This window comes from Alligator mississippiensis, chromosome 3 (genome assembly GCF_030867095.1).
Source record: "Alligator mississippiensis isolate rAllMis1 chromosome 3, rAllMis1, whole genome shotgun sequence".
Lineage (NCBI taxonomy): Eukaryota > Metazoa > Chordata > Crocodylia > Alligatoridae > Alligator > Alligator mississippiensis.
In genome coordinates, this window is record NC_081826.1 from 165,261,228 (window position 1) to 165,333,316 (window position 72,089).

General features: G+C 43.6%; 1 protein-coding gene across 1 annotated transcript; it reads right to left on the minus strand.

The window, feature by feature from the left end:
- Positions 1–26,838: 26,838 nt before the first annotated feature.
- Positions 26,839–56,110, minus strand: UGCG (UDP-glucose ceramide glucosyltransferase). The gene is made up of 9 exons (XM_006274775.4): positions 55,937–56,110; positions 39,899–40,040; positions 35,686–35,788; positions 34,919–35,020; positions 34,472–34,584; positions 31,595–31,773; positions 30,669–30,755; positions 29,981–30,170; positions 26,839–29,339 (listed from the first exon to the last, which is right to left on the minus strand). Exons 1-9 carry the CDS (start codon positions 56,032–56,034, stop codon positions 29,169–29,171), a joined length of 1,185 nt encoding a protein of 394 aa, XP_006274837.1. The 5' UTR covers positions 56,035–56,110; the 3' UTR covers positions 26,839–29,168.
- Positions 56,111–72,089: the final 15,979 nt, after the last annotated feature.

Genomic DNA, 72,089 nt, shown 5'->3' on the forward strand with positions numbered 1-72,089 from the left:
CACAAACACGTGTGTGAGCCCCACTGCAGATTGCAGCCCGTTCTGGAATCCAATTTGGGAAGGTATTCTATCAATTCCCAGCAGCTCCATCTATACCAGCAGCAGACTGAGCAATTGTTGCATAAGTGAGTACTAAATAACTGCAGTAACTTGCATTACTGCACACTACCATCCCCGCTCATTTTTTTTCAGATGCTACTACACAGTAATGGTGCATCATGGTTAGTGCCTGGCAACGCCACTGCATGGTAGCAACAAGCTACCTCACAGTAGCTTGTTGCTACTGATGGTATTGTCTCGCGTAGATGCACCCAGTAAAACCTACCCATTTGAATCTTCAAGTTTCATGGGCTACTGGTGCCAACTTAGTCAGGGGAGGCAGATGCCCCCCACCCCCCCCCAGAAACCAGTCAGCAACCAGGGGGGTCCCCCAGCAGACAATTGCAGAGCTCCCACTCCCCGGCTAGCACTCACAGTGGGGGCACTGGCACTTCTGCCTGCCCCTCCTGCCCATCGCCTAAGCAGGGAGCGTGGCCTGTCAGGGGGTGCACCAGCTCTCTCAGGGGGCACACATGCATCCCCATGCACCCCTTTTGTGTTGCTACAGTTCAGCTTCAATAAATGGGAATTGCTTGCTTATTCCCTCCCACGGATTTATAGGACCACTTATGGTTCTTTGCCTTTTTGAATGGAAACTCCTGCTGACCACAACAAATAAAGGAAAAATTTTATCTGGATCAGATCTATTCGGCTACCTATATTCCTTCAATGTTTCTTCTGCTCAAGATTCATCAGTGAACACAAATAAAGCATCAAGCAATGGATTGTTCACACCATCGGCAACAATTGCTATTACTCTGCTCCTCCCTAGCACATCAACTGGTTTGAGATTCAGAACCTCAGACCCAGTGCTCTATTCCCCACACCCATGGACCAGAGTAATTGTTCTCATCTTTCCAATAGGGTCCAACCCTGATGGCACAAATGTTTTCAACCTCTACACCCCACTGTGCGGGCCGGGTCCCGATCCCGCCGCCAAGTGCGAGTCGGGGGGGGGGGGCGATCCGCTGCCCGTCTTTGCGCACATGGGCTGTGGCCAGCACCCCAGGCACGCGGGGTCGGAGAAAACCGGTGGCGAGCTAGAATTAGTCACAAACGCGTAGTGGTTGATTAAAAGAGTATTTACTTACACCCAAAGATGGTAGTGGTGTAGGCTGGACAGCTTTCCAGGTGCAGCTCCGCTTAAATCCTCGTTGGAGGACTACGACAAATTCTTTCCCACAGAGTTGTTTAGGCTCTGCGGGTTCGGCAATTCTTTCCCACGGAGTTGTCGAAGCTCCGTGGGCTGTCCGGTTCCCGGGCCCCGGAGTTGTTTAAGACTCCGTGGGTTCGAAAATTGGGTTTACAGGGAAGGGATATGTCTTGGATTGCGCTCGGTGACGGGGAGAGGCTAGAGGCAGTTCGTTCTTTTGTTCCCCCCTCCGGAGTTGTTAAAGCTCCGTGGGTTCGGTTATTACGCCTCTATTGCCTGCTTAAGAGAGGCGCGTTGGGTCCGCAAGGGTCCACATCGCTTAGAGATCTTCACACAGCGCGAAGTCTCCTCCTCCTGGCGAGTTCTGTATCTCTCCAGTTTTTCTCGCTCTCCAGCTTGGGCGGAAACTACCCAAGCCTTTTGTACGGCTAGCAAGCCAATAGCCAGCTGCCACGTGTGCCTACACTTAGAACCGGCCAATAACGTGGTGCGAATCTAAACACGAATGGCGGGAACTCCTTTGCAACGTGCATCACCAGTATGCAGCAAAGAAATGCACCCTGCAAAGAAGCTACAAAACGGCGGGAAAGCCTTTTGCACCCGGAGCTCCCCTCCACAGCAGAGAACTCCACCATGCAAAGAAACTATAATTTGGCGGGAAAAATAATTTAGCGGTGCCGAAGCACACACAAACAAAAACCACAACTTTGGGTTGTGACACCCACCATCACAACTATGTCCTGGGAAAAAAAATATGCAGTAGCTAATGGGAAAAGACAAACCGGCACAAAGAGTAACTCCAACACATGCTCTGCATCGCTGTGGCATTATGCCCTCCTGCCTCAGGAGAGAAGAGCACAGCAGGGGGTTGTCTCACTTTCATTTTAACTGTGGTTAGGAAGACTGCACCTGTTATTTATCAACTTAATATTCATCAAGGCTGTTTGGCCTCTCCCTCCCCAAGTTCCCTCTTCATAAAGGTTGTTTTCATAATGGTTCGTAACAGCCAGGTCACTGGTGACATGACCCTGACAATAGTGAGATTTCCCTGTGTCACTAGTAAGAAGGAAGGGGTTTTTTGGTTATATCTTTTATTGGATGAATTGTATGGTTAGGAAAGATGTTAGACAAGCTTTTGGGCACAAAGTGCCCTTCATTAGATTGGTAAAGAAGTAAGTGCAGTCTAAGCTAAATACCACTACTGAATCAATAGGATATTTTTAGCTTATAAGATGTGTGTAGTAACTTATGATCTGGGTAGAGCACTGCAAAAGAGCAGTTAGGTTGGATATTTGCAGCATCATCCAGCAAAGCATTTATTTCCCTACCCCTTTTGAGTCTTTTCATTGATGAGATGCTAGGATTTTCTTTGCCCGATATAGTGCAAGGTTACTACTTAATAAAAAGTTGCCCCAGGTTCAATCTATGCACCTGCCCAACTGACTTGTATGATTCACAGTCCCATGCACAGCTTCAAAGTTACACAGCAGTTTAAACAGTTATACAGTATCATGGCTTACGACATATGTTGCTTCTGCCTTTCAGTGGTCATGCTCTTTGCATTGCTAAAGAGGCTTCCACACCATTTGTTCAGCGTGGCTCAGGATCATGCTTGGCTTGGCAGTATTAGCATACTTCAAGATGAGGAGCATTCATCTTATTTAGCCTTTGCCAAATTGAATTAAATTCCTGGTTTAAAGATATAAGCCAGGGGTTCCCAAAATTTTGTCCCCAAAGGGCAATTTCAAAGAGGTGGTCTTGAGTGGCTAACCACCTCAAAGAGGTTTAAGGGCTGCATTCGGCCTGCAGGCCACGCTTTGGGAACACTTGATATAAACTAAATGGTCTGGTAGCATGGCTGTACTCTCTGCCATTGCACTTGAACTATAAAGGGCTGGGTCACCAGTCAATTATAGCTGACCTCCAAATTTGATTCCAATTTATGTTACCTACTCACATACATATGCATGCGTGTATAACTGAAGATGGTTTGATTCTGGTACCAAACCTAAACAGGACAGATCCCTACCTACACAACACACATAAAGTTGCAGAGGGCAGATTCTATGGTATATAAATTGTCTTTGCTGCACAGGCTCCAATGAAGCCATGACAACTTTAACCAATGGAGAATTGGCCCACACTGTCAATATTTAGATGTGTGACCTTCTCTCTCGTAGTTATCTTGTGCCTTGTGCCACCATCTGCCAGTTGTGCTGCCTCTTGTCTCATAAAACTATGATCACCAGCTGTTTTGGTCAGGGAATCATTTTTCAGCAGTACCCTAATACAAATAATATGGTTTTTGATCATCTAGACCATGATGTGGTGGAATTTTGCTGGTAAATGCTGACTTCAAGACAACCTTAGAATGCCCTCCAAAGAATGGCAAAAGAAAGGAAGAGTTTTAACATGGCAAACTCTATTCTTGTTTGGAGCTTCCATATCTGGTGGCACAACATCAGCCAAAGAGCTGAAGGTAAGAAGGGAATCTAGGGCATTTATACATGTGCTCCAGGAATTGGTGGGGGGAGAGGGGGATAGACTTGGAGTGGCTCCAAGAGCTGCTGTCAATGCGTCTCATGTATCAGCATCCCCATGCTGAAAAATGGCAGCAGGACACTGCTGCCAACAGTGATGAACTGTTGTTCCTGGATCTCTCTGACATGAAAAATGGGAAGTGAAATGATCTCTGCAACATTGTCTCTGTAGGCACATCTATACATGCAATTAATTTAACACAATAAAGTCTGACAGTTGTGACAGAGTTTATTGCTCTTGGGTGTTGTGTTTACACATGCACCAGGGACCACAGCATGTTGAGCCAAAATGGTGCAGGCTCCGCTGGTAGGGGATCTGAGGGAGTCAGCCTGCCAGCCCAGAGCTGTTTTACCCTGGATCAATATGCTGCAAGGGGCTGGCTGTGGCATGAGGGTGCTACAGCATGGGGCTAGCTAGCAGGCAGCCCTGCACTATGGCACCCTTATGCCCCAGGCAGCTCCAATCACTGTCTACATGGGCATTGCAGCAGAGTCAATAACTCTGCTGTAAAATAGTAATTGTGTTGGGCAGTACTATACCTACAGCAGAGTTAATTAGTTTACTACAGCAGAGTTAATTAGTTAATTAGTTATCCTACAGCAGAATTAAATTAGTTTACTCAGGCCTAATAGCACTACTCATGTAGATGGGTGATGTTTTACTGCCGAGTGAATTAGGAAATTGCAGTAAGTGTCTTGTGTAGATGCACCCAGTGAGAGCTATAACACAAGGGAGAAAGAACATGGAAAGTGGAGATGGGGGAAGGGAGCAAGACCTGTGAAAGGGTGGGAGACAGCAAGCTCTGAAAAAAGGAGAGAGAAATACTGAGAGAGAACATGGAAGAGAGAGACTGAGAGAGGAAGGTTGACAGAGGAATGAGAAGAAAGGAGGGGAACATAGGAGAGAGTGCACAGCTGTCTTCATCCTGCACACTGCCTTTGGTCTCGCTGACTGGACAAGCAACTCCAGTCAGCTCTGCCTTCCATGAAATTTCAGCATCTGTTACAAAAAGTAACAATGAGTTCAGTGAAAACAAAGAAAGGTCTTCCACTTCTGAAGTGCAGAAAATGTGCATACATCCCAGACACAAAAGCATTTTCTTATGCAGTGACTTAGGGGTGCATGACTTATCTTTTCTATTTCAACTCCATACCAAGGGCTTCATAACAAGTGAGGTGTTTTGCTTTCACCACAGAAGAATAAAATGCTTTTTCCATGCTCACTCTAAACTTTCTCAGGTTTGTAATCTGACTGATAGGAACAGGAGGGCTTTCCCAGATTACTACTCCATTTGGTTATCAATCCAGTAAGAGAGAGAGGGAGTAAGAGAGAGAGGGAGTCAGACAGAGAGGGAGACAGACGGGCACAGCTATGCTGGAGTTTATATCTCTTGGGTGCAGCATTTACACATGCACTGGGGACTGCAGCATGTTGAGCCAGAACAGTGCAGCCTCAACTGGATAGATAGATCTATAGACAGATCTGTCTATATCTATAGTAGAGATCCACGCAGAATCTGCTGCTGCATCTTCAACACTCCTGAAATGACCATCAACCTCCTTGGGGATCTTGGAGGCACAAGGAATGCCAGAGTGGGCCTAGGCAGCCCCAGTGTAGTAGGGGGCTGAGCATTGTCACTTCCTATTTCTCTTCAAGGGTTGATGAGAATTCTTAGCATAGCACAAAATCAGACCTTTATTGAGCTTTGTGCAGTAGGCAGAAAGCAACAAGTGCTTGAAGAACTGTCTAAAAACATTTTGAGACACCGGTGTACAAGGCTTTATGGTATATAATAATTATATCATCCTGATGCTGAACCTACAGACACAGTTCTTCCCTGATGCATGCATCTACAAGAAGTGTCTAAACCACACGGCATAAAACATTTCATTCTTAATAGAACACTCGCTAGACAACTTCCAAAAAACCCCCCAAGGCTTTAGTGAGTGCTTTACACATAAAATGATACCGCAAGCACAGAGGGCAAAGGAAACATGTGGCTTATTCTGTGATGCAAAATTGTTGAAAGGGCTTGGTGCAAGTTAGGAAAAGTCTTTTAATTGATATGAAGGAAAACTTGTCTCCCCATGCAAGATAGGCAGCCAACCTGTCATCTGCTATGCATACCCCCTGGGCACAATCTTAGCTCCTTTCTATCCACAGCTATTGTATGGCCCTCCTTGCTGTACTGAGTGCTTCAGAATCTTTAACAGAAGGCAGTAAATGCTTGAAGTACTGTCCGAAAACATTTTTAGAGACACTGGTGTATATGGCTGTATGGTGTATAATAATTGTATCGTCCTGACAGTTCCCCGATGCACGCATCTACAAGAAGTATCTAAACCACACAGTACAAAACAGTTTATTCTTAAGAGAGAACTCATTAGAAAATTTAAGAAAAAAACCCCAAGGCTTTAGTGAGTAAGTACCTTCATAGTACTCCAGTGAGGTGGGGAGAAAAAGCTATTATCTCTATTTCACAGCTAGGAAACTGAGACTTTCAGGGTCTGATTTACACTTTGACAAAGTAGTAGGCCCAATTTTGAAATCCCCCCCCAAGGGAGAGGTGGCTTGTTGCCAAAAACCCAGTGTCATTTGGTCTTTTGTGAGTATAAGACAACAGCCCGTTTATGATCAGGACTTCTTTGCAAGTTTAGACATGGAATTCAGGGACAGTTACAATTCCCTTACTGATCCCCTTTTTGTACACCAAATCAAGATACAACCACATTTCCCAGTGATCCTCCATTCCCACTTAGCAGGTAAGGTTTTACCACCACCCACATCAGAAAAAGAGGCAAGAGACAGGTCTATAATCCTGTTATTGATTACACCATGAAACATGAGAATAAGCATGTATCTCAATGTCTATCTAGCTACCTACAATGGCACAGTACAGATTTCCTTCTAGCTGGGGGAGACACAGGAGGGAGGAGGAAGGTAGCATGCAGGCTATCAGCAGGTTGTCTTGAATGAGCTGAGGTCTTTATGCCCAACATTTATATGTGGCTTATTTAAATAAATATTCTGATTGGTGATATTAAAATTTCTTTGTTTCACTGGGACTTTGGGAACTGGACTGAACCAGTTTTCTTGTGGACTTGAAATATACCAATTAGCTGGGGTCAACAATGACTAGCCTTTTGAGAGTAGCAGTAAAGCAAAACTAAAAGTTACTACAAAGCAATCTGCAGTCGGAGCTGGGGTCTGTGTCTGTACAAAATGAGTAATTCTGGGAGAGAGGATTTCTTATCTGTTTCTCTTATAATTTGGAGTGGTACTTGTCATGTTCTGTTTCTTTTACTTTTCTGAACAGGCCAGCAGCACCATCTGCAAAATTTCACTCTGAAACAGAGTGGTTTGCTTTAGCCACACTTTTGCAACTTAGTGCAAGTCTATTGAAAGTGGCCAAGGCTGACACAGGTTCCCAAAGACACAATTATTATTACCATAGGGTTCTACCTGACTACATACAACTCAATTGTTATCAAAAGGCAAAGCATCAGTTGTTATTTTTAACTGCTGTTACACACTTTTCCAAAAAGCAGTTATTCATTCTTGGCCTAGTCTAATATTAGTGGCTTGATAACCATATTCTTATTCTATTTTCCAGATAACTTTCATTTAAGTTGCAAGCAGTAGTTATTATTGATGTATATCAGCTTAAGCACATATCATCCATAACTCATAGCCTGCCCTAGTCAGTATGGTCTGTCAGTCATTGGCCACATCTACAGCATATAGGCATATCCCAGCCAATGTTGCCTTTTAGTAGCATATCTTAAATCAGTTCACCAGGCAGAATATGCCAAATCACCTACAAAGCCTAAGTACCCACATAGTTTGATCCTTTAAAAAAGTTACCTGAGCTGCCTGTGTCATAGCTCAAGGCTGCAACACACCAAGGTAGCATAACTGAGTGTGCATCTCTTCTCTTCAGCAAGACAATAAGTGATTCTGTCCATTTTCCCCCCATTTTCTGATAGCAGATTGGAAAGCAAACAGTGCAACTGTGCTTACTTACTGCTAGTATTTGCAAGGATGGTCCGACAGATAATAGCTTGTATTTTTCCTCCTGCTTTGTTTTCAAAAGGGAAAATGTGCATTCTTCCAACCTGCTAGCCATCAGAGAGTAACTAACACAAAGTAACATCAGTAAAAACAAGACAACTTGTTGCTTTAACACAATTTAACAAGTTATGGTAAACCTTAAACTCCTTAGATGACCTTACTTCAATCCACGTAAATCCCATGTAAAACTAGATACTGTCTAAGTCTTCCTTAGGATTTTAACACATTCCCTAACATAAGGATGTACCTTCTTGACTCGTGGGGACTTAGCCAAAGTATACTTAGAGAGAGTGGAGGAAGAAAAAATAAAAACCTTATCTCCTAAATATCACAGCACATAGCACTCTCCTGGTCTGCAAAACAACTAAAACAAAGGTTATTTGAGGTGCAAGATACTGCTGCTTTTGAGATTTTAGAACTGCAGTTTCATTTCTTTTGCCCTTTTCATCATGATTAACTAGAACTTTTTTCCCCCAAAATTGCCCTGAACCAACTAAATGACACAAAGCTATGGGGAGAAGTGGACACGCCGGAGGGCAGGGAACAGCTGCAGGCAGACCTGGACAGGTTGGACAAGTGGGCAGAAAACAACAGAATGCAGTTCAACAAGGAGAAATGCAAAGTGCTGCACCTAGGGAGGAAAAATGTCCAGCACACCTACAGCCTAGGGAATGACCTGCTGGGTGGCATAGAAGTGGAAAGGGATCTTGGAGTCCTAGTGGACTCTAAGATGAACATGAGTCGGCAGTGTGACGAAGCCATCAGAAAAGCCAATGGCACTTTATTGTGCATCAGCAGATGCATGACGAATAGGTCCAAGGAGGTGATACTTCCCCTCTATCGGGCGCTGGTGAGAGTTGGAGTACTGCGTGCAATTCTGGGCACCGCACTTCAAGAGGGATGCGGATAACCTGGAGAGGGTCCAGAGAAGGGCCACTCGTATGGTCAAGGGCCTGCAGACCAAGCCCTACAACGAGAGACTAGAGAAACTGGACCTTTTTAGCCTCTGCAAGAGAAGGTTGAGAGGCGACCTTGTGGCAGCCTATAAGTTCATCACGGGGGTACAGAAGGGAATTGGTGAGGATTTATTCACTAAGGCGCCCCCAGGGGTTACAAGAAATAATGGCCACAAGCTAGCAGAGAGCAGATTTAGATTGGACATTAGGAGGAACTTCTTCACAGTTCGAGTGGCCAAGGTCTGGAATGGGCTCCCAAGGGAGGTGGTGCTCTCCCCTACCCTGGGGGTCTTCAAGAGGAGGTTAGATGAGCATCTAGCTGGGGTCATCTAGACCCAGCACTCTTTCCTGCCTATGCAGGGGGTCGGACTCAATGATCTATTGAGGTCCCTTCCGACCCTAACATCTATGAATCTATGAACTACAGCCTTTATTTGTAGAACATCTTCCCCTAAGAAGAGAAGCAAAAATATCCCTTAATTCCTTGTAAGCACATTTTCTCATTCATATATGGACTCGGTGCATATCTGAAATGATGGTGCAATATAAAGGTTGCAATGGGATTTTGAGATGAATTACAAGAGGTAAACCAGGGCCAAATTATGGGAACATGTTTGTATGAGGCTGCTGTCTATGCAACATACTGAAGAAAATATATTTTAGAATGTCTGAGAGAGTTTTAAAAAAAGTGGAGACTAATTTTCATATTTCTGTACAAGGATCCTAGGATGAATCATAACCAGGCTTTTTAAAACACAACTCTTTTATGTACGTTAGGTGCTAGAGGGGGATTAATTAACACTGTTCACCACCTGGTCTAACAAAAAGCCTGCGTCTGTCTTCATTAAGGAAAAAAGGTACTTTTTAACCTGTATTAACTCACTCCTTATCATGACCTTAGTAAACAGAAGGCTGATGGAGTTCTAGACCTGTGTTAGCTGGTTAAAGTATATCCAGCTAATATGGGTAAACCCCATCTCCTTTGTGTTTACTAGGATAAGAACATAGATTAGCTAGAATAGGGGTTAACACACACCTTTTCTCCTCATGAAGATGAAGAAGGCTTAGTTAGTGCCTTTGACATTGTCTCTCACCCCATCCTCATCAATAAATTAAGTGACTGTGGCATTGATGCCTACACAGTTGGATGGGTAAAAAATTGGCTGATGGGGCGCACCCAGAGAGTAGTGGTGGATGGGTTGTACTCAACCTGGCGAGATGTGAGCAGTGGGGTACCCCAGGGCTCGGTCCTTGGGCCCACATTGTTTAGCATCTTCATCAGCGACTTGGACGAGGGGGTGGAAAGCACACTGTCCAAGTTTGCTGATGGCAGCAAGATGTGGGGCAAGGTAGACACACTTGAAGGTTGAGAGAGGCTGCAGCTAGATTTAGACAGACTACAAAAGTGGGCAGATGAGAACAGGATGGGGTTTAACGTAGACAAATGCAGGGTGCTGCACCTTGGGAGAAGGAATCCACAGCACACATACAGGCTGGGGAGTTCCCCTCTGGAAAGCACAGAGGTGGAAAGGGATCTCGGAGTCATTATTGACTCCAAGATGAACATGAACCGCCAATGCCAGACCGCAGCCAGCAAGGCCAGCCAGACCTTGTCATGCATCCAAAGGTGCATCTCAAGCCAGTCCAGAGAGGTGATACTCCCCCTCTACGCGACTTTGGTCAGGCTGCAGTTGGAGTACTGCGTCCAGTACTGGGCGCTGCACTTCAAAAGGGATGTGGCCAGCCTGGAACGGGTTCAGAGGAGGGCCACCCGGTTGGTGAGAAGGCAGCAGGACAGGCCCTACGAGGAGAGACTGAGGGACCTGAACCTGTTCAGCCTCAGCAAGAGGAGGCTGAGGGGGGACCTGGTGGCTGCCTACAAACTCATTGGAGGAGATCAACAGCAAATAGGCAGAGCCCTTTTCTCCCCAGCACCACCTGGGGTGATGAGGAACAATGGTCATAAGCTGATGGAGAATAGGTTTAGGTTAGAGATCAGAAGGCAATATTTTACAGTTAGGGTGGCCAAAATCTGGAACCAACTTCCCAGGGAAGTGGTCCTCGCCCCTACCTTGGGCAAATTCAAGAGGAGGTTGGATGATCACCTGTCTGGGGTCCTGTGAACCCAGCATTCATTCCTGCTTGTGGCAGGGGGTCAGGCTAGATGATCTGTTCAGGTCCCTCCTGACCCTAGCCACTATGAAACAATGGAACTATGAAACCCTGACCACCCGGGGCTCAGAATGAGTCATACAAACCTCTAGAGAACATAAAGCCACTTCTTAATATACTTTAAAAAGTTTTGACTTTAAAGGCTGAAGTCTCAGGCCCTTCCAGAGATGGAAGAGAGGGTTGAGTCTCCTGTTATAAAGATGAAATCTTCCCTTTTCCATTTCATGCCCTTTTTTGTAACCTACAGGGTTGAAATATACCAGGCTTTAAATATGTCAGATTAATATCACGAGTCAAAGCAACAAGCCAGGGACTGAGCCTTGTCTATCCTGGTCATTTTTCTGAGTATTTTGTCAGGCAAAAGCTACTTCTGTGGTAAATTCATGTAAGAAAGGAAGGAAGTAAAAAGGAAAAAAAGCCTCACAAAAGTAGATGGCTTCTCAGGGGTTTGTGATGTATAAATAGAGGATAGGGCACCATGCAGGACAGAAGGGCCAAAGGCACCTTGATGTATTCAGTTAGCATTGTAACTCTCAGCTACGGTACTCTGGTATCCTGGGGTGCCAGGAGATCCTTTTAAGGGTGATGCAGAGTGCTGCACAGTATTAGCACTGTTTGGTGTACAACACCTACACATGATTCACAAAACAAACCCAAAGGTTTCAAATAGAAATGTATAGTGTCACCACTATTCCAAGTGATTGGGGGCTTTCTGAGTTCTTAGCAACAGAAGAATCACTCTATTCTATTTCCATATATAGTTAATAAACTAGTGTAAACTAAGAACTGGAATTTTCCAAGGGGTTCCCTGAGTCTACCAAAGAGTGCCTTGAGTTTAAAAATGTTAAGGACTACTAATTTAACCAATGGGTATCACTTCCACATATGAGGTCTATCTTTACATGCACACAAATTAACTTCAAAGGAGACTGAAGGCAGCAGTCAGCCTTATGGCTTTGGAGCAGAGGAGCTCATGGAGCCCGGAAAAGACCACAGTATAACAGTTCATAGAATCATACAAAAATAGGGCTGGAAGTGTCCTCAACTGTCATCTAGTCCAACCCCCTGCCCAAGGCAGGATCGTCCCGATTCAAACCATCCTATACACATCCATAATCTAATCTCTTAGTAAAACCACAGTCAACCCTGATGCAACACAAGACACAACACCCTAACCTGCCACAGATAAAGCAGGAGGACCACAGCAGCCAATGTTCTGCTTCTCTAAAAGGTTGTTAATATATGTGCAAGAGATCCTGGGTAGAGGACCATGCCCCCTACTACAAAACCTCCACAGTCTATACCAAGCTGACTGGGGGTAAAATTCTTTCCTGACCCCAAATTTGGCCATCTGTCTGACCCTGAGCAGAGAGCCAAAACCCTCTAGCCAGGAACTTCCAGCAGGAGCTTTGGCACATGCCAGTCAAATCCTCAGCTTTGGCAGCAGCCAACACCCAATGCCTCTGAGGAAGGCTTAACCCCCTCTCTACCTACACACATACACATAGCAGAATGGGAGGGTGAACTTCCTTCCTAGCCATATGTGGGAACCAGCAAAAAACAAAAACAAAAACCCCAAAACCTATTGATACAAGGGGTGCATCCAGACAAGTGCGGCCATGCAGTATGTGGTGCTGCAAACATGTCTACCATATACTGCAGTCAGGTGTTCTCCACACTGCAAGGGCATGCTGCCCGTGCGTGCATTGCTCTTGGTTTTTCCCCCAGGGGGTTTTGACCCCTGGATATTCAGGGGTCAAAAAACCCCAAACTTGTGGGGGGGAAAAAAGACTGGAGCAGTACATGCACAGGTAGTGCACCCTGCTGAAAAGTGGAGCTGGGCCGTCCAGAGCTGCACTGTGGCTGCCTGCCAGGCAGAGCCCCAGGAGGCCCCCAGGTAAGGTTGCTGGGGCCAGCACAGTGCTGGCGCCAGCCTCCCCCACTGTCCCCGGGGTTACTTGTTCTGTGCCAAAACGTGCATGGCACGGGTGTTCTCCAGAGACTGTAGCTGCGGCATTTCCCGGGGAACCAAACATCTGTGCTCATCTGGACATGGCCATGAAGGCAGGAGGGAAGAGAGGAGTAGGAGGAGGGAGATGCATGAAGTTCTGTTCTTAACCCAGTCTCTGAACCTTCATGGAGCTGTTTGTTCCACATTTGCCTTCTGTGGGGTTCCCACACTTTCCTGCGAAGCAGGGCAGAGATAGGAGGCTGGACAAGTTCTGATCCATGCCAGCAATTCCCAACTTTAGGCAAACTGCATAAGCTTTAATGGGAAATGGCCCTGGTTCAGAACGTAACCCTGGGCGTGATGCTACCCATGCCCTCACCTGACTAGTGGGATCCTGGAGTAGCAGGTAGCCGGTGGCCCTGCTCAGCCCCCTGGGTAACTGCTGCAGGGTCCCCAAGCGGAGAGCCTCCCGTGACAATAAAGCAATCTTGCAGACCGTTATAAAACTACTAGCCAATTGCTCGTCAAGAATGACAGGGGTGGAGGGGAGTGGGGGGGACAGAGACCCAGGCTCCCCCTTCCCTCCTGCTGCTTGGGGTCCGGGCCCGCTCCTCCCTCCTCACTGCAGCGGCAGGGGGAAGGGAGAAGTGGGCCTGAGCCCAATGCAGAGGAGGACCAGGCCCGAGGGTGGGGAGAAGCCGGGCCGCCGCGGCAGGGAGGGGGGAGGAGGGGGGGAAGCGGGCCCGGGCCAACCTGGCAGTGCCAGGGGGATGGGAGGAGTGGGCTCGGGGCCAACACAGGGAAGCAGGGGTGGGGGAGGAGTGGGCCCAGGCCCAATGGGGGGGAGGAGGCTCATTCCTCCCCTCCACCCACAGCTGCTGTGTTGGCTGGGCCGGGCTGGGCCAGGCCCCCCGCGGAGATCCCAGGGTAAAAAAAACCCACATAGAAAAAAGCAGGGTGGCACACGTGGCTGCAGTGCACACTGCCCAAAACCGGAGCCTGGCCCACTGGAGCCCTGCTTCGGCTGCCAGCCAGGCTCCAAGCTGCAGGAGTGCCAAGGCTGCAGCATCCCTGGCCCCCAGGACAGGCTGCTGGGGCCAGAACAGCCTCCCCTACCCCGCCTAAGGTAACCTGCCATGCCCGAGGGTGCATGGCACGGGCATTCCCCGGGGACAAGCATCCACATTTGTCTGGATGCAACCTACATGTTTTAAATATAACTCCAAACCAGGAGGGATATAGCTGATCAGATACTTGAGGCATTTCCCTAGGAATTCAACAACTGTCTTTTCAAACCATTTGGTTACAAATGATTTTTTCCTTGGGATCTGACTGCATTTATTTCACAGGATAACAGAGCGCCAGGAAATTCCAATCATACGAGGTAAAGTTTCATAATTGCTCTGAGGAGCAAATGCATTTGGTGTGGGCATGCAACAGCTCCAAGCAGAGGGACTGTTATGTTGAGAACAGTTTGTATTTTCCCCACGCAGCTGCAGCACTTCTGCCTTTAACGTTCACTGGCAAATTCTGCATTATAAAGATTGCCTGTGAGATTAGACTGTTATAGCTTCCTCTCAGATTCCAGTGCAACCAGACTCAAACAGATTTTGCATTTGCACACATAGCTGGCTTCAAGACAAATTCCTTTTATCAAAAGAACTGACATGATTCTTAATAGTGATGGGCAACCCTGGGCCTGAAAGGCATGACCTACTATTTTGATCATAGGACTGAGGGCCAGGAGTTCCAGAGCCATCATTCCAATTCTGACACACACTCCGATTATGCCTTGCAGGCAATCAATTATCCTCTCAGCTATCAAACACAGTGCTCAGAAATTACGGAAGGCAGACAGGAGGCAGAAATACCATGAAGCTGAATTGCAATGACACAAAAACCATATCCTGTACAAAAAGCAGCACGCGAAATGGCTGGCCACTTTTTTTTCCCACCTACACCTTGTTTGCACACATTGCAATCTTTTTCTGTCCACACAGATAAGATGTAATTTATATATGTACACACACCTATTATGGTCTAGCCACAGCCATTCTACACAAGTCTGCTTGGCCATGATTATAATTGCAGTGTGAACGGTGCCTCAGATAATCCTAACATTTTGGAGCTATGATGAGGTAACCTTTCCATTCTCACACCAGAAAATAATAAAGTTGATGCTCCATATAAACAGGATTAGATCAATTCTGCTTTTAAAGCAACATTCTCACTAACATCTGCACAGTGGCTTTCTCACTCCAATAAAACCTGTATAATCTCTTGTTTACAGTTTGTGGCTTAGAGAATTCTGGAAAATGTCAGTTATAGAAACCACTTTAATAATACTTTTAAAACATCACATGCAAAGCAAAATTCAGGGCCAAAAAGCTGAAGTTCTGCTTCTCAGGCAGGTTTACTCCATCCCTAGGTTCCTGCAAGAGTCTCTGCATTGGTGTACCATGAAGTTTGCACGGCCGGAGAAGTTGGCTGGCTGGATATTTCCACATTCAACCTTCAATTACGAGGAAACCTGAGGATTTGGAACATCTTCCCACCACTGTAAATTTTGGAAATCCCCTATAGAAGGAATGCCAGGGCAACCAGACAGGTTAACCCAAAAAAGCATGCCTTGTATAGGTCTAAGAGCCAGTGAAACTAGCAGCAGAGGGGAAGCAAATGACATCCACAGAGTTGCATTTTACAGATCCTGGGGACCTGCCAGCTCCGGAAGTAGAACCTCTGAATTCTTCTGGGTGGGAAGCTACTATCAGAGTAGAGTTTAGCCAAAATGCCCACAGGGTCATCACCATAAAAGGACTCCAAGCTAAATGCAAGTGCTGCATTTAATTCAGTAAGACAGACTCCCAAAGCCAAAATAAGCTACTTGAGCCTATGGAACATGTATTCCTTCACAAGACAAAAATAGCAGCCTTATGAAGATAAAGAAATAATTACCCTAACCATGTACACCTGACCTCTGTCATTCACCCAACAAGCCAGCTGCATACAAAATTGCCACAAAGTCCCATTAATTCCAGCTGGCACATGGACTTGGCTATGGCCTCTCCTTCCTGTCAGCAGGAGGAAGAAGAGTGTGGTGGGAGTGGACATCTATCAAGGCCTTCCACCTTCCCCACCGGAGGTGGGGGTAGAAGGAACAGAGAATATACCAGTACCTTAAGTCAACGTAGCCATTGCACTTTTCACCCACTGCCCCAAACAAGGAGCACGACACTTGTATCATCACCTCCTACCTGTAGAGGCCCAAGATAGTCTTGAATGGGGCATGGGAGCCCATGACATCTTGCAGGGTTTCGTACTAGTGCTCATTTCTAGAGTATAAGCCCCCTACCCAATGAGTTGCATTGACATAGTGAGAGCCTTACAGGGATTCAGAGAATCTCCACCTCTTCTTCTTTATTATGAAAAACACTATTTAAGATACTGGTCTGTGGGGGGGGAGGTGATTTTAAACATTAAATCTTTAAGGGTTTCCTTTCCCTAAGAACCTGTCAGCCCACAGGAAAAATATTGGTATTGCCACAGAAAGCAATGAGCACTGAATGAAAGAACAGAAGATTTCTGAGCAACAAACAGGCATACACAGAGGAAATGCTGTTCACATTTTGTAGGCAGGAAGTCAGCAGAGGCTTAAATATTTCTTTTTAGGTCAGGCAAGTCCCATTAGCAGTCCTAAGTTTAACACAGACCCGGAGGACGTAATACCCAAGTCAAGAACAATATCTCATTTCATGTCAGAGGCTGGTGAAAACATTTCTTCTGACAGTTCCTGCTTCATGTTTCCAGCAAACGTACTTAGCTTCCTGCACAGCCATAAAAACAAGAACGTACGCCTGACCTCTGTCATTCACCCAACAAGCTGGCTGCATATAAGACAGCCACAGAGTCCCATTAATTTCAGCTGGCACATGGGTTTGGCTAAGGCTGTTTGGCTAAGGCTTTTCCTTCCTGTCAGCAGGAGGGAGAAGAGTCTGGTGGGGGAGATAAGGAGGGAGAGAGTGCTCTCTCCAACTGCCAGTTCCCCAGGCACATTTCAGAATGCTTTCCCATTTGAGATTTTGCAGTCTACCAGCTCAGGCAGAAAAAGGCTCTTCCAAGCCTCTTGCTGCCATCAGCATGGTTATGACCTTTTGCATACACATAGGACCCTGGCATGCATTCACTTAATAGTGCAGTGAGCTCTGTTCCACAATTCCAACAATCGCAACTCCTGCCATACCACATGGGCATGGCTGGATGCATGATTTTGAGATCAGGATGGTCAGACATCAGTCATGCCATTACTACTTGCCACTGAAGAGGGATCCTGGAATCAAGCTTAGGATTCATAGATGCTGGGGTCGGAAAGGACCTCAACAGATCATTGAGTCTGACCCCCTGCCCTGGGCAGGAAAAAGTGCTGGGGCCAGATGACCCCAGCCAGATGCCTGTCCAGCCTGGTCTTAAAGACCCCCAAGGTAGGGGAGAACACCACCCCCCTTGGAAACCCATTCCAAATTTTGGCCACCCTTACCATGATGAAGTTTTAGGCTAGATATCAGGAAAATCTGCTCTCTGTTGGTTTGTGCTCGTCATTCCTTTTTACCCCAAGAGGCATCCTGGTGAACAGAGCATCTCCAATCCCTTGCTGCATTCCCCTAATGAATTTGTAGGTGGCCACAAGATCACCTCTCAGCCTTCTCTTGCAGAGGCTGAAGAAGTCCAGGTCCCTCAGTCTCTCCTCATAAGGCTTGTCCTCTAAGCCCCTAACCATACAAGTGGCCCTCCTCTGGACCCTCTCGAGTCTATCAACATCCTTCTTGAAGTACGGCACCCAAAACTGGACACAGTACTCCAACTGCAGTCTGAGCAGTGCTGCATAGAGGGGAAGTATCACCTCCTTGGATCTATTTGTCATGCATCTGCTGATACATGATAAAGTGCGGTTAGCTTTGCTGACGACTCATGTTCATCCTGGAGTCCACTACGACTCCAAGATCCCTTTCCGCTTCTGTGCTGCTGAGAGGGTCACTTCCCAGCCAGTAGATGTGCTGGATATTTTTGTGCCCTAGGTGCAGCACTCTGCACTTGTCCTTGTACTGCATCTTATCATGTACTGCCCACTTTTCTAACCTGCCCAGGTCTGCCTGCAATTATTCCCTACCCTCCAGAGTGTGCACTTCACCCCACAATTTAGTATTATCTGCATACTTGGACAGAGTACACTTCACACACACATCCAAGTCACTGACGAAGATATTGAAGAGTACAGGTCCAAGGACCAAACTCTGGGCTACCCCACTACCCACATCCTTCCAGGTCAATACCGACCCATCTACTACCATTCTCTGGGTGTGACCACTAAGCCAATTTGCCACCCACTGGACTGTGTAAAAATCTGTCAAAGCCTCTTAATTTATTTATGAGAATAGGATGAGATACCATATTGAAGGCCTTGCTAAAGTCCAAGAAAACGACATCCACCTCTACTCCTGCATCTAAGCATTTTGTGACCCTGTCATAAAATGAAACCAGATTGGTCAGGCATGATCTACCTGCTATGAATCCATGCTGGTTTCTCTGCTGTATTATTTTTCCTACTGGACTCCAACAAATATGATCCTTCATAATCTTTTCAAAGACCTTTCCAAGGATAGAGGTGAGACTGACTGGCCTATAATTACTCAGATCCTCCTTCCTCCCCTTCTTGAAAATAGGGACCACATTGGCCCTTTTCCAGTCCTCCAGGACCCGACCCGAGCTCCACGAGCGCTCAAACAGCTCCGCCAGTGGTTCTGCTATGACATCGGCCAATTCCTTCAGTGCCCTTGGATGCAGCTCATCCAGGCCTGCTGACTTGAACACATCCAGTCCAGCCAAGCAACTCCACACCAAGTCAGCGTCAACAGTTGGTAGGCTGGTGTCCTTCCGATGCCCATCTAAGAACCCATTAGAAGACTTATCTTGAGCCCTATACAGGAACACTGAGGCAAAAATCTCATTTAATAGCTCAGCCTTGTCCCCCCTCTCTGTCACTAACTGCTCCTCCTTGTTCAGTAGGGGTCCCATGCTGCCCTGTGCCTTCTTTTCACTCCCTACATAACAAAAAGTCTTTCTTTTTTTAGGTATCTTTAATTTGTGTTGCCAGCCTCAGCTCTATAGTTACTTTGGCCTTTCTAACTGCCTTCCTGCAACTGTGGGTCAAGTAGGTATACTCCTCCTTGGTAGTTTCTAAGGCTGTGCGAGGCTTCGGACTGTGCTTTGGATCCAGAGAAGCTTCAGGTGCTTCAGCATCCAAAGCAGCGTGTCCAGATCAAAGCACTGGCTTCGTTAGGCTGTCCAAAGCGGTTTGGGGCTTCTGAAGTGCTTTGGAAGAGCTTTGGAGCTGCTTCAGAGATCCGGCCATAGGGTATAATGGGGAATCAATGAAATATCTATAACTTTGTTGCTTTTTTGTCTGATTTGGATGAAAGTTGCTGAGGTGGTAGCCTCTGCTGAGAGCATGAAGCACGCCAAGTTTCAAGAAGATCAGTACAGGGGCTCGGGGGGAACTGCACCCCAAATTCTTGAAAGAAAACTCGTGTCACTTCTACATGCTACACCACAGGGGGGTAAAAACTGCAGAGGTGCTAGTCCCTGGTGAGGCCACGAAGCCTGCCAAGTTTCAAGAAGATCGGTGCAGGGGTTTGGGGGGAACTGCACCTCAAGCTACTGACAGGCAAAACTCGTGACATAGATGATCCTGTGTGTGTTAAGGCACAGTGGGCTAAAAACTGCAGGGATGGTGGCCCCTGCTCAGGCCACAAAGCCTGCCAAATTTCAAGGAGATAAATGCAGGGTTCAAGCTGTGAACAAGCAAAATTTGTGACAGGGGTGACACTGTGTGTGTTAAGGTGCAGCAGGGTGAAAGCTGTAGGCCTGCTAGCCCCTGCTGAGGCCACAAAGCCTGCCAGCTGTCAAGAAGATAGGTTCAGGGGTTCTGGAGCCCTACACTTCTGGCTGCTGACAGGCAAAACTCCTGCCATGGGTGCTTGTGCAACTGTGTCCATCTTGGGGCAGGGGAGGAACTACTGCAGGCCTGGCTGCTAAGCTACTGTGTTACCAGTTACCAATCAATCATGATTCACTCAGGGACCAGCTCAATACACAGCTGCTAGCTAATGTAACCAGTTAATTAGCAACAATTAACACCTACAAAACCACAGACTAAGGAGAGGAAATAATCAATACAGACACTCAACTGCCCCAAAACAGAGACAGTCAGTTGCACAAGCACCCATGTCATGAGTTTTGTCTGTCAGCAGCTAGAGGTGCAGGGCCCCAGAACCCCTGAACCTATCTCCTCGGTAACTGGCAGGCTTCGTGGCCGCAGCAGGGGCTACCATCCCTGCAGTGCCTTAACACACAGTATCACCCACGTCACAAGTTTTGCTTGTCCGCAGCTTGAGGTGCAGTTTCACCCAAACCCCTGCACTTATCTCCTTGAAACTTGGCAGGCTTTGTGGCCTCAGCAGGGGCTACCATCCCCACAAGTTTCATCCAAATCAGACAAAAAACAACAAAGTTATAGATATTTCATTGATTCCCCATTATACTTTAAGGCTGGATTTCTGAGGCGGCTCCAAAGCTTCGGAGCCGCTTTGGCCGGATCAAAACGGGAACCCGGTCAGGAGCTCCAGATCAGATCCCTGGCATCTGAAGCAGCCAGATTCGAAGCTGGATCGAATAGCTGCCTATTCGCACAGGCCTAGTAGCTTCCCTCTGCTTCCACCGCCTATATGCCTTCTTTTTTGCCCTTAGGCTCCCCAGGATTTCCCTGTTTAGCCAAGGAAGTTTTTTGGCTCCTTTCCCCCTTTTCCCTCATATTAGGATAGTCTCCCTCTGCACCCGAAGGATCGCTTCCGTTAGAAACAACCACCCTTCCTGGACTCCCATCTCGCCAACACTTTTCTCCTGCAGTGCATCATTGACTAGACTCCTAAGCACACTGAAGTTAGTCTTCCTAAAGTCAAGCACTTCCACCCTACTATTATCTTACCCACCCTATGCTGTATGGTGAATTCAGTTGATTGGTGGTCACTGTCCCCAAGGTGACCACAAATCTGCAGCTCCCCTACCAGGTTATCTCCTGTAGCCAACACCAAGTCCAGTAAGGCATTGCCCCTAGTGGGGAGGTGAAGGTCTTGCACGCAGGTTAAGAGCCTACATGAATGATTGGATTTGTCCGACTGCTCCTCCCAGCAGATGTCAAGGTAGTTTAGGTCCCCCATGACAACCATATCACTAGACTGTACAGCCTCTGACAGCTCTCTCAAGAATTCCAAGTCTAGCTTTTCCTCTTGGTGTGGTGGTCTGTAGCAGATCCCCACCAAGTCCCTTTCCCCACAACCTCCATGTATCCTAACCCACAATGCCTCAACTTTCTTCTCCTCTGATCCCATTTTGATTAGGGTACATGTATAATGCTCCTTTAATGCTCAATTTATGACGTGATGGAAGTCAGCCACAAAATTACACCAATTTTGTGAATTAATTTCATGGCTTTCCCTTTCTCTCACACCATGAAGTGCATGAACATGTGGCTGGGTTACTATTTAAAATGCAATTAACTGGCTAATCACATTGAACAATGTCTGGCAGGAGCCAAACCCTTCTACTGGGACCAGGTGCTTCTGCCAGAATTGTAAGGTCAAGCCTAGTTTACACTTAACAGACTTTGCTGGTATACCCATCCTAGGATACTATCCCAGTAGTGTACTTCACAGGAGTACAGCTTATATGGGAACAGATCCTCAAGGATTCCATTTCTAAGCACTTGGAGAAGGTGATTACGAGCAGTCAGCACGGATTCACCAAGGACAAGTCAGGTATGACCAACCTGATTGCCTTCTATGATAAGATGACTGGCTCTGTGGATGTGGGAAGACCAGCAGATGTGGTATACCTTGACTTCAGCAAAGCTTCTGATATGGTCTCCCACAACAGTCTCACAGGCAAGCTAAGGAAGTACAGGTTGGATGAATGGACTGTAAGATGAATAGAAAACTGGCTGGATCATCAGGCTCACATGGTAGTAGTCAATGTCTAGTTGGCAGGTGGTATCAAGTGGAGTGCCCCGGGGTCAATCCCAGGGCCAGCTTTGTTCAATGTCTTCATCAATGACCTGGAAGATGGCATAGAGTACACGCTCAGCAAGTCTGCAGATGACTCCAAGCTGCGGGGAGTAGTAAATACGCTAGAGGGTAGGGTTAGAATTCAGTCACCTAGACAAATTGGAGAATTGGACCAAAATATATCTCATGAGGTTCAATACGGACAAGTGCAAAGTCCTGGACCTAGGATGGAACAATCCCATGCCTTGGTACAGGCTGGGGTTTGACTGCATAAGGAGCAGCTCTACAGAACAGGACATAGGGGCTACAGTGGGCAATAAGCTGAATAGGAGCCAACAGGGCGTGGCCTTGTTGCCAAGAAGGCTAAATGGCATACTGGACTGCATTAGTAGGAGTGTTGCCAGACGTTAAAGGGAAGTGGTTATTCTTCTCTATTTAACCCTGGTGAGACCACATATGGAGCCCTGTGTCCAGTTTTGGGCCCCCACTACAGAAAGGATGTGGACAAATTGGAGAGAGTCCAGCAGAGGGCAACAAAAATGATTAGGGGGCTGGGGGACATGACTTCTGAGGAAAGACTGAGGGAACTGGGCTTATTTAGTTTAGAGAAGGCTGAGATTTAATAGCAGCCTTCAACTACCTGACAAGTGGTTCCAAAGAGGATGAAGCTGTTCTCTTTGGTGGCAGATGGCAGAACAAGGAGAAATGGTCTCAAGTGGCAGCAAGGGAAGTTTAGGTTACATATTAGGAAGACCTCTCTAACTAGGAGAATAATAAAACACCGGAACATGTTACCCAGATAGGTTGTGAAATCTCCATCTTTCGAAGCTTTTAAGACCTGGCTAGACAAAACCTTTGCTGGAATGATCTAGTTGGGGACTGTCCTGCTTTGAGTAGGAAGTTAGACTAGATGACCTCTTGAGTTCCCTTCCAATCCTAACTTTCTATGGTTATACCATGCAACCTGCACTTCTGCTGGCAGACTTTGAACATGTTACACCAGTTTTGCTGGACTAATTTGGTGTACATGAGATGCTCTTGCTGACAGTACGTGAACTAGTAATCTTACTTCTTCACACCCCCGACCAATATAGCCATACCAGCAAAGACTTGTAGGGTAGGTGATGGCTTAACAGCTGATCCATTAAAACAGCCAAGAATTATAGTTCTACTGCAACCTAATTCCACAGGCTCAGCCTCATTTATCCTCTCTGCTAAGCAGACTATCCAGAAAATCTAAAATGGCCCAATATTCCCTATTTGGAAAATAAAAACCTCAATAAAGTGCATCTGGCTAGCTTAACTAGTGGAATAGTTTCAACTAAGTTTAAATTTAGTCTTAGTCTTCACATACCTCCTCAGGTAGGAGAAGGTTGAGGCCTTATCCTCAACAGTTCTCCATCACCCCTAAAACTAATCAGACTGTGTTAATTATCCATAGTTACTCCCAAGTTTGGAAGTTTGTCCAGAACTGATCCTGACAAGATCATCCCTTCCCACTTAGTTTTCCACGGCAAGAGCAACTACATGAGTAAATACCATCACCAGAATTCCACAGATGCTCAAGATTTCTGCAGTCAGGCTTGCATTACTTCCCTCCTCTCTCCCCACAAAATGTTGAAACATTCTGCTACAGGCACGAATACTAACATCAGGTGAATATCAAAGCAAACATCAATTTGATCAGAAACTGCCATCTGCTCATCCAAGTAAAATGAAAGTGCCATACAACTACTAGCCAGTCACAAGTATGTAATTATTCACTCATGTTCATTCAAGTAAAAGAAAAAAAGAAACCAACAAAAAAAACCAACCCACTGTTGCCTGGTGTATAAATTAAATCAAAGATATTATCTGCTACAACTCTTCACTGACCTGGAGCTCCAATACCACCAAGTACAAATTCTGCTGTATTTTGGCCATAGGCCAAGCATGAAAGCCCATATTTCAGAAGTGGTCAAAAGGAGCTTTGGATTACTTAAATTTTTGGAAGTTGCTCTCTCTCTGTACACAGACATGACCGTGCTGATTCACCAGAGAGGGGATCTTTACATTACTTCTTAAAAATAAGGATCCCAGCAGAAAGCCCAGCATACAGAACGCAAGAGAAGTACCTTCTAGATATTTTACAACTAAGATAACAATGCCTGGGCTTCACAAGTTGGACTTTTTTGCCTACAATTCAGCAAGCACATGTCAAAGGTTAATTTCTGCAATTAAACCTAAATATAGAACTTATTCACTGGAGGGGACTAATTGCTTCTCTACCCCAGCTCACCTGGGTTACCGATCCCATCTTTACAATATGCTTCTGTTAAGGACCTTCAGTACAGTTAGTTTCTACCATCATTGCCAGTCAGACAGAATTGAGGTAAGGGGTGATTGAGAGCCTTAATGCAGCATTTTTGGCACTTTTCTTATCCTTAGGGACAGAGGTTTAGTTTTCAACTGATGAAGATGTTCACGGTGACACGCACCAGTGGCATATAAAAAGAACAGAATGACAATTTGCCCTTACTTGTTCAGCACTGGGAGTATATGCTGAACAACAAAACAAGGATTCCACTCCTCCTCTTCCCTTTATACAGCAAAAGCTGTTAACCGGCACTTTATTAGCTGGAAACCTCTATTAACCGGCATCCGAGGGACCTGGCAGAAGCGAGACAGGAAGTACCACTTCCAGGGGACTTCCCATTTTGCTGCTGCAAGCCAAGTTTTTCTTTGCTACTTCTTCGGCCCACGGCCCAGGGCAAAGCAACCTACATGGAGCAAAGCAGCCTGCGCGGGGCCCTCCTCCCTGTCCCCCGGCACTCTGACACTGGGGAGTGCACCAAACGGTGCACATTTGATTAACCGGCATATTTGATATCCAGGGGATGCCGGATAACAACTTTTACTGTGTATACTTTTTCCATCTGTGGCTTTTTCTACTGCCAATTTTAAAATGCAATTAAAAAAAATCTACTATAAGCTAAAGAATAAGCTAAAATGAACAACTGGGGTATAATCTAAAATGTACCACCACTCAACAATTTAAACTTTATTCACCTTCACATCAACAAGTTGAAGTTCAATACTGTGAATAGCATTTCTCAGGATGTTCACCGTCCTTTACAATGCTTTATTGATTAGATATGTTTTGATACCACAGAGTTTATTGCTTAAGACAGTCTAAATAGGTGTTATAAAACTGAACAGTTGCATTATTTTAGACCTTTGGTTTCTAAAAGCAAAAAATAAAAAAAAAAATCAGTGTAATCATGTCCAGATTTGGCCTCAAAGAACTAGATTAACCTCTGAGGCAGGGGAGGGGTGGGCATGTGTGCATGCAAATTCACACGCAGGGAATGGAAGAACTATGTAGAGTGTTAGAAGGAAATAAAGAAGGATTGTAAGATAAAATGAACATACAAGAGGATGACTATAAAGAGCATCCAGTTTAGGGAAGGGGGCATATAATAGCAAGAAAGTTGGAATGGAAAGGAGAGAAGAAAGTCAAAGTCATGAGTACGGACTGAGCAAATGAGAAAATAAGCATGGAAATGAGAACTATAATAGGTGGGAAAATGACTAGGGGTTCTGGAAGGGGAGAAAAAGTTTGAATGCTGTTTGTTAATGTTTAGGAAGCTGCAGTAGTCACATGATACAGGTATGAACACATCTTTCAATGTTGTCTTTCGTCCTTTTTTAAGACACCTTCCATAATGGCTGCACTGGTGGTTACTTCTCTGGAACTCCAGCAGCCAAACTTATTTATCCATCCCATTGATAAATGAAACTGCAGAAGTTAGTACATTGAAGCCCGTAAGTAAAAGCCTCAGGGTTTCTGTACACAAGCGTGGAGGCTGCTCCGATGCGTTGTAATTACAGCATGTCGGTGCAGACTTAATTAATCAAGTAATTACTGTGCTCCACTCAGCCAGTCTCACTCATGTACCAAAGTCCCCACGGTTCAATATGGCAGCAAGGACGCTTTAATCAAAAGCTTTTTTGACAAGCTTTAGATAAAGTGCCCCCATTGCCGTTTTGAAGTCCAGGGACACTGATACACAAGATGCTCTGGGTGCTTTAATTAGAGCAGCTATCAGAGCTGCTCCAATTAATGTGCTCCCCCTCTCCCAAATACATGTAAAAAACACCCTCACTGTTGAAAGCCTTCTGCTAGAACAGTGAGCAATAACTGCTTGCACCCTCTGTACATACTAGTTCTGGACTACTTTTGCATAAAAAGTATGCAAGTTTGTGTTAGAACAGCTAAAAGAAAGGAAGGCTAAGGAAACCAAGCCAAGCACTTCAAGTCAGGAGACTTAGTTTTTATTTCTAACTGCCTCAAATTCATTGTGAACCTCAAGCAAGTCAGATGAACTGTGCATCAATTCCCACGTGTTCCAAGGCAATGGCACCCACCCTTGAAAGCACTTTACTTCTAAAAGGACCAACATTTCTGCAGCAAACCATGCATAAGCCTATCCATAAGCTCAACTGGTAAAATGCAGTTTATTCATCAGAGATCAAAATAAATCTTTGGCAAGTTTTATTGTGAATTCAAAACCCAGATAAATAGAGTGGAGTTTAAGTTTCAAAGCTATAGAATGGAAAAAGCTCTAGCAACCATCTGCTGTACTTTTGCCAAACATGAACGGATCATCATCTAGAAATACTGCAACTTAAAATGAGAATATGATTTCATACCTGGATGAGTAGTAGTACAACACAAGAGGCCTGGGATATAAGAAAGTGTTAGTTGAGCAGAAGAGGGTAAAAAAAAAATTATTCCAAACATTTGATTGTATTCAAAAAATTTATTTTTTAAACAAAAACAGGACAATGATTTTAAATAAACATGGTATATTCAACATCTGTTGATCAAACAACTTTAAATTAACTTTACTTGAATTTACGCAGTTCTGCTGCAGTGCCCTGTACAATATTCAAAAAGTATTGGTTTCCATTTCATAATCAACCCAACTTTTTAAACAATACAAGAAATCAAGCTGTTTGCTTAAGTGAAGCTTCCAATTTTCTTCAAGGAAAGACTCCACTAATACAAAAAACAACCATCAACAATTATCTTTTAGACCAACAAAACATTTTTAAAATGAAGTCTGTTCAGCCTTTTTGGTTTTTCTATTACACTGCCCATATGGAAATCAGCATAAAGCTAGAGTAATAGCTAGGCTTCACTTTAGCAGCGCAATGAATGGCATCAACCAAACTTCATGAAACAAATAAAACACACAAACATTTTTAATCAGCAAAATTCAGCTGTTTAGTAGTGTTGTTAAAAAACCTTTTAGTGGGTCACAACTAGACTGGTTTTTAGTATGCAACTTTCCTCAGGAAGACCTTCTTCCTGATTCACATGTAAAGAATGGAACATGCATAAAAAAGCCTTTGTTCAGGTAGAAAAATGCCCTTCAAAAACAAGTTTAGTGATGTCATAAGGCAAAAAGAATATGGAACCAAGTGATGCTTATGTTATATATCTCATATCGTGTACATATCCACACATTACATTTGTGTGCATGTCACATACAATTAATGAATTGGCTCAGTAAGGTGAAAAATAATTCATTTTCTATAAATACATATTATTGCTAATATGCTACACATTACGCTTTCTAACATAAAAATGTTGTCAAACTTAGGCATTAAAAGCTGCCATACTGGCAAGGCCAGCCGTACAATTAGCAGCAGGCATTCATGGTGACAACATGCCAACTCATTCTCAGGAAAAAAGCAGCACAAATACAATTATGAAAACAAAAGGCTTATGCAATGTTCCCCTCCAAATTTGCTTTGTATCTATTTTAACCTTTAAAAATTGTTTAGTTTAAACAAAAAGAAAAAAAACAAGTCCAGTTCACCACAAAGTTAAGAACAATCTCACAGTGGGGTTGGAAAGCAAGCTAACAGGAGCCGAGACAGAAGGAATACAGCATGCATTTACAACCTGGTTATAATCTAGTCCTTTTAGTCATATCACTGGAATACAAAAATCCAATGTAAAGACTAGACTAACAGTAGAAGGCAAAAAGCCAGGAGTAGACTTAGTTTGATAGTTAAATTAAGATTACAATTTAAATCAGTAACAGCAAACTCACCCTGCCTTTTTATACACTCAATATCTACTGCAATTTAATATTTATTCATGACTAGTATAGGTATATATGCTTACTTAAAAAAAGATATTAAATACCTGCATCATGAAATTACATTCTGTTATTAACAATAAGACATTGTGTAAGAAAATAGCTTGTGTGTGAAATGTTTCTGAAATGCAATCCTCCCCCCACCCCCCTACACCTATCAAAACACTCACAGAGAAACAAAAACACCCCTAAAAAGGATGGGAATGGTGAAGGGGTCTAGCTAGGCTAATTACAGCACAGTGATTAACAATGGTTCAAAACAGAACCAGTTAGAGTTGGCCAAAAGATGCCCTCACACATGGCTAACCAATAATTCCCTCCAACCCACCCAATCAAACTCAGTCCACTTTTGGTTCATTGCAGAGAGACAAAAATAGTTTAAATATTTACATATAAATACAAGACTCCAGCTTTGTTTTTGCAAGGCCTAGTTACCTATTAGTTTATATTCACTCTGCAGCAACTATAAGAGGTAGGCAGAAAGCATCTAAGAGCTTCTTTCTTTGTGTCCCACTACTAGCTCAGTCTTTCAGACATTGGAGAAGTCAGTTGTACTTCTGCAGTGCTGTTACTGCCTTCTAGGCTGGTACAATCCAAGTGGACACAGACTGTTTTATCCCTTCTACTAGGCTAGCATACCATACAGCAAGAAGCTTTTCCTATACATAAGGATACTGTCTTTAGAGTTTACTGCAGAGCATTCAGAAAGAAAATGGATCCTGAGACCAATTCTCTCAATCTCCTTTTGTACAAGGTAAAAAAAACAAGGTACCATTTGGCCAAGACTACAGATGGATTTTTCACAGATGCAAGTGCCATGCAAAAATAAATTAAAGAACAGATACCAAAACATACAAGTAATAAAACTATTGAAGGTAAATTTTTTAAAAGCCTTTATATAAACATAATTTATAATACTTCTCCTTTTTTTCTGCCTTTTCAAAATAGTCAAAACTGTGGCTATACATCAAGGATTTCCTCTGCAGTGCCTCCACAGCGTAATCTGTAGCGTCCTGTCCTCCAGCTAATAGTGGGGTCCCACAATGCAGATAGGAAAATGTATATAGTCATGGATTCTCTGATGAACCAAGCTACTGCATAATCAAGTTTCGAAAAACACAGAGCACCACCCTGGGAATTAGACAAACATATACTCATTTAATGATTATTCCAACTACTAGAGTAAATACATTATGTGTAAAACAGTGTACACTATCAAGGGTACCATCTCTTATGAATTAAGACAAACTCTTATGGTATTCCCCTCTAAATAAAATTCCCCATGTTGCCACATTCTGTATCTGGTCAAGTTTCACAACAACTAATTTAGTAAATGCTTTTATGCAGCATCATTTCAGCAGCACCAGAATGATTGTGCCCAACGCAAATAAACCAACAAAGTTAGCTTCTGTTATTTAACTTCCCTCTGAGTTGGGCATTTAAAATACAAGTAGCATCCAGAAGTTACCACTGCTGCTTCTTTTAGATCAGAAAGAAACATATTTCTGTACAATGCCCACTCTTAAGAAGTGCAACAATTTGTAAAGTTAACTTGTCACCTCCTACTCTGGAGGCTGTCAGACAACAGGACCACAGAATGATGTCTAGCAAGGTATAAGATGTCATGTGTGATGGGTGGCAAACAGGTTTCTTTCATTTATTTAAAGATTCCCAGTCAATTAAGATCTCTTCAAAAGCACTGAGAAGCCAGTATAATTTCAGAAGCCAAGCAACTGGCAAGGTAACATGCTCCCCTGCCCAAAGCTACATACCTGGACACCTCTTAGTTGAATGTAGTCAAATATAAACCATGCCAAACAGTGACACATGAAAAATACCATTATATCCCATTTGAAGATGTGATGAGCTGCCCATCCAATAATTAAACTGGCAACAAAGCATTCAGAGATTGGCTCACAAATAATTGTAGCAGGCAGCATGTTAATTCGTAGCTTGGCCCATCTAAAGTTAACAGAAAGTTAATTTTTAAAGGGAGGCAAACTGTACATTCTTATGCAAATACCTACATGCCTTAAGCTTCCTCCTATCTATCCCAAGAAGCCTTACACTCTAACCTTCTTTGCAAAAGAACATTTGTCTAATTCTTTGCTTACTACGTACTTCAAAAGGAAATATTCACACATTTAAGACGTATGTTGCAATTGAGCAGAAGATCTAAAACCTTTATTAAAAGCCATTATTATGTTGCCAAAACCAGGACTGTTTGCTTATCATTAGTATTTGCTCTGTTAAAAGCTCCTCAATCTTCAATTCTCCCTTGCTTTTACAAAGAACTCTAGCATGAAAACTGCATCCATTTTACATTGTACTGGACCATTAGGACACATGATTAATTGAGAAGTGCATGATACCTCATAACTGGGAGGCATCTAGATTGGAGTCATGCAATAGCACAGCACAGGGAGAGAAGAAAGTTATGATACAGTTAATAATCTTTACCTGATCATCCTGGACTGAAACTGAGAAATGGAATATGAACCGGAGTTTTGCATTGCAACTTGTGTGGCCATTGCAAATTTCCAACCTCTGAAAGTGAATTCACATTAGTTGGAGGTTACTTACAGATACAGGGAATAAATCCAGTGCAACTGTTTAAAAGTAATGTAAGCCTTGGGTATTATTATTATTATTATTATTAACAGATGTGCTATTAGAATAAAATAGTTAAATTTCATGCTGCATAAAAGCAACTTTCCAAAAGCACATGAAATTGAATCACGGAACACACTCATATTATTACTTCAGAAACTGTGAAAAGTCAACAGCAGGAATTGTTCAGTGTTCTCAGAATACATGGGTCTTTACATACTTGTCAAATTGATATACTGATGTAATTACTTCTCAAAGGACTGATTCATACAGAGTAGCAGATGGACATGCCCACTACTATTCTCTCTCAGTTATTGTACTGTGATTGTGCCTACAGACTCCAGGCTCAGGATTTCATTGGTAGAGTGACAGACACCTTGCCCCAAAGAACTTGCAGTCTGGATTGAAAGAAGAACATGGCAAACCACAGGAGAAGGGATGAGGGGGACTGAGAAGATTACAAGGCTACCCGGATGCAAATTTCATGGTACCAAATAATCTGAAAGTTTAAACAGTCAGATATCCTCAACTGCTGTAGGAGGATAACCTTGCACATTAATTCAGAGGCCGTTTCACGAACAGGGCTGGAAGGCTTAGATCACATAGCACATGCTTCTACCACTTCTCATGCAGTGGATGGGAACACCTACCATTGCTTCAAAGATGCACAGCAAACATACTGCAAATCAAATGCTTAGGTCAGTAGACAAATAGATGTTTATAAACATCTAGAACATATTGCAAACTTAAAGGACTCCAGGAAAATTCCACCTTACCGGTCAGCTATTGCTTTGGCCATAAAATAATCTTCAGCAATGTACTGCGCAAAAGCTATAAGTCCTCCAGCTTGGTCTAAGACATCCTTTCTCATCAAACAAGACATTCCTGTTACACATTTGAAGCCAGTTACATTGGCAGAAATATATGACCTTGGATGTGAAGTTCCAAAATAAACCTACAGAAAAAGGTAGTAAAACTGGTATTTTAAATATTCTGTTATAATTTTAATCAAAGTCTGTTTCTAATTCACATGCGAATTACTCTTAGGATTTATTTCTAAGAAGTTGAGGAAAAGGCCAGTTAGAGATGATCAACTATCAGAAGATATCTGCAAAAGGTTTTTCAAGCAATAAAAGATGTTATACTATACTGTTACTCGTTTTGTAACAGGCAAGCAGAAGGGGTTCAAAACAGTGTTCCTTTGATAAAAAAAATCCTTATATCCACTTTCACTCTTAAAAAGGAACTGATACTTAAATATTCTAAAATAAATATTTTTTAACTACTTCCATTTGTTTCATGCCTTAGGAACACTGAGGTTTACTTTAAGACACAAAAAGTCTACATCTGTATTTTTACTACTTTACTTTCCTTTATTCCAACTTCATTCAGTTTTATTACTTATTTACAAGTACACGGTTTAAAAAAAAACAAAAAACAAAAAAAACTCAGTGGACTTCAATTAAAAAAACAAGATGCAACACAGCACATTAATATTTCTGAAATTCTCCAATTTATTAGCCTTAGTGCAAAACTAGAAATCATAAACAAGCCCAGTGAACTCTTTAAAAAAGAAAGCAGAACCTCCCTGGAAGCTACAGATTTCCTTTATTTGTGTGTCGTAACCAAAATGTTAGTACAGATTTCATGAAGAGTAGAAAAGGAAGGGAAGAGGGGGGAAATCTATTGGTGCTATCTGTTATAAGGTTAGAGATGCAGGATCTTATTTAAAAAGTTTCTTTATCAGTATACTGGGACACAAAAGGAAGTGGGTAAAATCAAAACTTAACTGTCAAGAGCCCTATCACTTAACACTTCTGCTACATACCATCTTTGATGTGCAAAGATGCTGACAATACTGACTACAGAATTTAGAATGGCTTATAAACTGCTTACGCATCTGAAGTTCTACAGACCCATGTTTGTTGCATCAAGTCGGGGATCACACCAATTAGGATGTAAAAAATGGATCACGCTTTGACAGAAATAGTTGATTTGTATCAAATCAACTGCATCAAAGCCAAAAATAAGTTAAGGAAATATCAAAAAAAAAGGTGTGTTATTAGTATTAAAGCTGAAATCTGCACTAAAAAAAAGCCTAGTGATCAGAAATTCTTAAAAAGCTTGAAAGCCTGAGAAAAAGACAATTAGCAGGATCACTTAAACGTGAAACTTATGCACAGACTCCGAAGAGAGAAGTATAGGGTGCACAATTTTAAATTTATCTGGACCAACAACAGAGTATTAACCAGTCAAGTACAGCAGTTAGGTATACCTGACGGTACATATTGTTGGAGATGGACCAAGTCATAGGAGTATCCATTTCAGAAAAAAAGGATTCAGGACAGTATGTGGACATTTTCCTTTAATCTATACATGTGCAGGTGAGTGTGAATGGAGAGAGTAAACAGCAAGTTTTGTTTTCATTTTTAATTAGAAACTTCACTTTAGATTTCTTAAGTTTTGTATATTCAAATTTCAGAGTTCAGCTTGGAAATAAGCTGTAAACAACAGGACTAAACTCATCTCAAAGAAAGTTCTGTATGCATTTCTGCGTACACATGCTCTACTAAGTGCTCAAAAGGGTCATGAATATCACCAAAAACAGAGCCAGAGCAAGACACTAGACTAGTTCTCCTCTTCGGTGAAGTCATCATTTCCTTATTGTCAAAAAATATATTTGTATTTTTTTTATTTTTTATTATTTTATCCCTATTGTAAAAATATATATATATATTTAACCTAGGAACAGTTTTATAGAAGAGGTAAAGAATACATTTCTTTTTACAGTTTATGCAGAGTAAATATTTATCAATACAGTAAAATTAAAAATGGCTCACAAAACACTTGCCAAAAATCAAGCTAGTCTCCTCCCTGGCTTGCTGGAGTTCAACAGAAGGGTAGTAGGTCCCTGACACCATGTCTTTTACCCAGTACCCAGTATCCTTCTGAGGGAAAAGCAAGGCCTAGAGATTTTCACAAGCCTGTTGCAATTAAAAGCCCCTTCACAGTGGCTGTCAGAGACAGAGCCATCTAAAAGGAGGAGATTCTGCAATACATAGCTCAAATGTTTCATGAAAAGACTAGTGGTTTTCACTGCAGTTAAACAGAAGAGTCGTCACAAAAGGTCTATGATACCAGGGGGTCAGGGTTGCTTCAGAACCTTCCCTACACCTTAAAACTACACAGGAAGCCCAACTAACCAAACTGCTGACAGTTATGAATTTTTGTGGTCTCCTAACCTCCTGTTTTTAACCAACAGCAGTTTTACTTCCTCAGGATAAAATGCTTTAGTCTTAAGTCGCTAGGTTCAACATAGGGATAGCTGAGCAAGGCCTTATGATGGGTCTAGTCTAATCTCCTGTAACACCGCTATTCTTGCCTTAATCTAAGAAACTTCCTGTTCAGATCATGATTTTTTATAACTTATAGCTTCATATAAAATAAAGGATGTGTACTGTCTTAAAATCACCAGACAAAAAGCTATGTGCCTCCTCGTAAATCTAGGTTAAAGATGCACCTAATTTTGGGTTCTGATTGTATCTGAAAGTGAAAAGTGTTTTGTCTGCTTAAAGAGTTAACATTATTTTAAAGCTCATTATAAAAAGGATTATTTTATTAACAAAACACAATAAAAAAAAATCTGTACTCACCTGTTCTAGCGTGGCAGCAAACCCTTGTCTGTCAGCCACATAAGGCAGCCCGTGGACCAGGCCTACTTTTTCAGTCATTTGATTGGCCATATCAGTTAATGTATCTGGTGTTACTAAAGAATAAATAGTTTATTAATATTTCAGAATTAATCTATGAAACCATTTCTTTTTGAAACCACTTGTTCATTGTTAAAACAGAAAGTCACTAAATATACTTGAACCTGTTCTGTCACAAGAACCATAAAAGTGAGAATTATTTTGTTGAAGTTCGTTGCCCAAAAATGTCACCAATGAACAGACTGTAAAATGTTAAATCTGCCAATGAAAGGTAACAGGACAATATTTACAGCAACTTATGAGGATTTACATGTTTAAGACTAAAGGACTGCAACATTTGAAATTAAACCATAATACACAAACATGCAAATGACCACACTGCACACCCACCTCTGATTCCACTATCACAAATCCAGATGAGATCATACTTGGCAACTTCATACCCTGGCATTAAATTGTTGATCTTTGGGTTGATGCCAACCTTTTTGCCACCTTGAAATAAAAATGAGCAAGTTATACAGGTGTCCAAAACCCAGACACTAATTTTACATGTAAGTAAGCGTACTGGATATGACAGATAAATGTCTAGTTTTCACTTCTGAAAGTCTCTTCAGCTCATCCTAGCCAGAAAAGGAAACATTAAAATCCTAAATTAAATGAGATGCATTCTTGCTCTAACAAGTGCTGCAGCACTCCCAGATAAGCGTTTCTTTTATTAAACTTTGTATTGCAGAAACAATCCTCAGACAATTAAAATTATTTATTGATTTAAGCACTCTGTGTAGTCAGAACAGCTTGACCACTTACTTAGGAGCACATTCTGAAAGGCATTTATGCTCACTATAGCACAGCTATTGGCAGCCCTAATACTTGTGCGACTCAGTTGCGTTATATTAGCACTGCGAGCAGCAAGTCAGGAATAAGAAGCGTGGCAAATATTCAGTTGCAGAGATATTCTTCCTGAAGTTTATTTTAGAACTGATGTCACATTTATGTTGCAAACTTATGTCTTCCCTCCCACCCACCAACTGTCCCATGGCCCAAAATCATTACCTGCAGATTAAAGAGGCTACTCAATTTAGAAGGACTTAAATCCTAAGGGCTTCCTAACACTTTCCCAAAAGACCAGCATCCTGCCATGCAGTTGCATTACTTACCTATGAACAATCTGGCATCGACATTTGGGTATTTGCCAAGAAGCTTCTTACACACATCGATGGCTGGATCATCATGATCTTGTACACAAAGCAGCACTTCATACTAGAGAGGGAAGAAAAATGAATGTAATCTGGTGTATAACATGTCTCAATATGGAAGTATTTACAATCTGCCAATTAAAAAAAAAAAAGCAATGGTATAGAATTAAAAGGATTTTATTTGGAGGAAAAAGTATAAGTGCACTATCGTAAGTATGGAATACTTTGTTCTTGCTAGATAAGAAGTACTTCCAAAAGAGCCTTCACCTGAAACAACTTTTCTGTATTAGTAAGATACTAGCATTCTCTTGTATTAGCAAACAGGATTGTTTTTATTCACGAGGAAAAGAGTTTGTGTCACAATAGCATGTGTCCCCTTCTTGCTCTCTTTGGGGAAAGACTAGCAGTGTGGGGAACTTGAATAGTGATGGAGTAAAACCACAGATGTTTCAGAAGATCGGAGTGTCACACAGACTGATCTGGCCAACAGATAGGGGATGAAATTCAATGAAGTGCATATCCTTGGAGTGAGAAAAGGCTATGCCTTTCCCCAGAGTATACATTTACTGGAACTGAATGTAAACAAAGCATGGTAAATACACAGCCCTGTAGGAGCTGGGGTATTAGCAACCTCAAAAGCCAACCAGCTTTCTTCATTTTCAAGGCTTCTAATAGTCACTTTCCAGGCCACCATTAAATCTTCAAAGTAAGGGGAGATGCCAATGAACTGCTATTATAGGCCTTGAAAATGAGACATGCTAGTCAGTTTCATGACAGTGACTTCCACTCACTAATTCTAGTGCAGTTAAATGGAGTACAATTAGTTACAAAGTCGACAGCGTAGCTGAAAGATGTGTGCGTTCAGCAATTTCTGCATTTACAGTGGGCAGGTAACTGATGTTGGTTGCTGTGCAAGCAAAGGCAACGTATCAGGACTGGCACTGTGTTAAGGGAATGATGCAGTTATCCAGTATGCATGCAAGTGGACTACACCTGTTCAAAATGCAATGACAAAATCTACAACTAGACCTCATCAGCTGGAAACAAATGAGGAGGAAGAGGGAGATTTCTGTGTGCTACTCGATCACAGAATGCTTAGGTCACCAGTCTGATGCAGCTGTGAAAAAGGCTACATCAGAAGCATTTCCACCAGAAGCAAAATAATGACACAGAGGCCCTGCCTAGACCTGTTCTGGAATACTGCATACCATTCTGGTCACCCATGGTCAGGAAATTGAAACAGGTGCAAAGAATGAGAAAAAGAATAAGTGTGATCATAGGAATTGACAGCTATCTCCAGTCTCTGGCCCAGAAAAAGACTTAAAGGTGATTTGGCAAAAAATAAAAGTTAGATGTCTGCTGCCCTGCTCACTTTGTATGAGAAAGAAAGAAATCCTGGCCTTGAGGAATCTACATACAGGTTAAAATAAGATCACCCTGTTATGCCGGCAGGACTGTGACAGCACAGAGACTCCAAGGAATTAAACCTGACAAAGAAGGAGTGCTAGTCTGTTAAGACATGATAAGGTTTTGCTATTTTATCACCACTGCCCCTTGGCTAAATGAATTTGGGCAGCCAGCTGTTTTTTAATACGGATTCAACATGACGACTTTCAGTTGAGAACTAAGAGCTCAAAGCAGATCCTGCGACACTTCCAAGTTACCCAAGGAGTCAGCTACAGAAAATACAGTAAGATTTAGCTCTTCTGATGCCTGCAAGTCCTTTACATGCAACAGCAATGTAGAGGGGCATCAAAGATGACTAGAAAGCTCTTTGCTTTGCCACTGCATTTACAAGAGGGCGTTAATGCAAACGGGAATCAAGTCCAGTAGCAGTAAAAGGGCAGAAAGGGCTCAGTATGTGTTCCAATATAGGTGCTACTTGACTTGCTGTGTGCGCTGTACTACGTACGCCAGAGTTCTCCAAAAGTAGGATAATGCTTTTATACCTAGGAGCTTTTTCACATATTAGGACTGCAACAATTTAGATGCTTATTTTCAGTACAAGGAATCCAGGTAAAGACTTTTTGGAACACTCACTCCTCCAGTCACCCCATCCTTCCAGGAGATAAGACTTAAAATTAGCTAGTCTAAGGGCATGTCTACACATAGCCCTATGGCAACGCAGAGATCGTGAAGAGCTACATGTGATCACCAGCTACGTTGCCGTAGTGGTGCACTCCCCCAGCATAGTACACTGCTACGGTGACGTAGCTGCAAAATCTAACTGTGTGCCACACACATGGCAGAGTAAGGAAGCACTAAAGCATGGTGCTGTAGCAATGTCACCGTACGGCAATGTGCAGGCGCCCTAAGTGAAGAAAACAAGGTTGTCCCTGTTTTCAAGGCGTGGTATCATTCTTGAAAAGGAAGTTAAAATATTGTCATTCTGATCATCTGAAGGTATTTCTCCACGCTTTGCTTTGTGCCAGGACCTTTTACATTTGTTTTGTGCACATGAATCTCACTTGCTCTTATAATTAGTCCTGTCCTTCCTTTCACAGACACCAACGGAAGTCTTAGATCTAAAAAAATGTAAGTTCCAGCACAACATTTTAGCTTTATTCAAAATCTCAAGCAAAAGATTCTCTTGGTAAGGGAAAATTTCAAACACAAGGTCCCAACATGGAGGCCTTCTCTCAACTAGGTTTTAAAGGGTAGATAACCAAGACCCTTTTGCACTGCCTGATATTAATGCAAGCTAACATGTAATAAGCAGCCTAGATGTACTTTGCCTACACTAAGCTATAAAAAACTCAACATGATTTGCTTAGTGATTTTTTTATTATTTTTTTTTTTTTATAAATGTTAAGCTTGCCTATTAAATATTGCGCTGTCTCTAGATTAGGCTCTAAGGGCCTTTTTACGTGTGCTCCTGGAGAGTGTGTGTGTGGGGGGGGGAGGGGGGGGGCGGGGGAGGCAGGCGTCTCTTTATTTAGAGCAGCTCTGAGAGCCACTCTAATTAAAGCACCTGGAGCTTCTTGTGTATCAGTCCCCATGCTTCAAAATGGCAGCAGGGACGTTTTATCTAAAGCTCGAATAAGCTTTAGTTAAAGTGCCCCCGCCGCAATTTTGGAGCATGGGGATGCTGATCTGAGACACAGAGGCTAACTGGAGTGCAGTAATGAATGACTACACTCCAGCAAATTCAATTAGTCTAGTCTGCTCCAATGTGCTGTAATTACAGTGCATCAGAGCAGCCTCCTGGCTCATATATAGGCACCCTGAAGCACCAGAATAATCACATTTGCCTTTGTGCTTCTTAGCAGCACTCCCAAACTGAATATTTTAGGGTTAGGCAACATTTCTGCAATAAATTAGAAATTAGTTTTGGGTTTTTTGTTTTTTGTTTTTTTAATAGGTGCACATTCAGGCAGGAACTAACCAAATTAGAGCACACAACAAACTCCTAAAATGCTTAGCATGTATTACAGATATGAACAAGTGCTTAAAGCTGCCCTCATTTTTCAGGGTGAAGAGTAAACGTTGAAAAATTTAGGAAAAAGTGATCATTCTTTTTGATAGTAAATGACATGCCCAAAGCTGGGGCCCAAGCAGTTGACTGCTTACAGCATTCCACCTCTAGGTTATTAATTCCTTGCCTAAGGACAGTCTTATTCATTTACACAGTGGCTGGCACACACTGATGTGGATGGTAACAAATCTAGTAATCCTCACTTACAGAAGTGACTACATTCATTTAAGTAATATTTTCTAAGCAATAAATGAACTAAAACCATTAATCATTCACTCATATCCCCAGTGCAAGTACAGCACAACCAATCTAAACTAAGAGAACTTTGGGCTTGCATTCAGGAACAGCCACACCAATAATTGTACGTTGTTGCTCAGCAGACATCAAAAAGAATTGTATTCATATGGATGAAGGACTTTTCAGACATTATTTAAAATTGGCTTGTCTTGCAAAGCTTTCATTGTATTATGTCCTATAGACTATATGAGATTAAGAATCTAAAAATCAAAATTACCTTGAGAACAAGTTTAAGTAAGAGTTATACATCATTATTTGAAGCACTAGATAAAAAGTTATAAGATGTTCTGGCAGAACAGTGAAATCAGTGTAAAAGGAGTTATAACACAGCCTGACCATTCTAGCAGATGTGACAGAGCCTACCAATTCATCTTCTTAAGAAATTGTAAACCTGGTACATACTTTTGGGTAATCCAGCTCAAAGAAGGTTTCTAAGTTGTTGATCAGGTTTGGATCCACACCTTTTAATGGCTTTAGAAGGGAGACACCAGGAAGCTTGCTATACGGCTGTTTATCTGTTGCTTTCTTGTTGAGGTGGAGACGCCTGCAAAAAACAATTGTATATGCCATGTAGTAGAGAAAATGAGGACATCTCCAAATGTCATCTAAGAATCAAGCAGTCAAACATACCAAGTTAACCTTAACTAAAGGTTGAACAAAAATGGTAAAGTGTTTTAATTATAATGTTTGTAAAGAAGGGATATTTAAAAATAGTTGCCATGTTCAAAAAGACATTTGGCTTGTAGTGTACTGGTAAAACTAGAAAAGCCTTTAACTTCAATATCAGTTAATCTAGTTTGATTTAATACTCCCTGAGTACTACCAGTCTGGACAAGCAGAAAATGAACAATACTAAGACTTCTTAAAAGCCCACATTAGCATTTAAATAGTTTTTCTGTTTATTTTGAACGTTTGACAGTAGATCTAGTCAGTGAAGTTATAAAAAGAAGTGACATAAATGAACAAGACGATTCTAGGCACACCTTATGGCATATGCACTTGAAAGTATTTTCAACCCTTCCTCTAGTACTATCATTGCTCTTTAAAGGAAACTACTAGTGAAAGATGAAGTATAATTTCTCTTTATGATTAAGATTAAATTTTTACTTCATTCTTGAACCATTCAATTTGAAATTATTCTTTTCTTGATCAGGGGAAGAAAAAAGAAAAATATAAAATTTACTCTATAACATGCCACATATCTGACTGTTTTACAATTAGAGTGCTGAAAGGTTTCTCTCTCATGCCTAGAACCTGCCAGATCCAACAGCGATTCAGGAAAATGTGTTCGGTCTCTATCCCCATACGGTTGGTAGCTGCACCTTACTGGGGTTACAGAGTAGGAGTATAAATTAATGACCAGTATCATATTAAAAACAATCTAGCTCTTCTTTCTGAGAATAGGAAGACAGAGTATTTGCAATTATAGTTACACAAGCAGTGGTTCCACGTTCAGTTTTCACTACTTCCCATACTGCTGTATCTAGCTTTAAGTTTTGCTGGCACAGCACTACTATACCACTTTGAAGAGTTGTTACATTATTTTTCTTTGAATGCTTTCCTAGACTTTAGGCAACCCGCTTAAAATTGCAAACTGAAAAGTATTTTGAACCCTTCAAGCAGCAGCTCTGCAAAAGCAACCTTTAAAGATACCCAAGAGATATTCATTTGCTCTTTTCAGCCTGATCTAAATCGCTCCCGTCACAAGGAAGAATTCCCTTAGCATTACATCCAGGTAACATCTGTTCATTTCAGGCATACTTAAGATACCTCCTTAGACACTTAAGCCACCAGTCTAACACCTACAGAGAAGTGACAGAATCACAGTATAATGCCTTCAGTAGAAGAGTGGTATTTTAAACTAGAAGGTTTTCTGTGAACCACGAAGTTCCTAGACCTCTGATAATTAGTCTGTAGCTTTCTTTACCCAGTTTTTAAATAAACACTTAAGGGCAAGGTAAGGAGCATCACACACACACACACACACACAAGCAAGCAAGCTTTTCCTTTTTGTGACTCAAGATACACAGCTACTTATGGAACAGCTACAGGAAAGAAGAAAAGATGAAGATGTGCAATTTGAGGACTATTGAGTGCTGCTCTGGCTACTTGCCAGGAATCAAATAGCCATAGCCTTTTACTCAAAAAAGTGAGAGAGAGAGGACATACAAATCTAATTTTGTGTCTACTTGTTTTTTTTAACCTCTTTACAGTTGTTTGCAATAACAGTTAAAACGGAAGAGGGCAGTTCAGTTCTACTTTGTGACTCTAACAAGCATATTTTCTATGGCTACGCGCAGATACAAAAAAGAAGAGGCGTCATTAGAATGGATCATCTTCAAGATATATGCAAGAAAAAAAAGAAAAGAAAAGAAAAGAAAAAGTGACATAAAAGAAAGATTCAGATTCAGAATTAAAAAGTGAAAAGAGGACAGTGCTAATACATATTTAGCAGTTATGAACAGCTCAAAGTGATTTTTTTAAAACTAGAGATCTTACTCCCATTTTACAGATGTGAAAACTGGGACTTGGGATGATTGCGTGATTTCCCACGTTTGTTCTGCCAGTTTGGGAAGAGATAAGAAATCAGTGTTATGACTAACTGATTTTTGTCAGAGTAAATGATGGTGGGGTTTGTGATTTACATTAGTATAAAAATGTAGCTGAACAGGAATTTGGTGATGACATTTCTTTGCCTTAAGGCTAGGGACAGAAGTTGCACATAAACCAGTTTAAGTGAGCAGAAACTGGTTTAAACCTGTAACAGAACAGAAGCTTAGTGCACATAAACCAGTTTCAAAACGGCTGAAACCAGTATGAGATAAACCTGGTTGAATGTAGCATCAGGCTTTTGTCCCAGACTTCTTCCTGGTTTTAAAGTTAAATCAGAGTCCCCTTACATCCCAGCATGCTCTGCAGCCCCAGGCAAGGCTGTATTCTCTGCTCCAGCAGGGCAGGGATGGCGCCACCCCTCTGCTCCCTAGGCAGAGCATGGGTGAGTAGAAGCAGGATGTGACCAGACACTGGCCCCCTAAGGTGAAGGGGGCAGGGAAGTTTATTCCTGCCCTCCTGCTCTGTTCCGCCAGCACAGACCTAAGTCTGGGTCCACCTGGCACTCCCCCATTGCTGCTGCAGAGGTAGGAGCATGGCCAGGCCCCAGCTGGCATGGCCCCCTGATGGAAAGGGGGCAGGAAAGGGGTTTACTTTCCCTGCTGCCCCGTCAGGACCGCAGGCAGGGTCTACCAGCCCTGCCCTCTGCCTCTGATGATTGCTCCCTGTGTGGGGTGAGCAGCGGAATAAGCTCCTTCCCTGCCCTCTTCGCTAGATGCTGGAGGGAGAGGGGAAATAACTCCCTTCCTTGCCCCCATCACAGAAGGGGGGACCATGGTAGCCAGTTTCTGGCCGCACCCCCACCCCAGCCTCTGGAGTAGCGAAAGGGCACGGACCTTGATGGGGGCAGCAGCCCGTCATGGTTTTCCAGGAGCGCAAGATTTTTCCCAGCAGGGTGGCTGCACTGTGGCAGAAACGGGGTGGGCAGACTTGCTGCAGACTGCATGGGGCAAGCAGCAGCACCAGGGCTCAGAGGGGTGGCCATAGCCCACCAAACTGTCTGCAGCAGCTGTGCCTTCCCTGCTCCTGCCTCCACCCACAGCGAAGCCTCCTCCCCCCCACTTCTGCCCCACCAGGAAGAGACTTGCACTCCTAGGAAACCATGAGAGAGGCTGCTGCCCCCAGAGTCCATCCCCCTTCACTGCTCCAGTGGCAGGGGCAGGAGCGCAGCCAGAGACTGGCTGGCATGGGCCTCTTAGGCAGATGGAGGTTATTTCCCCCCTCCCTCCAGCCTCTGGCAGAGAGGGCAAGGAAAGGGCTTATTCAACTGCTCACCCCGTGCAGGGAGCAATTGGCAGAGATGATGCTCAGGACTGACCGACTCTGGCTGCAGTTCTCCAGGGGCAGTGGGGAGAATAAACCCCCTTCCTGGCCCCTTTGCCTCAGGGGCCATGCCAACTGGTGTCTGGCCTTCAGCAGCAAGCGGAGACAGCCAGGTGGACCCTGGCTTGGGTCCGTGCCAGTGGGACAGGGAGGGGGGAATTAAACCCCCTCCAAGGCCGGTTCCCTTAAGGCTACTGCCGGGGTTGGCCATGTTCTGCCCAGCACAGCTTCCCTGCAGCTGAAGGCTCGCTCTAGTGCCCCCTGGCTTCTGGCCTCAGCCACTGCAGGCATGTGCCTGCATTTCCTGAGTCAAGAGTGAATGCCTATTCACTTGCAAATTGATTCAATCTGGGCAGGTTAGACTAACCTGCAAAGATTGAATCAATTCAGGCTCCAGCTTTTTTAATGTCTGTCCCTAGCCTAAGTGACTTCAGGGTGGATTTGATTTAAATCATACATTTAACATCAACGGTCAGGAAGCCTTGAGGAAGCCTCGATGTAACTGTTGTTCTCTACAAAAAGTGCATACTTGTTGTTTGATATCCTTTATTCATTTATCTTCTTGAAACTGCACTTTTAAAGAAAGGTAGGGGTTTAACTGTCTGTACACAAACTTGCAGAGAGACAATAGAGCTGATGGGTAAGTAATCAGGTCTGTTATCTCTCACCTCCATATACTGCTGTTAACTAGGATGTTATCTCTGGAGACAACAAACTCCCTATGCCTGAAGAAGAGCATTTGTGCCCGAAAAGTTTGCAAAGAACAATTTTTCCAACTATTTAGTTGGTCTAATAAAAGATATCACATCTACCCAAATAACCTTGTTTGCCTGCAATCTCTGCAGATAAATCCAGTTTGAGAATTGAAACTAAGCATCACAGAGATGCTTAATGGGCTCTTCTAGACTGAGCACTGAGTCCCATTGGGTAGAGTGGTTTTCTTTCATCTTTACTATGAAGCCTCTGGCAACCCCATAAGATTGGGCCCCTAATATAGTCCATGGCCTGTTGTGACCTATTTATAAAACTTCTAAAAAGGTTACACAAATATATTGTCTCAAATAATATACAATTAAAAGGTATAATCCCTATTCCATGATGACATCTTTGAGCTTTAGCATATCTTAAATTAACACTATCTTTATATAAGTTAATATTTTTAAAAGCATCTTAAAAAAATAAAAAATATAATTAAATAAAAAACTCTGATTTAAATAAAACAATCTGATTTTTTTTAACGTTCGGTTTTTATCCACCCCGACTCACTGGGATTATTTAAGAAGCATTTCCAAACAAGGGTTCACGTAAACCAAAGAACCAGAGTTAGTATGTCCACCATACACAAACATGATCCAATTTCTTTGAAATTTTTTCACTGCAAAATATGCTTGGCATCCAAAACAATCTGAAGTAGTGAACCTATTTTCGGGACTGGGAAAAGAATTAGTGGTATCCATGTCTTTCCAATAGGTTCCATCACCCTCCTCTTCCCCTTCCACCTCATTCAAGTAAGAATATAATAACACAGAGATGCAAGAGAAGCAAGCACACCTGTATCTACATACTGAGCTGAACCAGCATTAGATCCTGTAGGAGCCCTAGTACTGCCAGCTCTAGTATTGCCATTATTTCCCTCATTAAATACACTTTTCAGGAAGTGCAAAGTGGAGATTAAAATAATAATAATAATAGCAATGATAATAATAAAAAATAAAAAAATTAAAAAACCCACAAATATTAGTCTGGTTTACACCAGAAGTCTCATTACACCAGAATGCGTGTAAAGCAGTTAGCAACCTTTTCAGGGGATGGGCCAAATCCAATGGCTCTGATGACAATTTGCCTCAATACAACGCAGACGCACAGTTCTATATGCTTTCAGGCAATTGATTGATACCCTGAAAATATTCTTTCAACAGTACAATCTGAAACATTATTAATCATTTCCATGGCTTCATCCCCTTTAACAAACAAACCAGTTCATTGCAGCTTAAAGTCTTGTTTCCTTGTTGTTGAAAAGATAAGTAGAGCTGTTTCAGAAGTGTCACTCTCATTTGTGCATTTCCTCACCACAGGTAGTAAAACTAGGTGAGTTCATTTTGCTTTGAGTCAGCAGACAAGAGCCAACAAAGGGATAGTTTCGGTTGCAAACCCCTTAGGCACTACTTAAGTCCACCACCACTTGATGTCCCAACTCACATTTTTAAAATACTAACATTTTCATTTAGGGATGTATTTGGTAGCCATGCTGGTTTGAGACCAAAAGAAATGCCAAACTCTAAAACTCTTGGTTCAGAGAGGATACCTTTTATTAGACCAACTAAGAGATTGCAAAAAAAAAAATATCTATATCTATATCTCTTTGTGATTTCTTAGTTGGCCTGCTAAAAAGGTATCCTTTCTGAACCCAAAGTTCTAGAGTTCTGCAACATTTTCATTTGTATCCTGATTTTCCTTCCAAAGAAAAATCTAACCCACACAACTACATCTTTTTGGAGGCAAACTACCTCATTCAAATATTTCTCTCATTTCAAGGCTGTTTTCAGTATCAGAAGAGTTAACAGATTAGTTTTTCTGCCATAGATTACATCAGCCCCTAAAATGTCAAAGACCCCTCACTCCACACAATTAACATACCTCAAGGGCAACATTGGGGGGAAGGTGGGGGGAGGTAGTCAGTCATATGAAATCTGACAAACAAAACAGCAGGATGCTCCATCAAAATGGAGACAAAAGTATTAAAATTCTAAAGACTGTGGTAAAAGAAAAGAGGTTTTACAGTATCAGATGGATACTTTACAAGGTTAGGTTCCTTACACCTCCACATAAAAAATAAGGTTTGAAAGTACCTTGTGTTATATACAGAGCTGCAGCAAACAGCTGTGCGAGACCACCAAGGTACTCATTTGTTGCAGCTTTTATTTCAAAAGGAACTACTTTTCCAATCAGCTGTGCAGGATCACTGATGAACCCTAGCTTATTTAAGCAGCAGTACCCTTTGAAATAAAAGGCCACAGAGAATAGCTGAGGGACTAATCTGTAATTCAGCAACCAGTTGTGAATTAAGTGGGTTGCAAACCACTCAGATACAAGTGATCCATGCTACTGTACCTGCCTAAGAACACTGGTACCTTGTCTAAAAAGTTAATTGATCTTAAGACCAATAGTTTATACAGGAGATATCTGTGAAATAACCATCCCATGCAGTCAGACTGCTGCACCCACACAGCCTCAGCTGCAAGATAGGGACCTAAGCTTGTCCTCATCAGTGATCCTGAGGTACTTCAGCCTCTAAATACTGGGCCTCTTGAACCTACAGCTGTAGTTTAGAATCTACAAGTTAGTCTCAGTAAGACACCCCTTACCACCCCTCCCCTCCCCAAAAAAACAACCAAAAGAAACCCCAAAACATTCAAGCTCTCACAATCACCAAAAATCACAATCTACAAATACATGTCTTCAAGATCAAACATTTAAACAGTCCAGTGCTTCTCAGCCTTTTTAGACTCGAGGCACTGCTCTGAAAACGCCAACTTTTAGCTTTCACTCATTTTGTGACTACAGAGAAATGAAGTGATGCTTCTGTTGCAGAGAGCTCAGAAAGACAACAGGTTCCAAAAATACTTAACACCGTGAATCTGAAATCTCTAGGTTTCTCTTAAGATTTGTGTGTAGGTATCTGCACACCAAACAGTAGTAATATTGCACAGCACCCTTAAAAAGGATGTCATGACATCCCATCAGGGTGGATTTGATTTAAATCAAAACCATTTAAATCACGATTTAAATCACTGGTCAGTAAGCCTCTATTTAATCATTGTTTTCTACAAAACGGGCATTCTTGTTAAATGAATAAAAGATATCAAACAACTTGAAACTTTGCACTTTTAGAGAAAGGTATGGGCTTGACTGTGTACACAAACTTGCAGAGACAAGGAGGCAGATGGGTGGGTAATCAGGTCTGTTATCCCTCTCATCTCCGTATACTGCTGTTAAGGATGTTATCTCTGGACTCAAAATCCAGTTTCAGAACTGAAACTAAACATCGCAGAGATGCTTAACGGGATCTTCTAGACTGAGCACTGCATCCCATTGGGTAGAGCGGTTTTCTTTAATCTTTACGAATCTATAAAGAAGCCTCTGAAAAGGGCCCCTAATATAATCCGTGGCCTATTGTGACCTATTTATAAAAAACTTTTCTAAAAAAATTACATGAATATATTGTCTCAAAGAGTATATAATTAGAAGTTATAATCCCTATTCCATGATGATAACTTTGAGCTTTAACATATCTTATATTAAAGCTATCTTTATACAGGTTTTTAAAAGCATCTTAACAAAAATATGATTAAATAAAAAAAATATTTTTTTATATTAAATAATTGATTTTTATCCACCCTACATCCCAAGGTACCATAGCACCTTTGTCGAAAATCACTGATATTTCAACATCTGATTCTAACATACTGAAGTTGTTTTGCTGTGTTCCCAAACCAAACCAAACCACAGACACTTTAAAGCCACATTTAAAGTGAAACTAAAGAGGCGTTTCTTCCCCTGACAGAAACTGCGTATTTCCTCCACCAAACAAAAGCTGTTCCCCTACAAGTGAACAAGCAGCTGCATTTCAAACAGAAGGACAGGAAACAGCTGAAGAACACTTTAAACGTACAATTCTTTAAGGTAGGGAATGAGACAAAAAAAAGTTCAGGGTCTTCTCTAGCAGACTCCTGGCATCATAAGCAAAATAACATAAGTGGGTATAAAATGCTCTAGAGGTATCTATTGGAAAATGAAGGGCAATATACATAACACCATACCATAACTGCATAGTTGAATTTAACAGGTGAAAGAAGCAGAACAGTACAGCATTCCTTATCTGTGTTACTTCCATCTCATTTTAAGGTGGGATTCCCACAAAAATATATCTATTTCCTTATTACACTCTCCCATACACTATACCTTAACAGAGGCAGATGAGCCTCATGAAAACTGAAGGCTGATTTTCACCTGTGGTGAATCTAAAGATGAAATTATCTAAGGCAAAAGTGGCCTAAAATAGACTGCAATACAAATAACAGATAACACTGTAGACAAATATAGCTGTTCAGTTGCAGTATGGTAGCTTTTATCAAAAGGGAAAATTCAATAGCAATTTGGCTTGCTGGAAAGTTGTTGAACATTTATATTTCCCCGTAGCCTAGCAAACCAGCAAGCCAGAGTAGGTACCTGACGTCAGAGCATCTTTGGCTGAAACAGCATAATGATGTTATCTTAATCCACTACATATTCTTTTTCCCTTCTTTGAGTTCTGCCATCTTCCTAGCTAAACAATTTTACTGCTTCTGCTTAAATCAAATCCTATGCCCGCAATGAACATACCAAAGACAAAGGTTGATGCATTCTTTAAAGCAGGGGTGGGCAATTCTTCTGGCTGGAGGGCCACTTTAGGAATGTTGTGAGCCCAAGCCTATCTACCCTGCACCCACCACCTGCTCCATCCAGCATCCCCTGGTAGTGGGTGCAGGGCAGACAGACTGGGGTGCCCATGCACAGCTGGGTCCAGCAGCAGCGGAGATACTAGCAGTGGCAACCAGCAGGAGCCACCATGGCAGGGCCTGCTGGGAAGTGGAGTCTGACTACTGCACCACCCCCGCCTCGCCACATACCCAGGGGTAGCAGGAAACCAGCCACACATGCCACAACCTGGGCTTCCCCCTGCACCTGGGCCAGTGGGGCCAAGGGACCCGCTACGGGCTGGACAGAATCCCTTGGCAGGCTTGATCTGGCCCATGGGTCATATTTTGCCCACCCCTGCTTTAAACCCTGAAATTCCCCCACCCCGCTTTCCTATACACAGTATCTTGCTACTTTCTTTCAAGAGGTAGCTGACAAAACAAACAGCCTCTCTCTTCCCCAAAAGCACCAACTCTGTGGATACCTCAGGGCTCAAGAACCCACTAAAAAAAATTAGCGGGTGCTCAGCACCCATAAGCCATGGCTGTTTTGCTTACAGAACTTAAAAAAAAAAAACAACCACCACCACCACCACCCTCCCCCGCACTTTACTGGAAGCAGCAGCAGTGCAGGACTTGCTCTGTAAAGATTAGGCGCTTCACCAGGGCTTTAAGGTGCTTTTAGCTAAAGCCGCTTCAAAAAAGCCCCACTAATGCACCTGATCTTTATAGAGGCTGAAGAGCGGGTTAAAATAATGTGCTGCCCCTTCTGGGCATGTACAGGGCTTGGTGCGGGAACATGCCAAGTTTAAAGTGCTGGTTTTGGGGGAGTTTTTGCCTGCAAGCACCCACCAGCAAAAGCGGAGGTCAGCATCTATGCTCGTCCCTGTAACTTGCCTTCTCTTCATGCAGCCTATACTACTCTGCTTCTGCCCTGCCGGGCAGTTTGTCTGCTCTACTCCAACCCCTCAGTTTCCTTATGACACGATCCTATCTCTAGATCTCATCACAGCTCTAGCCTCTCCCATCTTGAAAAAACACTCTTGTGCTTCCTTAAATGCTTCCTCTACCGTTACTTCCCAGTTACCTCCCCCTCAATACAGATTTGTGCCTTGCAGTCTGGAAAGGGACTCAAGTCTCTCCTGACCTCTTTCTAGCCAAATTTCAATATGAGCAATGACAGTTGTGTCAAAGCTGACAGAGGATGATGGAATAATGTTTCTAAAATCTTGTTCTTTCTTGACTCTGTAGCTTAGTCAAATAAAAATTCAGTTTGTTTCCTACCTCTCTAGTCATTCCTTCACTGTGACTTATGGTCTTCCACCTCCCACTCAATGTTTCTGGGATGGTTCTACTAGTCTCTCCCCTTAGTCTATTCCTTTTCTCCCGCTTCTCTTGACCTCATCCACAAAATTCAAATTCAATTACTACTTCAAAGCAGAAGACTCATCATATCTACATCTACTTTGCCCCATCTCATTCTACACAAATTAAACTAGCTGCCTCTGACATCTTCTTGAGGCTCAAGCTCAGCATGGCTTCCCACATCTTCTGTCAGTTCCTGTTGACCCACCACCATCCTGCCTATCATTCAGACCTACAATATCATTATCAACTAAGATTTCTCTTTAGGTTTTCATATCCACATGTCTAAATCTTATCAATTATTTCTGTGCAAGATCTTTATGATACCATCTCATCAACTCATACAATCAATTCCTAGCCAGGGTCTCAGCATTTTGATTCTCAATTACCACTGCATCCCTTTTGTTTTGATGATAGGAGAAGTCTTGTCCCCTTGTGCGCATTCAGAATCCCAAGGCAAAATTGATTCTCTTAGAGCAGGGGCAGGCAATTATTTCAGGCAAAGGGCCACTTACTAAGTTTTGGCAAGCCATCAAAGGCCACATGACAGGCAGCCGGGGCAGATGAATATACATTTTCTAAATTTTTCAGGGCCCCCACGGGCTGGATAGAACGGCCTGGTAGGCCACATCCAGCCCGCATTTTGCCCACCCCTGTCGTAGAGCAATACCTTTAGTATCTCTACTTATGCTTCCCTCCATTCCTCTATTACAGCAAGCATGTGCTACTTGTCTTCCTTTTAAAGGCTATTTACAGGCTATCTACTGCCTATCTATCATCCTAATCAGTATGGGAAGGTTGACTTCAACTTTCAACTCACCTGTAAGGCCACTCACCTTTACCTAATAAATTTTCCAAAATTTGAAAGCTGGATCTGTTGAAGAATGCCTTGCATTCAAAAGCTTGTTTAGCTCTATCCCAGCTATGCAGTTGGTTCAGTAAAAGATATCACCCTAAGAAATCCTTGCCTCTTTCCAAATAAGTCATCTTTATGTTTTTTCTCCCCTTTGCCTGGCCTTCAGACTTGGGAACTATACAAACAGTCACAAAGCAACTTTCTTACTGCTCTCCAAATCCCTCCTCAGAAGGGATGGGGGGAGGATGGAGGGCAGACAACTCTCCTTTGGAACACAGTTAAAAGCCAGTGATATATTGACGTATTATTCAACATGCCTCCCAACGTTGCCTCCTCATGCTCTGCCACCCGTCTATTCATCTTTTGTCTTTTGGCCTAAACTTAGATTGTAAGGTCTTTGGGGCAGAGACTCTCTTTATTCTATGTATGTACAGTACCCAGACTGGGCTCCTGGTCAGTCACAGCCCCTATGCAAAACAGTAAAACAAACAACTCACTCACTGATTTGGAGACCTTCAAATCAATTTGGACCTCTTTATTGGTCTCCTGACTTGGCCGCTGAATCAGGCCAAATCTCCTCTGAATTGAATCAGCACCCGAAGCTTTGCACAGCCCTAATATTCAGAGAAGTGTTCTTTACCTCCCTCTAGATTATCTATGTACCAACTGCACTCACCAGTTTTGTGGCCAAAATTCTGTAGTGTGCATGTTGTCAAATTTATCTTCAAAATACTTTCATGGAATAAAAAGTAAAGTATTTTGCTTATTTTATAGGGAGGTATGAGAGGCCCAGGAAGTTCAAGTAGCTAGCTTACCCAAGTTGTACAGCTGTCTGGAAAAGCTTTAGAAAAAGCTAAAACCTCAGTGCAGATCTCTGAAAGACTGATCTGGTACCCTAGCTGCAAAGCCTGCCTGCCTTCCTTCCTTCTTCTCAATTTTGAGTGCTAGAGGAAAAATATTCCTAAAAGACCCTGGGGATTCCCTGAATTAATTCCCATTTTCAAGAACAGAAAAAAAATAACAGGGGCAACACTTCTAATTAAGGCTGTCTGACACTTTGCTTTGACTTTGTTTTCGGTTGCTTATAACTAAAAACACCATCAGGCAAAGGCAGACACCCAGCATGGAAAATTTCAGCCTGAATGGTTTAATATTGGCAAAGTTTCAGCTAAAAATGGTTGAGCTGTTCCCAAGAACAAATTTAAGGAATGATACACTATTCCATGTTCAAATAATTCTGTCATCTCATCACAAAGCTCAGGTGCCTGAGTGCTTCAAAGCAGGGACCTGCATTTGGCACAGGGAGGCTGTCACTCTAGTCTACGAGTGAATCTTTTGCTGCCCTCACAAAACAACAGGATACACTCCATCTCAGGGCTGCAAGACTCCGCAGGTCTTCACCTACAATTACTGTGAGCAGCTGCCAGACACCCAAGAATAAGAGACTTGCTCCCTCTTGTACCTTCAATGCTTTTCCTCATGGTCTAGGCCAGTGGTTCCTAACCATTTTAGTACCGGGACCCATTTGTAAACATTTTTGGCCAGGCCTGACTTGCTGTCCCCAGGCCTCAGCTTCTCCCCCACACCCTAGCATGTGTGGCAGGGGTGGGTGTGTTGCAAGCCTTTCATGTATTCTTGCGACCCACTTTTGGGCTGCAACCCATGGGTTGAGAAGTGCTGGTCTAGGCAACATGGGTAAGGAAGATGTGGTCTGCCTGACATGCAGAACAGTCAAGAGGTAGGAGGGGTCAAAGACAGAGTGCAGTAAGGAGAAAGAAAACACAGGCATGAATTGAGAAGATAGAAACAGGCAAAAACTGAGAAGGGCTGTAAACACTAAAGTTCGCTTCTCTAAAGAACCAGAAATTGAAGTCCTTATTTCCAACTCTCAGCATTCCTTTGCTGTCTAGGAGACAACTGTGCCAGCAGTTTTCAAAGCATGTCTCCATCCTCCACCTAGTGGCAGTTCCACAAAGACAATAAATAGTTTTCTACTGCTACCAGATAGCATTAACTCATGCAGGTGAGAAATACATTATGCAGCTAAAAATGACATCCCTGCTGATGAACCACATTGGAGTGAAGGGAAACCACATGTTTTGGTTTTTTAATTTGAACTGAAACAGATCAAAATCTCAAAGCTACACACAATAAGTACATTTTTTTAAAAGTCACATTAAAAGAAAATGAATATTGCAAAGCCAAATACTAAAAAGCTAGGAAAAGCCAGAGTTAAGATTGCCTGGGCAATCTTATGAACCAAGGGCCCAAACTATATTCATTATCTTACAGTCTATAGTTATATGACTACACACTAGTTTTTCCAAAGAACCACAGAATGGGCAGTGCTCAAGGAGGCAGCTGCACAGGTAGGACAGACTTAAGCTTTCTGAATGCAGTGTGCTCTTCTCCAGGTCCGGGGTGGAGGTGGGGAACAGATGACACTATCCCAACTGTGCAGCTGGTCCAATAGAAGATATTGCCCCAAAAAGTCCTTGCCTCTCATGCATTTCCTGGACTATAACGGCTACACCACCACCCCCCACTGCAATAGCTATGTAATATTTTTTATGCTCAAGAAGCATGGAGGCTCACAGACTTATCTACAGCACAAGATCCAAACTCTGCACTGAACACAGCTGTTACTTTCCGTGTTGACTTCTCTGAATAGATTAATCAATCCAGAAAATCAATACATGGATTTCTGCATCCCAATGAGGTGAGGCGGTAGTATAAACCCCATTTTACACATGGAGAAATGAAACACCAAATTCTGGTCTCAACTGTTAAACTTATTGGGTGCTGAATTTGAGAAGACTGGGGTCTAATTTTTCAGGATACATAGTATAACTTGACATTTACATGAGAGCACCCATTGACCTTAACTGAGGAAGTGAAGTACCAACCACACAAAATTTCAAATTCAGCCTCCAGGAGCTTCAAGTTAGGTATGCAGACAATAAGCGGCCAATTGAGAGAAGCAAGGGTATTTTGGTGATATCTCATATAGAACCAACTGTGCCAACTGTGGACAAATTTGGTTTAGGCAATTTGCCCAGCAACATACAAAACATCTTTGGCAGAGACAGGGATAAAATCATATTCTCAAGGGTAGTCTTCAACTTCTTTAACCACAAGGTTAGCTATTCCCTCCCTGCGATTGCCTACTTCAATTACCACACACATGCCTCATTTGCAATAGAAGCTATATAGATAATTTTTTTTTGGGGGGGGGGGGGGGGGGGGGCAGGGGAGAAAAAAAACCAACCAGTATATGCAAAGACACGGTACCCACAAGAATATGGCATTTAAACTGCATATGCAATCTTAATTCATGCATTTCCTAATTTCTTCATGCTGGACTTTGCAGCTATATCCATGTTAAAAGGTCCCAACCTTGTTATGGGATCAGTAGGTGGACTCCTGCACTTCAAAAAGTGACTCCATATAGACACAAGGGTCTCATTCACAACCCCCGGCCCAGCAGACAGCTATGTATAGTGGCTCAACTGAAATGCTTCAGACCTCTCAGCTTTACTCTATACAGTAAAGATACTGTACACATGCAGTATTCAGCCTAATTATTAGGGTCCAAACCCTGCAGCCTTTATTCATGAAGGCTCTATTTAATGAGTGGCTCTAGATATTTATGGGACAAAACTATTATTGGTTTTATAGCTGCACACATTAAATAGCTTTATTTAAAAAAAAACAGCCATTTGCCATGTTACAACAGTAGTGACTACTTAAGATTTTATCAACTCATCTGGTTTATTTAATTTCAAGAGGTACAGGACCACATTGTGAACCAATTACTTGACTGTTTAAATCAATAAAACCACTCAAGTTTTTGAGAAAAATACAGCCAGCTTCAACTTAACCAAAGGCTGTACATTAGAACAAGTATTCTCTTCCCAATAGGTTGGATCTCATCCCTGTGGGCACCCAACACACACAAATACACATCATAAACCCTTAATGCAGAACTGCTGATATGACCCGAATGCCGGCAATTCTCGAAGACATTATGGAAAAGAGTCCTCAGTCCAGCAATGTTATTAAGTATGTGTAGTGTGCACATGTTTAACTCCCAGCACACAGATCAGTGCTTCACTGAATCAATGACACCCTGTCCAGCTGGATGTAACCATATGACTGCAGGGTAAAGGCATTTATGACACAGTCTTGGTATACAGGCAAAAGATATTTCTAATTACTACAGCACCTAGAAACCCTACTTGGGGACTAAGAGCCCAGCGCCGCGAGGCTACACTAGCCCCAGTCAGGGACTAAGATCCCACAGTGCCACACCGGGAGCCGGGGGGGGGGGGGGCATGGTTACCCCGACACACATGCAAACACACACACAGAGACATACCCCCTCCCCTGCTCAGGGACTAAGATCCCACAATGCCACATAGGGGGAGAGGGGAACATGGGGGTACGGTTACACGCCCCCACCCCCTAGTCAGGGGCTAAGCTACCACAGCCCTGTACATCCGCACCCCCCCGACCCCACTCAGGACTAAGATCCCACAGCGCCGCATGGGGAGGAGCGGGAGCAGGGTGACACCCCGGCCCAGGTGGCTTGGCAGACGCAGAAGGCCGGCCGTCGAGATGTCCATACAAGCGGCCCCGGGCCCGGCCCCCCGGAGGCCCCGTGTCTGTGCCAGCGGTGCGGGCCGGAGCTCGGGCCGAGGCGGCGGCTCCGCAGCGCCCGCCCGACGCGGTCCCTCAGCACGGAGCCGCAGAGGCAGCGGCTCGGGCCCGACACCGGCACGGCGCGGCCGGGCCCACGGGCGAGGGGCGCCCCGATGGGGGGGCACTTACGTGTAGACGATGGACATGAAGTGCATGAGCCACAGCACGACGAAGAGCACGAGGCCGAAGAGGGCGAGTCCCTGCAGCGCCAGGTCCAGCACCGCCATTCCCGGGGCCGGGCCGGGCCGGACTGGGGGAGGACGGGGCGCTCCGCACAGGCCGCCGCCGCTCGCGCACTGAGCCCCCCCGCGCCGCCGCCCCGCCCCCCCCGTCACCGCCCGCCCCGCCCGCCCTGACGTCACGCGAGGAAACCCCGCCCCTCCCTTCCCTCTCGCCGCTGCCCGGGAGCGAGGGGGCGATTGGTGGTGACGTCACGGGGCTGCGGAGAGCGCGGCCAATTGTTCTTTGTCTCCTTCCCGGCGGGGGGAGGGGCAGCCCCGGACTTGTCCTTGATCCCTGCTCCCCATTTCTGACGTGGTGTGGGGCAGTGAATAGGCTCGGGCCACCTCCCCTGCCAGCCAGGGAGCTCGGGGCAGGCGCCTCCTCGAGCAGCCCCTGCCTGCTAAAAAATACAGACAGACATCTCTCGTGGGCTTCTCACTTCTCGGCCTCTAGCGGGCCCAATGCTTGCCTGCCAAAGGGAAGTGCCATGGTCACCACAGTGGCTTCCTAGTGGCAGCCGGGGGGAAGACCGCTCAGCTCACGGGCCACGGGTGCCTCCCGAGTGTGCGGGGGCAGAACCCGAGGGCTCCCAGCGGCCAGGGCCCCACGCGCTGCCCCAATTTAAGGGTGGCACCAGCACCCTCTGTGCTCCCTACCAGCCAGAGCACTCGCTGTCAGGGGGGCACATGCCCCCCTACGCATCACCTATGGCTCTGCTGGCAAGGGCTGGTACTCGAATAGGTAATGCATGGTAAACCTTGGCTTTATGCCCACCTTATGGAAATGGGAGACTCCTCCCTAGCTTGCTCCTTGGGGCTGTATGGCTGGGGGCAAGAGAAACTCGCAGGCATCCAAACCCCAAGCCTTCTGGCTTGGGCCTGCTGGTAGGATGTCTGCCAAAGGATTTAGAAACAACTGAAGCCCCAGGTGGGGGTGGAGGATGTTTGCCGGTAGTAGGGCCACTTGTGGTTCTTGAATGACTCACAGATTTGGAATAGATTTGTCTTGGAACATGAAAAAATGTCCTTAAAAAAAAAAAAAAAACGTCTGTGACCAGTGGTTTTCAAACTTGCTCAGGGCCAAGCAAATGTGGTGTTGTTCCAGCCAAGGAAACCCAAGCCACCTAACTGCAGGGCAGGTGCGGGCCCAGCAGCTGCCCCAGAGCTTGCCTCGCATTCAGGATGAGCACCAGGATGGCTTGCTGTCCTCCCTCGGATAGCCTTTTTAGGTACTAGCCACCTGGCTTTTGGGGTTATTTAGGCAGGCGTAACTTGCAGCGGTCTGCTTGAGCCACTGTGCAATGGTGCCAGCTCAGGACAGTGCCCAAAGTAGTCAGTCACCTACAGTAGCATCCTGAAAACGTGTTGGCATCAAGGGCTGCACTTCCAGCACCAGTTTAATTTGACATGGGTCCGCTCCCAGTACCCTTTACATAGTAACAACTTCTGGCTGTCACCAACCTCTGTTGGATTGGAACTAAAGCCCTGTGGGTAAAAAGGCTCTGTCTTTTATTACTAATCCTTGGAGCCCCCGAGTCTTGCCTTTGTTTCTTATGCAGTATTTATATTGCTGCAGATCCAGAAGGAGCCAGGCAGGGTTATTTTGCCCCAAGTGGCACAATTTGCTCCACAACAAAGTGCATGTCCGAGCACGTGCGCTGAGGCAAAAAGCCCTGGCTCAAATTTGCAACACTTCTATTTGAGCTGCTGCAAGCGCACATGCTTGCATGTGTGGACGCGCCCTTTGAGACTAACTCTAAGATGCCATGCTGTTCTGCCATCTAATCTATCAGTTCTCATCATGAACGAGAACTTGGAGAGAGATGTCAGGAAAGCTAGTATCTTGTGCTCTGTTGGCAAGAAAAAAGCAAATTGACTGAATTTAAATTAAAGGTGGAATTCAAATTAAAATAAAAATGAAAAGTTGCTAACAACTCCAGGCATAAGAACGGATGAGGAATCAGTTCATCATGGAGCTAACAGCACTATTGGATCTAATGTCATGGCCAGTGGTTTAACTTCTAGTGTCCAAAAACTCACTTCATGTTAAAGAAAACTTTTAACTACAGCAAATAACCTTACCATCTCAATCTTAACTTTCACATGCCTTCTGCAAACCTTACTGAAATCTAGCGATAAAGTTATTTGTGCTCAAATGATTTGCTTCTATTTGATCCTGAAGTTAGAGTTACAGAACCAAACATATTGTTGTAAGAGACCTTACCACTATTAAACTCAGTGGAGTAAACCACAGTCTGCAAGTAGTGAATTTGGCTTGTAATGTTGACTTTTTGACCCTGGACCAGACAGTCCTAAACACATAGTTATGACTTTAATGATTTAGATAATAAAATCTTTCCCCTTTCCTAGTTGGTTGGGACTTTATTTGTAATTAAGAATTCCCTTCTATATAACTCATCCCTTTCTTGCAAGAGAAAAGTAAGACAGTACAGTGGACTTGGGAAAATTGATGCATTATCCACATGGGAAAGTTGAAAAGACTAGCTACTGCAGATTAATGGCTTCTACCCCTCCTCCCCCACCCTCCTCCCCCCAAGAAAAAGATAAATCAATAAAAAGGTATTCTTATTCAAGAAGAATACTGAGCACACAGGATCCTGCTGTGGAACAATTATTGCAAAACATCTTATTCTGCAATAGTTAATCCAGATGAATTCCCTGTGCAGGCAAACCCTAACGTGATTTAATTTTAGGGGTGAATTTAAGCATTGATTGTTTAAAATACCTTGTATTTGTTTATCTTAACATTGCATCTCATAGCTTATATAAGGAGATCCTGTTTAACTTGGAGTCCAACTCAATCCCACATTTCATGCCATGAAAGACTTCAAAATGTATGAGCAGTATAGCTCTGCCATAAATGCATTCAGTTTACCAAAACTCTCCAACTTTTTGCTACCTATGCCAGAAAAAGATCCAGTCTATTTACTTCGCTTCTTTGGAAGCTAAAAAGATCATCCTCTGATGCATGATTTAAAAAGGAAAATCAATGCAGTATTTTTTAACTTCACAGGGACCCCCATCTTTCCCAGAGATATTTCATCTCAATATGCAGTTCCAATATTCTTTCCATGAATTCTTAAGCAATGATAATGCTATAAGTAAAATCAAGTTATGTGGTTACAGCAACTGGGGATCTGCCTCAAAGTCTATTGCTGTTACCATAAAATGCAAAGATCTTATTTAAAGAAAAAAAAAGATGTTGCGTTTCATCTGACATACACCTGCCACAATTTACTCCTTGACACGGGGTGGCTTATCGAGCTGCCTGAAAGGCATGGTACATTCTGCTCTGTAACCAAATGCTTTGGCCTTGTCCCAATTTATGTATGAGTATGGAATGCTGTTTCCTTTTTATTTTTTAGCAACTCTCAAAAAGAACATAGCTGCCACTCCTGGTTTGTAGATTATTTATTATTCCGGCAAAATTATGCTAATAAAATACAGAAAAAGTTGAATGCAGCTTTGTTGTAGGCCAAAGAAGTATTAAAAAAAATAGAAGTCTCTCCTTTGGCTCTCCTAGGCTGAGATTACATAGCATTCAGTGCTGCTAGAGAAAACAAATTACACAAATAAGCTTGTAGGACTTCCAATTCTTACAAAAAAACAAACAAAAAACCAAACCTATTCTTAGAGTACTAGGAAAAGAGCATCATTTGTGTATGTGTATATGTATGAAGTCAAGGGACAACTGAAAAATGCTCTGAATAAAATTACTGAAAGTTCCCTGCCTAAGGAAAATCCTCTGGTTTTGTACCTACACAAAGCTTCTGGATTTCTCTTCCTTAATCATCGTAGTGTTCTTGATTGGGATTGTGCTTATTCATACACAACACACAATTTAAGTGCATAGCCTCAGGGCTAAAAAAAGACCATGCACTTATCACCACCATGCACTTATCCAAATTTAAGATAAATAATCAAAGGTGGTTAAGTACACAGTATTGTTGTATTAGCTGTAGTATTAGCAGCCTAAAAACTGACTAGGTCCCTGCCTTTTGCAAGGCTGCTAATAGTCGTTGTTGAGTTGTGGCTAGATCCCTTGAAGACAAGAGAAGCTGGCTATGAAACGGATTAACACCTTTCATTTTCCAGGCTTTTATTAACAGCAGTTTGAAGCTGCTTCCCCTTTACTGCTTCTGGGGTAGTGAATGGGTAGTTAGTTACAAAGTGGGCAGTTACATTTACAGGGAGCATGCAGTTAACCAGAGTACATTTAAATTATGGTGTAAACAATGAGGCTGAAAGGTGCTATGTGCTTAAGTATTTGATACATTTAACCTATAATCAGATAACTGGACTTTGTTAAAGAGTGAGCAATAGGCAACACTGTGGGACTGGCATAACCATATTTTCCACATATCCCGCATGCATGTAAGTGGTATGCGCTCTACCTGCAAAATCAACAGCCACATGTAGCACTAGAGGGCAGAACAGCTTGCTTCCCACTGTCTTACACCACTTAAGGCTCCTTTCCAGACCGGTGGAAATGCTGCCCTCATTCTAGGGTGCAGTCCAGCAATTTTGAGCCACATACATTCAGTGTTTCTATGCTCCTTCCCCCTGACTAATGTGACTCCTGTTAGGAATAAAGTGGGGTTGGACTTGTACTGGGGCATATATTGGATACAAGCACAAATTAGCGTTGTTCATGTTGCACTGAACTCTACCTTCACTGGGAAGCAAAAATAAAAGATGGGCGAAATTTGGTCCTGCACATGCGTGTTAGTTGCTCCAGCTCTCAAATTGTTCTGTAATGTACCTTGTTATACAAATGTCACATGTCCATGGAAATTAAGTGTTGGTTGAAATTAAACTTGAATGAAAACAACAAAAAAGTATTCCAGCTCTAGAGGGTCCACAAGGATCAAGCAGAAGCTTGGACATAAAAATCCATTATTAAAACATACTTCTTAAATAATAGCTGAAAGAACACAGGTTGATCTAGTGTGTCTGTGTATATAAAAAATAATTGTTGTTATAAATATATATATACAAAATAATTGTTGTTTCCTTCATCTCCTTCTATATGAGCTCCTTCCTCTCTCTCACCTGCCAGTTATAGTGCTGTTCCCTATGCCTGGCACTAGATTCTCTTGTTCAAAGTTGTTTTCATTCTTTAAACAAGTCACTGTCTCAGACATACTCATTCCCCTTGCTGCTCATTATGAACTGCTTCTCCTGAGCTATTCCTCCCTTCTTGTCAACTTGCAAGCTATCATAATGCATATTTTTTTTTCTGTGGAATAAGACATGATTTCACATTTGTTTGCTTACCCTCCATTCCTCATTTTCCCGATAACTGTTTCTTCGCTTATCTCAATAAACTATTTGATTGACTACTATTATAAGGTTTTTAGAGTGGGGAGCATGTCTTCTTTTAGAATCTCTATACAGCAACAGGCATTCATTGTATTTAAGAACATTACTATTGAAGGATCTCAAATAGCTGCCTTTAATAGTAAGTGAATTATTTACAAACCATTTACATTTATATTCTGCGGGAAGAGAAAAAGCACCAGAGCGCTGACAGAAGTTACATTTGTCGCACAGTCAGCCCCTTGAAAGCATTCTACGGCTGTGCCCTGACAAAAGTGCATGATTGCAGAGCACTTTGAAAGTGCGCAATCGTGCAACAAATTAACCCTCATTACATTTGGGTTCAGATGAAGGCATTCTAAAGTGGCACCTTCATTAACTGCTTTCTGTCCCTGTACATGATGGGGGAGGGGGCTGGTGCAGCCCAGGCCTGCCCCCAGTGCTGTCTGCAGGAAGGGATGGGAGAGAAGGGAAGGAAGAGGAGCTGCGGGCTGTGCAAACCTAGAGTGGGGAGCTGCACGTCTGTCAGCGCCCCCAGAGTCACTTTTCAAGTATAGAAAGGATCTTTATTAAAGCATTGCTTTCAGATATTACTTCAACAAACAATTACTTTATTATTAAACAAATATTTTTCCATCTCCAAGAGCAGCTAAAGAGACAGCAGTGCCATCCTTTCTGAAAGGATGTATTGTCGGTGCTACTATCATCCCAAAAATGACATATGCTAAAAAAATATAAAGTAAGTTTCATTTTGCTCTTCAGTGGACTCGTCTTCACATTAAATTAATTTGATGCAATAACTTGACCTAGGGCGCAAAAATATCCAGCACACCTACTGGCTGGGAAGTGACCCTCTCAGCAGCACAGAAGTAGAAAGGGATCTTGGAGTCATAGTGGACGCCAAGACGAACACGAGTCGTCAATGTGACAAAATCATCGACAAAGCTAACCGCACTTTATCATGCATCAGCAGATGCATGACAAATAGATCCAAGGAGGTGATACTTCCCCTCTATGTGGCATTAGTCAGACCGCAGTTGGAGTACTGTGTCCAGTTTTGGGCGCCATACTTCAAAAAGGATGTTGATAAGACTCAAGAGGGTCCAGAGGAGGGCCACTCGTATGGCTAGGGGCTTACAGAACAAGCCTTATGAGGAGAGACTGAGGGACCTGGACTTCTTCAGCCTCCGCAAGAGAAGGCTGAGAGGTGATCTTGTGGCCGCCTACAAATTCATTAGGAGAATGCAGCAAAGGATCGGAGATGCTGTGTTCATCAGGGCGCCTCTTGGGGTAAAAAGGAACAATGGTCGCAAACTGACAGAGAGCAGATTTAGGCTAGATATCAGGAAAAACTTCTTCACGGTAAGGGTGGCCAAAATTTGGAATGGGCTTCCAAGGGGGGTGGTGCTCTCCCCTACCTTGGGGGTCTTTAAGAGAAGTCTGGACAGGCATCTTGCTGGGGTCATCTGACCCCAGCACTCTTTCCTGCCTAGGCAGGGGGTCGGCCTCGATGATCTGTTGAGGTCCCTTCTGACCCTAGCATCTATGAATCTATAAATTTTGGTACGTATTGCAACGGAATTCATTGCTCCTGGGTGCCACACTTCCATGTGTGCCAAGGCACATTGAGCTGGGTCAGAGCAGCCCCGGCTTGCGGAGGTCCAGGGGGTCAGCCCGCCAGCCCAAGGCTGCTCCAACCTGGCTCAATGCACTGCAGAGGGACTGGCTGGGGCATGAGGGTGCTCCAGTGTGGGGCTAGCTGGCAGGCAGCCCCCCACACTGAAGCACCCTCGTGCTCCCAGCCAGCCAGGTCAGCATCTACACGTGTTGCAGAGGTATTATTTATTTTGCCACAGGATAGTACTTGTATCTGGCAGTACTACCCTGCAGTGGAGTAAATGAGTTTTCTTGGGCCTAATAGTGTCACATGCGTAGATGCTGACATCTTACTGCAAAGCTAATTAGTCAGCTCCACAGTAAACATCTGATGTAAGCGTGCCCAGTGTAATATAAGGAGCAAATGCTCCTATTTGCAAAACATTTCATCATCATCTGCAATAAGCCCTTACGTTAAACTGACCTCACAGGAAACAGAACATCCTGCTTCATTTGGAATTTATAGCCAACATAATTTGTTGGTTAGTCAGCATGGTAACAAAGAATAAAAATGAGAAGGTTAAGCTGTCTGTGTAATAATCTGGGTGAAATGGGTGAAAATCATGTGGTGAAGATCACATGGGGAAGATGGCTGAGCATTCCTAATCTTTCCCATGTGAGCATTTTTTTCTCATTGGTTCCATGTGAATGCTTCACTGGCAAACAATGACACCTGAAGTTCAGTATTTGGCGGTATATGTACAGAGCATTTAAAGCTCATAAAGCCAACACTCCCTATAACCACTGTTTGTTTGCAGCTATAGTCAGAGAAGCCCGAGTGCTGAAAAAAGGCTATATGAAAACAAAATTTGATTGTATCTCATCATGATCACAAAACATTCATATTGACTATAGGCAGAAACCACAGCAGGGGGTCACTGGGGGAAAAAGTAAGGCAGCTGAGTCTTCCAGCAACAGCTACAGAGAGAGAGACATATACAGATACATACACATACATACATATATGATTTATTCATTGCAAATAATTTATTCAACATTGTAACAGGGAACCCATGCCCTGTTACTGGGAAGTGGCATGGCCCCTTGAAGAGCAGGGTTTTTGTAGCACAGGCACAGGCAACCAGCAGAGCAGAGGTTTTGGAAGAGCCCTGTGGTCAAGTTAGCTGTCAGGGGATTCACATGATCTGAAAGGGGCAGAGATTTATAGAATCATAGAAAATGAGGGTTAGAAGGGACCTTAGGAGGTCATCTAGTCCAACCCCCTGCTCAAAGCAGGACCAGCTACAACTAGATCATCCCAGCCAAGGCTTTCTCTAGCTGGGTTTGGATAAGCCTCAAGGCTGGAGCTTCTACCACCTCTCTGGTAACCTGTTCCAGTGTTTTACTACGTTCCTAGAGAGAAAATATTTTGTAATATCCAACCTAAACTTCCCTTACTGCAACTTGAACTGTTGTTCCTTGGTTTGTCACTTGCCACCACTGAGAACAGTCCAGCTCCATCCTCTCTGGAAGCCCCCTTCAGGGAGTTGAAGGCTGCTATTTAGTCCCCTCTCAGTCTCCTCTTCTCTACTAAATAAGCCCAGTTCCCTCAGTCTTTCCTCACAAGTCATGTCCCCCAGCCCCCTCACCATTTTTGTCACCCTCTGTTGGACTCTCTCCAATTTGTCCACATCCTTTTTGTAGTGGGGGGCCCAAAACTGAACACAGTACTGCAGATGTGGCCTCACCAGTGCAGAATAGAGGGGAAGAATCACTTCTCTGGACCTACTGGAAACACCTCTGCAGCCCAGTATGCCATTAGCCTTCTTGACAACCGGGGCACACTACATATGAAAAAAATCCTCTTCCAGACTCCCACTTTGTTTGTTTGTTTGTTTTTATTTCCCCTTTTCTTTGTCGTGGTCTCCTAACCTGTCTGTCAAACTGGTTGTTCTGGGTTATGACATACGTGACTTGGATCAGGTAAGAGGGTGTAGACTAGGGCTGTACGAAGCTTTGGTCACTGATTCAATTTGGCGGAGATTCATCCTGATTCAGTAGTCGAATCTCCAAATCCGAATTGAATCAGGAGACCCTTTAATCTCTCCAAATTGAATTGGAACCCTCCAAATTGATTCAGAGAGATTTGGAGAGTCAACGATTCGGACATAGACACAGCTTTAAATGTTTTCTCTACATACCTCAAGGTACCAGGTGGTTCGTGAACACTGAGATGCTGGGGCGGATGGAGTATCCCATGGGAGCACAGGGGGATCCCCAGCATGTTTGGCTGAAGACCCGGAAGTGGACCAGAAGCACTCAGCGGCTGGTACCTCCTAGGTCTGGTAGGGCACCCAGGGTTCCCTTGCAACCGACTGCTGAACTGGGAGGGTGCAGGGGGCAGGGGGTCCCCCGCGCACTTGGCGGCAGACCTGGAAGTGGACCAGAAGTACTGTGGGATGCTCCATCCGCCCCAGCATCCCAGCATTCTTGAGGTGCGCCTGGTACCTCAAGGTATGTAGAAAAAACATTTAAAGCTGTGTCTATGGCCTAATCGCTGATTCTCTGAATCAGCATTGAATCTTCAGATTCGGATTTGGCCGAATCGAATTGGTACAGTGATCTGAATCAACGAACTGAATCACTGCCCCTGATTCGGACTGAATCCGAATCCAAATTGAATATAGCCCATTTCGCACATCCCTAGTGTAGACCTAGCCTCTATTGTTTTAAGCTGTGACCTTATGACACGGGGGCAGGGGTTTGAATCCAGGTCAAGGTGTGATGCTTTTCAAATTGGTTGGTCAGCATCAAACAACACATGCCCCTGATTGGGTCTAGAAGGTGAGGTCAGGAGGGCTAATTAAGAGAGAGGATCTCCAGGAAGAGGGGGAGACATGCTGGGCCATTTACACAGCAACTTGAACCTCTACAACTCTCTCTCTCTTCCGGGATGCTGAAACTTAACTAGAGAGGTAGTTTACAGTAATTTAAAATTGTATTAAATGGCTATCAGGGCAGTTCTGTTTGCTCAGGGTTATTCTTTTGATATTTCAATCACTTGTACCCCTCCCCAAGCCTACCCTCTCTACCTAATAAAGCTATCCACTATAACAAGCTTTCTGGTACATGCTTGAGAGGGATTGGGCATGCCTTTATGCTCCCTTTGCTCAGCTGACTAAGGGAAGCTACTTTCTGTTCTTCAGGTTAAAGGAAGCACCCCAAGATTTCACAGTGGGTCAAGCACCATCAAGATCTACAAGGCCTGTTTACCCCAGGGAGCACAGGTCCTGAATAAAGACCAGACCCCAGGTGGTGGCAACAGTTACCCCAGGCTTGTGGGTGTGCTCCAGGGAGGGGGTTGGCCTGACACAAGTGCCCCAGGGGAAGCACTCAAGGCTTGGTTTTTGGTCTGGCACAGTGCGGCAGGTGGCTCAGCACAGGAGCAGCCCCTAATGACCCACTACACTGCTGACTCATATGTAGTGTATTGTCCCCTGTAACCCTTAGGTCCTTTTCTGCAGAGCTGCTGCCCAGCCAGGCAGTGCCCAGCCTGTACTGGTCATGGGATTGTTCCATCCTAAGTGCAGGACTTTGCATTTGTCCTTGTCGAACCTCATGATATTTCTTTTGGCCCAGTCCTCCAATTTGTCTAGGTCACTCTGAATCTTAGCCTCACACTCCAGTGTATCTACTCCCCCCAGCTCAGTATCATCTGCAAACTTGCTGTGTGTGCACTCTATGCCATCCTCCGGGTCGTTGAGGAAGACATTGAACAAAACTGGCACCAGGACTGACCCCTGAGGGACTCCACTTGATACCAGCTGCCAGCCAGTTTTCTATCCACCTTACAGTCCATTCATCCAGCCTGTATTTCCTTAGCTTGCCCACGAGAATGTTGTGGGAGACCGTATCAAAAGCCTTGTCAGAATCAAGATACACCACATCCACCAGTCTCCCCACATCCACAGAGCCAGTTATCTCATCATAGAAGGCAATCAGGTTGGTCAGGCATGACTTGCCCTTGATGAATCCATGCTGACTATTCCAGATCACCTTCTTCTCCTCCAAGTGTTTAGAAATGGATTCTTTGAGGATCGCTTCTATGATCTTTCTAGGACTGAGGTGAGGCTGGTCTGTAGATCCCTGGAACCTCTTTTTTCCCTTTCTTAGATATGGGCACTACATTTGCCCTTTAGGAGTACATAAGCCAGAGCCAGAGCAGGAAGTTAGACTTGCGAAACAGTGGAGGGAGGAGGTCTTGCTGTGAGATTGCTGCTATTGAGGACTGCCTGATAGGGAGCTTTGGGAATGCAATCTGAGGGATCTGGTTTGGAGCTTGGAGGAAGTGTGGGAGGCAGCTGGTGGGCTGCCAGAAAGCTTAAATTTGTGTTTAGGTTTTAGTGGGTGGTTGGGGCGGGACTAGGAAGGAGTGGCTTGGAGGCCTCATTAGTGCCTGACTGGCACATGACTGCTTTGAGTCCTGCAGGGGGTCAGGCTTAAGGGCACAGACAGGACCCAGGGGAGTCCAGAGCCTGGGAAGGGGCAAAGATAGTGCAGAGAGGGGCAGAGTTTTAGGGTTAAAGGGTCTGGAGCCTGAGAAGGGCAGAGGTAAAGCCCCCAGAGGGCAAGATAAAGTGCTTGAGCAGTGGGCTTAGCTAAGAGAGCAGGTAGAGTAGAATGGTGGTAGCTGGGAAGGCTGAAGCCCCAACAAGAGAGTAAAAGCCTAAGATGGCTTGGTGGCTTTAGGGAACAAGTGTCCTACCTGAGTGATACATAACATCTGAGGCATGTATGTGACTATGGGGGTGACTGGAGGTTATGACTTAAACCCTTAAGGTAAGCAAGGTCAGGAGAGTCCATCATTGAGGAAGAGGGAGCGCTTTAGGCTTGTCAGTCTCTGAGGGCAGCCCCCCTTTCTATTAGTTTGCATCAAGACATGGCAGGTAAGAAAACAAGGTGAGATCTTGTGAGACAGGAGAGAAAGAGAGCCTGGCAGGCATGAAGCAGCCTGTACCTGGGTGGGGGGCGTGAGGGGGAGGGCGGGGGCATCAGAAAGGTCCTCAGCTTCCTAAACTGTTAGAAACGTATTTAGCTCCTTTTTCCCCCCTTCTACTCATGAAAAATCCAAGGGACAGACACATTTGTCTGTTTTTGAATGAAAGTTGTTTGCTGTCCAGCTGGATACAGATTATCCAGAACATATTCTCTTTTGCGATTTATTTATTATTCATGTTTGGAAACTGGTTGCCTAACTCACCTAATACTACTTATCCTCCCTGGGGCGAATGACACAAACCTTATTTAAAAGGAGGGAGGAAATCAAAAGAAGTTTTGGGTTGCCTGGACAAATAAGTCCTGCCTGACTTTCTGCAAACATACACCCATGTTTATTCATTTAGGCATTTAGGTAAGATTTTCTTGCAGAAAGAACATACTTTCCTGTAGACATTTGATGAAAGCAAATTAAAAGTCTTGCTGTCAAGGACAAAGCAAATCCAGGCCTTTTAATTTAAACAAATATTGGATCCAGTGCTATCTTCCACCCTCCTTCATGCTTGGCCTCTTCAAACCCATCCCATCAATATTAACTATTGAATTCCCAATCAAGAATGCCACCTCAGATCTTGCTGGGTTTTTTTCTGAGGTAAATCATGTTTTCACTTATCTTGATCCTAGAAGCAGGAACTTGTCACAAATGCAACCCAGATCTGGAAGGCTGAGGGCACCGTGCTACAACGGTCACAAGCTAGGAGTCCAAAGCCAAGGGCTGAGGCAGGAACAAGATGGAGGGTGGAGGGTGGGAAAATGTTCAGGCAGGAACAAGGCAGAGAAAAAAGGGAGATGAGGATCATGGAAGAGACCAGGAATAGGGAGCACTGGAGTGAGAGAAACCTGTCTTGATGCAAGCCCACAGAGTACTGCAAGGGCTACTACTCATATACAGAAGCCGTGGCAAATACTTTAATGGGGCAAGCTGAGGGCACTCAGGCAGGCAGCCCCGTCCAGGCTATCGGGGCAGCTGAGCCTTGTCTTGGCAGCAAGCAGGAAGACCTCTAACAAAACCAAAGAGGTACAGCCAAACCTGGAAAGGGAGAAAAATGGACTTAGCCTTGGGTTGAAAGAGAAAGGCCTGAGGTCAAGGCCAGCAGGGCAAAGGACAAGAGTGGAAACAAGCATTGAAAAAGTAGTTTCAAGCACAGCCAGAAACAAGGAAGATTAATTCAGGAGAGAGGTGTAAGCCTCAAAGGAGATCAGAATTTGTTCACGAGAATGACATCACATGTTGCACGTGGCATCACTGTATTTAATGTCATTATTGTCACAGCAATCAATATTTTACCTTTCCATCTTTTGCAGTTGGACATTCGTTAAAGCTAGCATATAGAATTACCATAAGCCCGAACATTCACCCATTCAATTTTTTTTTTAACCCAGTGAATGTTCAAGTGCTTCAGTTGTCTTCTGGACTAGACCTGCATTTCTATGCATTCAAGAAGTTCGCTTTCTAAATCAGCTTGTGCTACAGAAACAAACATAGCACAAGAGCACTCAGATTTACACATGGGAATACAGATTTGAGCAGTCATTCTCAACTGGGGAGCAGTATACTCCTTAGAAGGGTGCTGTAGTGCCTCAGCCCTGTGAAAAGAAGCAAATGCTGGCTTTTCCACATGCTGGGCAGCTTGTGGCTGCCCCAGCATGTCCCAGCAGCACTCCCCATGGCCCCTTCCACCAGCTCCAGCAGCATGCGAAGAGAAGCTGAGTTGAAAAGCACAGCCTTGCCCCACAGCAGCATCTATGAAAGTCGCCCCTGTGCTCAGCGGGGCAGAGCAGCTGTGGGCCTGTTTCCCTGTTCCTCCCATACTTTTGGAGCTGATGGGAAGGGCCACCAGGAATGGTGGCTCCAGATGGTGGCATTCAAGTCCCTGGAAGAACTTGAGACAAGGGTAGGGATGGGGACAGATTGGAGCATGGCAGTGTTCTACATACACTGTTTTCACCTGGTACCAGCCTCTACACCAATGGCCACTATCACCCCCTTTTGCATCCTGCAAGAATAGCTGCCTCTTCTAGGAGTCTAATGAGCCACCCTCAAACTCCCCAGTCTGCTCTACTGAGCAGGCACTGTCAGTACTAAGCACCATGCACTAGTCCCCACCATGCTCTCAAGGATGCCCTCCCACCCTGTGAGATACTTTTAGGGTGCTGCAGTGTGCAAGGAGATAAGTGATGTAAGAAATTAACCAGTCTTTAAATGGGGTGCCACTAAATTCCAAAAAGTGACAGTGGGATGCCTCAAGTCTAAAAAGCCTGAGATCCAGTGGACTAGAGAAAATGTAGTGCACCATACCATTTGTCCACGAGAGTAAATGTATCTGTGTTTTTCAGCTTCTAGTCGGTACTTGTGCTTTATTATATTCATTTTTATTGCTAGGCATCTATCTTAATTCATTTTTTTTAATAAGTGAATTTGGGGCACTGCACAGATCCCAAATCCTATTTACAAAATACACAATAAATTGCAAAGAGATTTTTTATAATGTGTATTATTAAGCATTTGCTCTGATGTACAGGGCTTTTATTACTGAAGGACAGATTCCTAGCTTTACAGAGACATTATGCTTCAGTTGCACTTAACATTATACTGCATCAGTGTATTCAATTGTTTGTCATCTTTCCTCCTCATATGATATTCATATTTTTCAATCTTTGCTTTTCCTGCATTCATTAAAATATTAAGATAATTTTTACCATACCCTGAAGGTAAAAGTACACTGTCAAGTTTGTTAGACAAAAGCTACAATATTCATGTGACAGTTTAAGACGTGCGTGTGTATATATGTAAGTATGTATGTATGTATGTATACATATATACTCTCACACATTTATATTCTATACATATTTTAAGAAAACCTGTTAGTAGTGTAATATTCTGGGAGATGGATGATGCAGCAAACTTGTTTGCTGGCATGGTGTCATGTCGGATCAAGCATTGTAAAGTCGAAACTGACAGCAGAAAGTTGAAACAGTGTGTCAACTTATAAACGTTGTAAGCGTGAAACGTTGTAAATCGAGGCTGGCCTGTATAAGGAAACCTGGAATTCTATTAACTCAAAGGGTGCAGAAACCTTGGAATGTGTACCCCAAGCAAGGGGTAAAATCTTGGAGGAAAGAGCTCCAGACCTAAGTAGCTGAATAATTTCTCAGTAAGAAATAAGCAAAGAGCTTACAAGAAACGGTAGAAAGGGGCCAAAAATGTAGGGATGAACATAACGAATGCCTAAAGTCAAGATGAGTTCAAACTTGCAAAGGATGTGGAGGGTTAATTGACAACCTCAAGAAGAAAAAAACAAGAAAAGAAAAGGAGCTGCTATGCCATGAAGATAGAGTAGGGCACGTGTAGACGAAACGATATTTCCCGTTTATGTCAATGCACCTGCATTCGTGTCTGCACGACCTGGGATTTCCCGCTGCTCTAAAGTCCATTTAGCACCTTAAACTAACACTGTTCAGAGATGTTTTAATTTGTGACGCTTTCCAGTTACACTGCTCCAACTGTGGATTTGTTCATGCAAACAGCCAGAGACTCCAAAGACTTCTAATTAATCCCCTTCTCCCTGAGGGGGCACTGTTTTCTGGCCTCTAGCCAGTAGGTGCTGCTGTGTGTTATTTTTTACCCTCCTACACTCCTCATTCCTCACTCTTCCCTCCTCCCTCACAGCACACAGTTCAGGGCAGGACAGGTCTGCTCAGATCAATTATTATTTTAAAATAGGGGAGACAAATAATCCCTTAATTTTCTACTCCCTCTTAATTCTTTACCTCCCCACCATGTGTATGTCCTCCCCCCTCTGCCCATGTACCCTTCTGCCCCCACCATGTACCCTCCACCTGCAACCCCTGCACACCACATTGTGTGCTGCCACTGCAGTGAACATAGCTTCTGACAACAGCTGCAGCATCATCATAATGGTAAGTGTTTTGCAAGTAGTTTGAAACTTTGGAGTGAGTGGTAACATGACTTCCTTCAATATTGTAAACCTTCTGAACTTCATCACATTCCATTTCAAAATCATGACCAAAAGTCCAAGGGCAGCAGGATGCTGCCTGCCAGACCCAAC

Bases quoted from the DNA above. Each gene is read 5' to 3' on its own strand.
- UGCG (XM_006274775.4), bottom strand. From the start codon at position 56,034: ATGGCGGTGCTGGACCTGGCGCTGCAGGGACTCGCCCTCTTCGGCCTC. The intron at 35,021-35,685 runs GTAAGTAATGCA...TTTTATTTCAAG, and splicing joins CGATGCCAGATTGTTCATAG to GTGGCAAAAAGGTTGGCATC. The intron at 34,585-34,918 runs GTGGGTGTGCAG...TTTATTCTTTAG, and splicing joins TTGTGATAGTGGAATCAGAG to TAACACCAGATACATTAACT.